This window comes from Dermochelys coriacea, chromosome 4, assembly GCF_009764565.3.
Source record: "Dermochelys coriacea isolate rDerCor1 chromosome 4, rDerCor1.pri.v4, whole genome shotgun sequence".
In the NCBI taxonomy this organism is placed as follows: Eukaryota; Metazoa; Chordata; order Testudines; family Dermochelyidae; genus Dermochelys; species Dermochelys coriacea.
The window spans coordinates 145,716,148-145,784,103 of record NC_050071.1 but is presented as its reverse complement, the minus strand read 5'-3'; the positions used below and the strand labels follow the sequence as shown (position 1 = coordinate 145,784,103).

The 67,956-nt window shown below is 60.2% G+C and overlaps 4 protein-coding genes across 4 annotated transcripts in view; 2 read left to right on the top strand and 2 right to left on the bottom strand.

The window, feature by feature from the left end:
• Window positions 1-6,310, top strand: part of DQX1 (DEAQ-box RNA dependent ATPase 1) — a gene marked incomplete at its 5' end in the record, with an annotated part of 12,621 nt that extends 6,311 nt beyond the window's left edge. Inside the window, 7 exons of the mRNA XM_043513859.1 lie at window positions 2,698-2,797; window positions 3,088-3,246; window positions 3,817-4,008; window positions 4,344-4,469; window positions 4,822-5,012; window positions 5,197-5,387; window positions 5,676-6,310. Coding sequence (XP_043369794.1) covers window positions 2,698-2,797; window positions 3,088-3,246; window positions 3,817-4,008; window positions 4,344-4,469; window positions 4,822-5,012; window positions 5,197-5,387; window positions 5,676-5,859 — 1,143 coding nt within the window. The remainder of the gene's footprint in view (window positions 1-2,697; window positions 2,798-3,087; window positions 3,247-3,816; window positions 4,009-4,343; window positions 4,470-4,821; window positions 5,013-5,196; window positions 5,388-5,675) is intronic.
• An 8,161-nt stretch (window positions 6,311-14,471) lies between these two features.
• On the top strand, window positions 14,472-23,787 carry LOC119855116 (interleukin-12 subunit beta-like). Its single transcript, XM_043513858.1, has 7 exons — window positions 14,472-14,514; window positions 15,883-15,958; window positions 16,391-16,639; window positions 16,990-17,089; window positions 18,297-18,505; window positions 19,273-19,421; window positions 23,396-23,787. The coding sequence occupies exons 1-7, from the start codon at window positions 14,482-14,484 to the stop codon at window positions 23,522-23,524; spliced, it is 945 nt and encodes a 314-aa protein (XP_043369793.1). The 5' UTR covers window positions 14,472-14,481; the 3' UTR covers window positions 23,525-23,787.
• Window positions 23,788-25,569: 1,782 nt separating this feature from the next.
• Window positions 25,570-29,769, bottom strand: LOC119855249 (neurofilament light polypeptide-like). Its single transcript, XM_038400950.2, has 3 exons — window positions 28,715-29,769; window positions 27,581-27,705; window positions 25,570-26,765 (listed from the first exon to the last, which is right to left on the bottom strand). Exons 1-3 carry the CDS (start codon window positions 29,693-29,695, stop codon window positions 26,714-26,716), a joined length of 1,158 nt encoding a protein of 385 aa, XP_038256878.1. The 5' UTR covers window positions 29,696-29,769; the 3' UTR covers window positions 25,570-26,713.
• A 19,343-nt stretch (window positions 29,770-49,112) lies between these two features.
• On the bottom strand, window positions 49,113-54,736 carry TLX2 (T cell leukemia homeobox 2). The gene is made up of 3 exons (XM_038400020.2): window positions 54,325-54,736; window positions 50,615-50,852; window positions 49,113-49,842 (listed from the first exon to the last, which is right to left on the bottom strand). Exons 1-3 carry the CDS (start codon window positions 54,734-54,736, stop codon window positions 49,626-49,628), a joined length of 867 nt encoding a protein of 288 aa, XP_038255948.1. The 3' UTR covers window positions 49,113-49,625.
• Window positions 54,737-67,956: the final 13,220 nt, after the last annotated feature.

Here is a 67,956-nt window from a genome sequence, read left to right as displayed (position 1 = left end):
AAGACAGAGGCAATAAAAGCATTGAGTACATTAGCTTTTTCCACATCCACTGTCACTAGGTTGCCTCCCTCATTCAGTAAGGGGCCCACACTTTCCTTGACTTCCTTCTTGTTACTCTTAACATCTCTTGCTAGCTGCAACTCCAGGTGTGATTTGGCCTTTCTGATTTCACTCCTACATGCTCGAGCAATATTTTTATACTCTTCCCTGGTCATTTGTCCAATCTTCCACTTTTTGTAAGTTTCTTTTTTGCAAGGATTTCACTGTTAAGCCAAGCTGGTCGCCTGCCATAATTACTATTCTTTCTACACATCGGGATGGTTTGTCCCTGTAACCTCAATAAGGATTCTTTAAAATACAGCCAGCTCTCCTGGACTCCATTCCCCCTCATGTTATTCTCCCAGGGGATCCTGCCCATCAGTTCCCTGAGGGAGTCAGTCTGCTTTTCTGAAGTCCAGGGTCCATATTCTGCTGCTCTCCTTCCTTTCCTGTGTCAGGATCCTGAACTCGACCATCTCATGGTCACTGCCTCCCAGGTTCCCATCCACTTTTGCTTCCCCTACTAATTCTTCTCGGTTTGTGAGCAGCAGGTCAAGAAGATCTCTGCCCCTAGTTGGTTCCTCCAGCACTTGCACCAGGAAATTGTCCCCTACACTTTCCAAAAACTTCCTGGATTGTCTATGCACTGCTGTATTGCTCTCCCAGCAGGTATCAGGGTGATTGAAGTCTCCCATGAGAACAAGGGCCTGCGATCTAGTATTTTCTGTGAGTTGCTGGAAGAAAGCCTCGTCCACCTCATCCCCCTGGTCTGGTGGTCTATAGCAGACTCCCACCACAACATCACCCTTGTTGCTCACACTTCTAAACTTAATCCAGAGACACTCGGGTTTTTCTGCAGTTTCATACCGGAGCTCTGAGCAGTCATACTGCTCTCTTACATACAATGCAACTCCCCCACCTTTTCTGCCCTGCCTGTCCTTCCTGAACAGTTTATATCCATCCATGACAGTACTCCAGTCATGTGAGTTATCCCACCATGTCTCTGTTACTCCAATCGCACAAAATTCCTTGATTTGTGCCAGGACTTCCAGTTCTCCCTGCTTGTTTCCCAGGCTTCTTGCATTTCTGTACAGGCACTTGAGATAACTTGCTGTTTGTGCTTCTCCCGGTATTCCACGTTCCCACTTACCTCAGGGCTTTGGTCTCCTTCCCCCAGTGAACCTAGTTTTAAAGCCCTCCTCACTAGGTTAGCCAGCCTGCTTGCGAAGATGCTCTTCCCTCTCTTCGTTAGCTGGAGCCCGTCTCTGCCTAGCACTCCTCCTTCTTGGAGCACCATCCCATGGTCAAAGAATCCAAAGCCTTCTTTCCGACACCACCTGCGTAGCCATTCGCTGACTTCCACGATTTGACCCGGGTTTTTTCCTTCCACAGGGAGGATGAACGAAAGCACCACTTGCGCCTCAAACTCCTTTCTCCTTCTTCCCAGAGCTACGTAGTCCGCATTGATCCGCTCAAGGTCATTCTTGGCAGTATCATTGGTGCCCACGTGGAGAAGCAGGAAGGGGTAGTGATCTGGGGGCTTGATGAGTCTCGGCAGTCTTTCTGTCACATCATGAATCCTAGCTCCGGGCAAGAAGCAGACTTCTCGGTTTTCCCGGTTGGGGCGCCATATAGATGACTCAGTCCCCCTGAGGAGAGAGTCCCTGATCACCACCACCCGCCTCCTTCTCTTGGGAGCCATGGTCGTGGAGCCTCCATCCCTAGGACAGTGCATCTCATGCCTTCCATTCGGCAGAGTGTCCTTCTGTTCCCTTCCCTCAGCTGTATCATCTAGTCTACTCTTCATATTAGTACCTGCGGAGAGAACATGAAAACGGTTACTTATCTGTATCTGCGTTGCTGGTACATGGACGCTCCCCTTTCTTGTTCTGGAGGTCACATGCTGCCAAATTTCTTCACCATCCTCCTGTCCCCACAGTGTTCCTTCCCAATGTTACTGACACATGTATGTACCACGACCACTAGCTCCTCCCCAGCACTACACAGACATCTGTCCAGATGTCTCCTCTCAACTGCAGCCTTTGCACCTAGAGAGAAAAGGCCCCATATCCCAGTCCCCTGCCCTGGGGCCAGATTGGAGCTGGCGCTCCCTAGAGAGGAAAGGCCACACATCCCATTCCCCTGAGCCAGCCAGTCCCTGCCCTGGGGCAGGGTCGGATAGGGTTGCCAACCCTCCAGGTTTGGCCTGGACTCTGCCGGAATCAGCATCTACTCCGGTGACCATTGAAACCAATCCAGGAGATCTTTAATAGGCTATTTTAAGAAAACGATGTCATGTTGGGGGAAAAAACCTCCTGGAATAGCTTCAGCCCGAGGGGTCGGAGCCAGTGCCCGCGGAGGGGAAGGGCCCGAGTCCTGTTTGCTCGGGCCCTGACCAGCCTGGGCGCCTGGCTGCGGTCCCAGGAATCTCCCTCGGGTGGCTGGGCTGACGTGGACCTCTGCTGGTGAGAGGTGGCACTGCAGCTTTGCAGAGCAACCCTTCCGAGCCAGCGGCCAGGACTCGCTGCGGGCGGGGGCTGATTGCTGCATCCAGCTGGCGAATGGGGAACAGAAGCCCAGCGCTGGCTGGTGAGCAGAGCACGCTGCTGGCCATGGCGTATCAGGCCGGCCTGCCCCTCACAGCCCTTGTCCCTGCAGGTTTACAATCCCCGGATCCGCGCAGAGTCCCAGGTGCTGCGGCCCATCAGCAAGAGCCAGGCAGAGTCACGGAGGCAGCGGGCCTCAGGCAGCCCCCCAGGTGAGCCCCTGAGCCCGCAGGCAGCCCCCCCCAGGTGAGCGCCCGGGCCGCAGGCAGCATGTGTTATGGACGCTCTGGGAGCTGTCAAATCCGTGCGGCTGGCAGGGCCAGGCTGAGGGACCAGCCTGGATGTCTAGTGGGGCAAGCTCGCTGGGCTGCAGCTTTTGGCTCCAGTTTGCTGCCCCTCCCCTCCCCCGTGCCTCTTCCCCAATGCCAATCCCGCCTTCAGTCCAGCTCGCCCCCTCCCCCCCTGCACCCTACTCCATGGCAGCTCCCCTGTCGTCTGGCAGGCACCTGCTTGCGCCTCTACTCCGAAGCCTTCTATGAGCAGTTCCTCCCGGCCGCCCCCACCCCCCACGTGAGTGAGGCCAACCTGAGCCGTCTGGTGCTGCTGCTCAAGAGACTCGACATCGCTGACATGGGCCAGTGCGACTTCCTTGACCGGCCAGGTACAGCCCAGGCGCTGTGGGTCGGGAGTGAGGGGTGTCTGCAGGTCTGGGGTTGGAACTGAAGGGATGGGAGATGGAGTGAAAAACATGGGGCTGCTCTCTGTGATCCATTAACAATTGAGGAGAACGGTAAATGGCCTGTTAACGAGGTTCTCGGCTGGCCCCACGCTGGGAGGAGCTGCTCCCCTAGCAAGGACAGCAAGTGAGCTTGGAGGGGCTGGAAACTGCAACAGGAGACTTGGCCTGGGGACCCCCAGCTCCGCTGTGGAGAGGGGCAGTTGGCAGGCTGGGGGGATCTGGCAGCAGGAGAGATGGCATGCATGCGGGGGGCCAGAGCTTCTGGGGGAACCCCACCCCTCCGTCCCAGAAGAATGGTCTCATCCTGGAGGGGAAGGGGAGGGAGCTGGCAGGCCTGGCGTGGGAGTGGATAACTGCTGGTGCTGCGGAGGGGGGTGAGCCCTGCGGGAAGGGTGTTTGGCATGTTGTGCAGGGCCCCAGGGTGGCTTTGGCGGTGGGGCTGCGGCATTGGCACCTCCCCTGCCCCCCAGCTGACTCCCTGCCCCCAACCAGCCCCCGAGTCCTTGATGCAGGCCCTGGAGGACCTGGATTACCTGGCTGCGCTGGATGATGATGGGAACCTCTCGGAGGTGGGGATCATCATGTCGGAGTTCCCCCTGGACCCCCAGCTGGCCAAGGCACTCATTGCCTCCTGCGAGTTCGACTGCGTCCACGAGATGCTCACCATGGCCGCCATGCTCACGGGTAGGGAGCCAGGCGCGGGCACCGTGCCCCCCTGCGGCTCCAGCCGGCGGCGGTGTCCCCCATGAGAGAGAGCAGCGCCAGGGCTCCGGCTGGGGGATGCGCTCCGAGTCAGGCCTGGCTGTGCTGTCTGTCTCCTTCCTTTCTATGGCTGAGAGAGGTTCTCTCTCCAAAAGGCCTAGTCCCCAGCCAGCTCCCCTCAGCACTGCGGGGAGCCGCAGGCTGCAGGCCACACAGCCTCCTGGGCCATCCAGAGCTGTGCTGGGGACTGTGGGGGCAGCCGCAGGGAGAGCCCTGCCGGGCACTCGGGTAACCCTTTCCCCCCTGCTTCTCCCCAGCCTCACCCTGCTTCGTGACTCCAGTGGTGCGCTCCGAGGAGGCTGCAGCCGTGCGCCGGCGGGCCCTGCTGCACCCCGATGGGGACCACTTCACCCTCATCAATGTCTTCAATGCCTTCCAGCAGCGTGAGTGCCGTTCTGTGTGCGGAGGGGATCTCCCCAGCATCTGCTGCTGCCCACGTCCTGGCATCACCCACCACTTGCACTGGCTGGCCATATCCCATGCCCAGCTCCTGCAGGGCTGGGGCCATACGCGTCCCTGCCCTGGCAGGGCGACAAGGTGCACTGGGGGCAGGTCGCGGTTCCAGAGGCTACGGGTACTCGATAGGCCTGTCTCCCCGGTCCCAAGCCGCGAGTGGTACCGGGCGTCCCTGCGGGGCTGGGGCTGGGTATGACAGACGTGGGCAATGGAGAGGGCGGGGACAAGAGCCTGGCGGAGAGAAGGGGCAGGCTCCCAGCTCACGCCCCTTTCCTACAGATGAACTGGATGAGGGCTGGTGCCGTCAGCACGGGGTGAGCAGCTCGGGGCTGCGGCTGGCGGGCGTCGTGCGGGCCGAACTGCTGGAGGTGATGCAGCGAATCGAGCTGCCCGTCTCTCCCCCCGCCTTTGGCACGGATGACAACGTGCTCAACCTCAAGAGGGCACTCATCTCTGGCTACTTCCTCAAGGTGGGGGGGGCCCTGCAGGGGAGGGGGCTGCCAGGGTCCCTGCGGGGGAGGAGGGGCACTGCATGTGTACCGGGTAGGGGCCCCTGCGCAGGCTGCCCCGGGCGTCTGCAGGGGGTGGGGGCACTGCCCTGGCTGCCGGAGACTCCGCTTTGTCTGGCCCCACTGACCCCTCTGTTCCCTGCAGGTGGCCCGGGACATCGATGGCTCCGGGAACTACCTGATGCTGACACATAAGCATGTGGCCCACCTGCCCCCCCAGTGCTGCTACGTGGTGCGGAGGCCCCTGCCCCGCCCGCCCCCCTGGGTCCTGTACCACGAGTTCACCATCTCGCAGGACAACTGTCTCAGCGTGGTGTCTGAGATCCAGCCCCAGATGTAAGGGTGGGCGGGGGATGCTGTGGGGGAGAGGGGGAGGGGAGTGCCCCGCTGCGGGAGGGAAGGCAGCCGGGGCGGGGGCGGGGGGAGCCCACAGCCTTGTCTGTGGCTGGCTGCAGGGCAGTCCCTGGCGGTGCTGGCAGGGTAACACCCTGCCTGGGGCAGGGCCTGGCACCTTCTCTGGGCCTCTCCAGCCTCGTGCCCCTTCGTGCTGCCCAGCCCCTTGGTGTACCGGGCCCTGGGGCAAGGGCCAGGCTCAGTCAGCGCTGATCTGCTCTCTCCCCGCAGGCTGGTAGAGCTGGCGCCCCAATACTACCTGAGTAACCTACCGCCCAGCGAGAGCCGCGACCTGCTCATGGAGCTGAGGGAGAAGCTGCTTGGTGCTGCGGAGCCCCTGGGCCAGCTGGAGCCAGCGCTGGATGGGGCAGGGGACAGGGAGGTGGAGGGCAAGGATGTGTGTGCACTCCAGTGAGTGGGCACAAGGGGCTGGCTGGGCTCCGCTGTTGTGACAATGGGGGGGGGGGTACATGGAGCCCCAGGAGGGCGTGCAGAGTCCTTCCCCTGGGCCGTGCCCCCCCTCCAGTCCTCCTATGCTGCTGTACCTGCCCCATGCTCTGCCATGTACTCAAGCTGGCTCCTGTGGGGCTCCCGGCCCTCCCAGCTCATGGTGCAGGAGGGCTGCCCCCCACCTTCTCTCTGAGCCACTTCGCCCTAGCACTACTGGCTGCTCTCAGGGCCCGCTCCTCCCTGCTGGTGTGTTACCTGGGGCCTTCTCTGCTATGGGGCACAGCCTCCCCCTGGGGTTGGAACAAACTGTCCTGCCCCACACACTCCATGGCGTAGGGCCAGGCACCACATATGGGCTGGGGCGCAGGGGGCGCTGGCCCATAGCCTGACTGTATAAAGCTTTTCTGTGACCTTTGTTCGCAGCCTGGTGTCCGTTGCTCTGAGCCGGGGCCTCAGTATCTGCCCCGGGCTGTGTCCCCTTCCTGGCAGTGTGCCTAGCCAGCCAGCTCTGCAGGCCCTGGGCCTCGTCCCCAGGATGCTGGGGGTGCAGCCTTTCCCGCCTGCATGGGCCTGGGGCTGCACGTTCAGGACCAGTGCAGGACCCCACTGGCCACTCACCCAGGAGCTGGGGATGCTCAGCTCTCCGGTTGCTGTGCCCTTCCTCAGAGGTGGGACTGTGGGCCCAGCTCCCCTACCCCTAGAACCACTACTGCCCCCCCCCCATTGAGCCTGCTCCAGCCCCCTTCACGTTGCTCTTCATGGCCCCTGCCTCAGCTCCCCTGACCTTCGTCTCCCCAGCCCTTCTGCAGCAGCTCCCTGCACTGGACCCAGGTAGAAGCTTGAGAGCCGAAACAGCAGTGTGCCCCTCGTAACCTGCAGCCTGGGGTTCCCTGCTCGGCCTGGCCAGGGGAGCAGCTACCTACCCCCTACGCTAGCAGCGTGACAGTGCAAGGACTTCACCCTGGGCTCCCCTCTAGCGTTAGCCCCAGTCTCTGAACCCCTGGGGCTGCAGGCCAAGATGGAGCCAGAAGCCTGGAGATGCCAGCTGCCCTCTGCCTCCCCTGCAGGCTGGTACAGTTTGTGAATTGTTCCCATGTCATCAGGGCATGTTGGCCCCTAGCAAGGGCAGGGGTGGGAGCAGAGCTGAATGGGGGCTGTTGGGGCTGCAGTATGGGGTCAGCTGCTCCTGGGATCCTGCCTCCCTCTTCTCCACTTGGGTGCCGGCTGCCCTAGTGGCTGCAGCCTCCCCAGGGCGTAGGGCCCAGCACCTGCAGGCTGCATGCTGGGGTGGGCAGAGTTGGGCGTGGGGGCTGCTCGGTGCATCTTTGGCTCTCATGTAAGCTCCATGGGGTCGCTGGGGGGGAAGGGCTCTGAACCAGCTGGGACCAATCTCTGCAAGAAGCCTGGGCCAGCCAGGCCCAGGGCACTCTGCCATCCTGGGCTGTGTAAATAGGGGCAGAGAGGTTATGTCCCCTCTGAATCTGGCACCAGTGCGACCGCTGCTGGGATCCTGTGCCCACAATCCAAGAGGGGTGTTGACAAACTGGAGAGGGGGCAGAGAAGAGCCAGGAGAGTGACTGAAGGGTTGGAAAACCTGCCTTAGAGCGAGATACGCAGGGAGCTCCATCTAGCGTGAAGAGCAGGTTCAGGGATGACTTGACCCCGGCCTGCAAGTACCTACAGGGGGAACAGACACCTAATAGGCCCATCAGGCTAGCTGAGGAGGGACACGCTCAGCCTGGCCAAGGGGTATGTTTTTGACAGGGAGGGGAATTAACCATGGGCCCGGATCCCTGAGGGAGGAGGTGGATTCTCTGTTCGATCCAGGCTGTGTCTAGCAGCTCGGCCGTAGGGGTGAGTGGGCAGCTGGGCTCTGGCCTGGGCTGTACAGGGGGGTCAGACTGGATCGTCGCAATGGGCCCTGCTGCCCTCGATCTGGTGCTGAGGTGCCCGATACCTTGGGCCATGCCCCGCGGGCAGCTCCCTAAGCAGGCCCCCCAGGCCAGGGGCTCTGGGGTCCCACAGGCTGGGGAAGCCGGTGGTGCTGGGCTGTTCCCTCGCTCTGGCCAGCTGAGTGGTCCTAGGCCCTGGCTTCACAGGCCTCTCCCACCCCAGGAAAGCTGAGCCCTCAGGGTGGGGGAGCCTTGCACTGTGCTCCCCTGGGAGCTGGCGGAGGTTAAAGTGAAATCCCCCCTGGGAGCCAGGCAGCCCCTGCCCTGCAGCCTGTGACGTGAGAAGGAGGGGGTGGCCCTGGCAGTTCAGCGGGGCTCCCCCCGGCACGGTTGTGTTCCCTGGAAGTGCTGGGGAAGCAGAGGAGTTGGCGCCGGGCTGGCCACCCCACAGCTCACAGGGGAAGTTGTGGTCTGAGCTGTGGGGAGCCAGTACCTGGGGGGAGCCCAGTTCATATCCTGGCTCTGCTGGGCCCAGCCTCTCCTCTGGGCAGGGGACAAGGGGCAGGAGCTGTCGGGCCTCTCCCTGCAGGCTGGGAGATGGGCAGAGGGCCAGGCAGGCCCTGCCCCGCTTGTCCTGCTCCATGGCAGAGGGGATGGAGCCGCTTAGGGGCTGGGTTCCCTGGGGCAGGGGCTGCAGGGGGCCCGGGTCTGGTAGCCAGCTTGGGGTGCTGAGCAGAGGGGCCCCTCCCAGGTCCATGCAGCACATGAGGGGCAGGCCCCCCATGGAGCCCCTGCAAACACCTGCTCTCTGTGGGGAGAGAAGGGGAGGCAGCTGGCAGAGCTGGGGATGGGATGGGATGGGATGGGATGGCGGGGGGCACTGCACTGCGGTATTTCCTCACCATCCCACCAGCTGAAAAGCTGGGAAAGGGCCAGTGTCACGGGGCAGGAGGCCTGGTCCTACAGCAGCCCTGCTCCCAGGGAGCCCAGCTATGGGGGTGGTGGAGGCCTGGGTGGGTCCTGGGCCCATGGGCACTGCCCTGCTGCTCTCGGGCAGAGCGGCTGGAGCCCTGCACTGGGGTACCTGTAGCTCTTCGGGCTGGTGGCTGGGCTCCCTGAGGTCGCGGGCCAGTCTGGCCATCCCCCTTGGAGTGGGCTGTGCGGGGGCTGCCCCCTGTGCGCCGGGCACAGCATGACCCTGCCCTTATCAGCTCAGTGACAGCAGTGCCCAACTTTCCCCTTGCTTTCCAGGAACCCGAGACAGTCCGTGAGGCTGGGGGGAGCTCAGTGCGCTGGGCCCCTGTGCCATTGCCCTCCCCCCTAGCCCCAGGGGGTAGGGGGCACATCACTATCCCCCCCCTGCCCCCAGTTGGGGAGCCCCCTGCCCAGCCTTGTCCCACTGCACAAGCCTCAGAGCCGGTAATGGTAACGGTCATGGGCAGCCAGTCCCACCCCTGCAGGGCACAGGCCAGACCCTCGCCTGCTCCACCCGTTGCAGCCCATGGTCAGCTCAGAGCCCCAGCGCCTAGCGTGGCAGAATTGGGTGCAGCCAGGTGGGCCCCGTGCCCACACTAACCCCTTGGCTCAATGTGGTGGGCCTGTGACCAGCATGCCTGCACTGGGGGGCACAGGCCACAGCTGCTGGCACGGCCGCTCTGCAGTGGGGGGCCAGGCTTGCGCCACACCCATGTTGCTGGGCTGCCAACTCCTTCCTGTGTGCTCAGAAAAGACATGTCCACAGCAGCTCAGCTCACAGCAGGGCCCAGACCCGGGTTGCACCCCATCAGCCCTGGCACACCATGGACCTCCCCCAGCCCCATGGCAGCCCCCATCCGTGGGCATGCCCACACCCCCCTCATGGCCTGGCTGGGGGATATGGCAGCTGGGACCCCACCCATCGGCATGGCCAGGACACTGCGCCAGGGACAGCGCCTCTCTCCCTCCGCCTGCACCAGCTGCGCTTGCCTGGTATCAGCAGCACCCCCAGCTGCCCATCGCCCCCCACTCCGCACCTGCCTGGCCCTGCGGCTCTGGCTTGGGGGCCAACGTGAAGGCAGCGCAGCCAGTGCCAGTACTGGTCCCAGGGCTGCTGCGTGTTCTGGTGCTGGGCCCTGGTGGTGTGTGGGCAGGCGGGGTAGGTGGAGCAGCGGGTCCCGGATGGCAGTAGAGGCCCTTTGTCTCCAGCTGTTCACACCCAACTGGCTTCCTGCAGGGGAAACGGACCGGATTTCCCTGTCACTGCGGGGGCCCCGGGTCCTCTGGCCACCTGCTCGCCGCTGGTGACGCAGTCTAGTCCCCTGTGGGCTGTGATCTTTTAGTCCAGTTTCGGTTTAGTGGGCGGGTGCTGGCAGGGGGGCCTGTAATGTACAGGTCAGACTAGCTGACCTGGTGGCCCCTTCTGCCCTTAACTGCTCGGCCTGTCCCCTGAGTCTGGCTCACCACATAACGCTGTGAGTCTCCGAGGAAAGCCAGGGGCCCCCTGGGGATTACGAGCATTGTGATGCGTGCGTGCTGAAGCGATGTGAGGCGTTATCTGTGCACACTGGAAACATAACCTCAGTGGCTGCTTCAAGGCACCAGTCCCCAGGGAAGGAGCCATGGGAGGACAGAAAGCGGAATCTGTAGGGATGCAAGTTAAACCTTGCAAGCTAACGGGATGGCTGCCTGTCTCCTACCAGCTCAGGTGTTACCGGAGCACTGTGAACTCAGCAGGCAGCCTGAACCACAGCCCATCGCGGGGGAGGGCAGCAGGTTACCCCCAAGGGGCTGGGGGAGGGCACCAGAGGGGCCTGCCCAGGTGCGGGAGCACCCTGCCCCCTGCCTCACCAGCCCCATGGACATCGAAACCCCAGAGACAGGGCTGGGTTAAGACCAAATGCCCAAGGGCTCACCCCCTGCTCCAACCTGGGGGTCAGGGCAGCCCAGTCGGCCGACACGGGGAGGGGGAGTTCGCTGCCCTCGGTCCCTGGCAGACAACAGGGAGGAGGCAGTGGCAGGACCCCTGCCCAGTTCCAAACCCAAGGGCTTTGGGGTGGCAAATGGGCACAGGTCTCATGACAGCTCCTCATGTGCCCCCTGTGAGTGCGAGCGACCAGCCCGGCCCTAAGGGCAGACGGGACCCGGCTCCGAGCTGCGGACTGGATACAGGACGTTTAATTGAATAGCAACGGTGCTGTAGACATGGTAAAGGACACAACAGCTCCTGCCTGCTGGCTGGGGTTAGACTAGGTGACCCTTCTAACCCTGTGGTTCTGTGATCCTAACTCTTGGAAGTGCCGGGCAGGAAGCTACCAAGGGGATGCGAAAGATGCTGTGGCACCTGTGAATAACACTTGTGGGTTTGAACTTCCCCAGGTCACTGGTTAAAATGCCCTGCTCAGTTCGGTCTGGAAGAGGGAAGAGATGTGACAAAGTGGGAATATTCTGTAATATGGGTGGGGGGGGGCTGTTTGTGCCTCAGGTTCCCCTAAGATGCATTGTTACTCAGTGGGTGGGAAAGGCCTGTTTGCTCTCAGGGCAGGTAAGATACATGGGTGTGGGTGTCACCTCGTCATCTGGGTGTTGGTCTCCATGGCCTTGAAAAGACAACCATAAATCCAGTTGCTCAGATATTGACGCCACAGAGGGATTTGGATCTCCCCACCTGGACAGGGGAGGTGTGAGGCGGGGATAAGGCTGCTGCTGGCAGAAGTCGGGGCTCTCACCTGGAGTCTGATGAAGCAGGTCAGACGAGGGACAGGCAAAGCTTGCACCAAGGGGTCACTGCAGCCTGGCTAGGCTCTGGGCTGACCAGGATGGACGGTGCTGTAGCCTGCAGTTCTCTGGGCTACTGTAAGGCCTCCCTGTGCCCTGTGACAGTTGTTATCACACCCCGACCTTTGGAGCAGTTCCTGGAAGGCCCCTGGAGTGGGCCAGACCCCCAGGGCTCTCACCCTCTCTCCAGGTCAGGCCATATGGCTTCACTGACCCCTTAGACCAGTCCCCTAGGCCTGCAGCCCCCTGCTCCACCCCATGAGCCCCAGTCAGCGAGTCCCCCAAAGCCAAACCCTGGGGGAGCATGGCTCGTTCAGCAGGATGAATGCCCTTCACCCAGCATGGGCAGGGAGCACAGCCAGCATGGGCATAGGTGGGGTTATTGGGAGACTGGACCCAGCCTAGCCAGGCCTTGGTTAGCCCAGAGGGATGAAGGTCACAGCACAGACCATTCTGGGTAGCCAGAGCCCAGCCAAGCTGTAGTGACCCTTGGTTCCAGCTCTGTCAATCCGTCCGATCTCATCCGTGACTGCAGATGAGCCCGGACAGTGTCCCACAGCCCACGTGTACCCCTGCCCTGCAGTCCTTGTTCCCGAGCTAGGGAGATGCTGCTGGCTCCCTCTGGATGCTACCATCCATGGATGTTGGTTGCTAGGCATCAAAGTCCTGGTGGTTGGATTTGCCATTGTCGTCATGGGACTGGGTGACGGGGATGGATCACTGGATGATTCCCTGTTCTGTTCATTCACTCTGGGGCACCTGGCACTGGCCACTGATACTGGGCTAAATGGACCTTTGGTCTGGCTCTTATGTTCTCCACTGATGTGGGGTCGGCCTCAGCCAGTCCCTTTGCAGTCACCCACTTAGCCCCAGCCAGCCAGGTGCTGTTCACACCTGGGTCTGAGCCTGCCTGAGAGCAAATGGCCCTTTCCACCCCAGAGAACAGTGCATATAGGGGAAACTGAGGCACACCCAGGCCTCAGAAAATTACAAATAATTCCCACTTCATCACACCAGGTAACTAATAAACCTGACTACACTGGCTGAGTGTGCCTGCAGATGCTGGGCAAGGTGCATTCTTCCCTGCAGAGCAGACAAGTCTCCATCAGGGTCTGTCTCCGGGGAACTTGCTGACCGGAGCTCACAAGGTGGTGTAGGGGGCTGCAGGCCCACAGGTCCAGTCTAAGGAGGTCTTGTGGCTTGCGCTGAAGGAAGGGTGAGACCTGTAGGGGGTCTGGCCCACTGAATGGGGTTCCTCTTAGAGACTGTTCCAGAGCTGAGAGCATAGCACTGATCCTGTGGATCCATCACAGGGGTGCACAGTGAGTGAAAGTCCATACTCACAGAACAGTTATCAATGGTTTGCTGTCCAACTGGGGTAACATATCTAGTGGGGGTCCCGCAGGGGTCAGTCCTGGGTCTGGTAGTCAGTATTTTCATTAATGACTTGGATAATGGAGGACAGAGTGTACGAATAGAATTTGCAGATGACACCAAGCTGGGAAGGGTTGCAAACACTTTGGAAGACAGGATGAGAATTCAAAATGGACTTGACAAATGGGAGAACTGGTCTGAATTCAACAAGTTGAAATTCAGTAAAGACAAAAAGAAAAGGAGTACTTGTGGCACCTTAGAAACTAACAAATTTATTTGAGCATAAGCTTTCGTGAGCTACAGCTCACTTCATGAAGTGAGCTGTAGCTCACGAAAGCTTATGCTCAAATAAATGTGTTAGTCTCTAAGGTGCCACAAGTACTCCTTTTCTTTTTTAAGGTGGAGAAAGCATGGCCTCTGAGGAAAGGTTAAGAAAGGGCACGTTTACTTGTGAGAAAAGCAGCCTGGGGACCTGGTCACAGTCTGCAGGGCTGGAGTGTTCTCCATGCCCACTGCAGGCAGGACAAGCAGTAACGGGCCTGCCCTGCTGCAGGGGAGATTGAGGGTAACATTCAGGAAAGCTTCTGGACTCTCAGGGTAGCTAAGCTCCGGACCAGGCATTCGAGGGAGGCGGTGGGATCCTGTCATTGGAGGTTTTAAGACCAGGTTGGACAAACCCCTGTCAGGGCTGGTCTAGGGCCACAGCGCAGGGAAGGAACTAGATGACCTCCCAGCCCCACATTTCTCTGTATATCCTCCCACCCCCCCGAAGACAGGAGAGCCCTGTGGGTTTAGTTGCTGGTGTCCCCCATCCCGCTCTTGGCTCCGTGCGCAGGTTTGGCTTCGCTGTATTGGCTTACAGTGCCCCATGACTAGCCGACAGCAAGGCAGGTGAATCGCCTTCCCTGGTCTGCCTCAATCCTGTTTGTCAACCTGCCCGGATTCAGATGGTGACCGTGTTTCCCTCTTCACCAGCCGCCTGCAGCCTCACCCCAGGAGCGTGGGGAGCAGCCTAAGCCTGGCTTTCCCGACATGCCCTGTGGATAAATATCCTGCAAGCTGTGCACCAGGAGGAGGTGCTGGTATAGAGCAGTTGGTACCAATGGCCTTGGTGTCAGACTCCTATCAGACACAAACCCCTCATCTCCACGTCCACGGCCTGTCCCATCCCACCACCCGATCATCTCCCAGACACCACTGGGCCAACTCCGCCTTCGCCCTGCCAATGGGACAGCAGACACTGGGCACTTGCAGCATTTCCAACCTTTGCACTTTCTGCCAGGCTGCCCTTACACGCCGGGCGAGCTCCCCTTAAGCTCTGCAAAGCCACCTCATTGGCTCCATCCAGCTCCCTCTGCCGCCAGGCCTACAATAACCCCCCAGCCGCACCGAGACCATTTCCATCTCCCTGCCACCTCCTGCTCTGCCATCTGTCTGCTGTACCCCTGCTCTCTCGTTTCACACGTGGCCGGTGAGCTCCTGGGGCAGGGACTGTCCCCATTACATGCTTGCAAATTGCCCAGCGTGACAGCGCTCCGATCTCGGTGGGGGTCTGGGCTGCCAGCTGCATGGACACAAATCAAGCCATGCCAGGACTCCAGGTGAGTGTGACTGATGGGGGATGATAACCAGGGCTTGCTATGGGGCCAGGCACCTCACTCTGTAGGAACAATGGGGGGGACCCTGTAGCAATTGCTGTGGGGCTGGGCCCCTCACCTCACGAGATGCGGGGCCCTGTATCTCTCTCTGGTTTTGGACCCAGCCCAGCGTGGCTTCTCCAGCTTTCTCTCTTCTGAGAATTGCTGCTTCCAGCTCTGTGGTTTCTTTGCTTCTCCTTTCTGTGCCTTTGGGGTCTTCCCTGCAGGGCTGGGGTGAATATATACAGGTCGCACACAGCACAACCCAGCCCTGCTACAGCATCAGACTCTCCAGCCCTGCGAGCAGCAGACAGCACTGGCCCTCCGAGGTAGGGCTGGACATGATGTGTGGGGGGAGCCAGCAGGCAGCCTGGCTGGGGCCCAGCACTCCTGAGGGCAGGATAGGGCTCAGGTGTCTTACCCAGGGAGCCGGGGAGCCAGCTTTGGACTCCCCTCCAGGGAAGGGCTGGGAGCCCCATGGCCGGTGGGTTAGAGCCCAGGGAAGCCCTAGGGAGTGTGCTGCCTTATCTGGTGCTGGGGTCTGAAGAGTTTGGGGCTGGGGAGGGGGCTGCAGAGGAAACAGCTACCATGGCCACTGCAGGCTCTGGGGGTAGAGTCTGGCCTGACCCTTTCATGCTCCCTGATCCATGGGGCTCTCTACCCCCCCCAGTGCTGCCCCCCCCCATGCACCTCCTTCTACCTGCCCGGGCCCATCACCTCGTCCTCTTCAACAGCTCAGCTCACTGCCTTTCCCAGCACCTGCTTCCTTGTGGACCCCTCTCTGCCAGCCCCAGCCCCTGGCTGCACAGACCCACACCCCCACCCCAGAGAATGGAGCCCCCATCATGCCAGGCACAGCCCCACGCCCTGCGATCAGGGCCTCACCCTGCCCCCCCGAGACCAGGGCCCCACCACACCAGGCATGGCACAGCCCCCTAGCTCCCAGATTGTGCCAGGCATGGCCCAGCCGCCCCACCGAGACCAGGGCCCCACCACACCAGCTATGGCACAGCCCCCTTCTCTCGCCCTGAGATCAGGACCCCGTTGCACTGGGTGTGGCACAGACAGACAGAAAGAGACAGCCTCGGCTCCATAGACTAAGGGCCCTGGCTCCTCGTGGCCCTGGCTGCTTATTCTGTGGCTCCTGTGGAGAGGGTCCCCCAGCACCCCAGGCCTATTGGCTGGTCCCTTCACACTGTGACTGGGAGTCCCTCAGGCAGGGGCTGAGCACTGAGAACTTGGGGCTAGTCTCAGGGGCGCTGGGGCTTTGGGACATGGAGCTCCATGTGGGTGCCCATGTGAAGCACTAACTCTGCCCTTCCTGCCCCACAGATGCTGATGCTGGTGGCCCTAGTGCAGGTGCTGTGTGTGGTCCCTGCAGCAGCCCTGACAAGCTTCCCCAGCAAGTGTAAGTCACACCCTGGGGAGGGTGATAGGGAAGGAGACTGTGTGTGGGCATGCAACACATCTGGCCCCTGCGGTGGGGGTGGGGGGGGCACAGGGCCCTGGAGAGGGGTAAGGGTACATCTGCCCCCCTGGGAGTAGGGGAGGGGGACACAGGGCATGCCTGGCCCCTTTGGGGGGAAAGAGGGGGCACAGGTCATGCAGGGCCCTAGACGGGGTAGGGGTACATCTGGGTCCCTGGGAGTAGAGGAGGGGGACACGGCATGCCAGGACCCTTTGGGGAGGTAGGGGGGAGGGGTACATCTGGCACCTTGGGGTGGGGGGAGCACAGGGTACACCCTGCCCAGGGCAGGGGTGGGGGTGTTGCAGCCCTTGTGTCTGGCCTGCCCCAGCCCCACGCGCTGGGCGCTGATGCGGCGGGTTCCCTTCTCCCCAGTTCTGGTCGGGGAGGTGAACGGCCAGGTGGTGGTGACCTGCGACACCGCCCAGGAGCACGTGTCCTGGAAGCAGAACGAGCACCACGAGATCATGGCCGAGCACCACATCGCCGGCCGCACCCTCATGCTCGAGGGCCTGGACCAGCCGGCCGCCGGCAACTACACCTGCTGGCACGGCCCTCACCTGCTGGACTCCACCTACGTGGTGGTCAGCGACCCGGACTACCCCCTGCTGCAGGGTGCCCCAGGTGCCTGCTACATGGGGGGGGCAGTGGCTGGAATTCGCAGGGGGCGAGGGATGGGGTGGAAGGGGGGGAGAGCCAGGAACTCCAGTTCCCCTGGGGCTCTGCGCCAACAGGGCAGGCAGGGGGCACAGCCCACAGCTGTCTACTACCAGGGCACAGCGCGGGGGGGCGGGCGGGCTCGTGGGGGGGGTCACGAGTCGTGGGGGGACTGCAAGTGCAGGGGGACCACCCGGGGGGTCACGCTGTCAGGGGCGGGGGTGACCAGCGGGGGGGTTGGACTCGCAGGGGCAGGGGGGGCCGGGCTATGGCGGGTCGCTGGGGGGCCAGGCAATGTTGACCTCTCCTGCCCCCAGGCCGCGCCGTGACCTGCCAGGCAGAGTCCTACGGCGGTGAGCTGAGCTGTTCCTGGACCGCGCTGCGCCCCGCCGCCTTCCGTGCCCGCCTCTCCCGCAGGTGAGCACCCCGCCCCACTGCGCCCCCCAGCCGTGCTCCTGCCCCCAGTCCCCGGGCCGTGCCCCCGCCCCACTGCGCCCCTCCCTTGCTGTGCCGCCCCACTGCCCCCAGTCCCCGGGCCATGCCCCCTGCCCAACTGCGCCCCCCTGCCGTGCCCCCCGCCCCACTGGCCCCAGTCCCTGGGCCGTGCCCCCTGCCCCACTGCCCCCAATCCCTGGGCCGTGCCCCTCGCCCCACTGCGCCCCTCCCCTGCCGTGCCCCCCAACCCACTGCACACCTCCCCCGCCGTGTCCCCTGCCCCACTGCCCCCAGTCCCCGGGCCGTGCCCGCCGCCCCACTGCGCCCCTCTCTTGCCATGCCACCCCACTGCCCACAGTCCCCAGGCCGTGCCCCCTGCCCAACTGCGCCCCCTGCCGTGCCCTAGCCCCACTGCCCCCAGTCCCCGGACCATGCCCCCCGCCCCATTGCGCCCTCCCGCCGTGTCCCCCGCCCCACTGCCCCCAGTCCCCGGGCCGTGCCCCCCGCCCCACTGCCCCGCCGTGTCCCCCGCCATGTCCCCCGCCTCACTGCCCCCAGTCCCCGGGCTGTGCCGCCCGCCCTACTGCGCCCCTCCCCTGCCGTGCCCCCCAACCCACTGCACCCCTCCCCCGCCGTGTCCTCCGCCTCACTGCCCCCAGTCCCCGGGCCGTGCCCCCCACCCCACTGCGCCCCTTCCTTGCCGTGCCGCCCCACTGCCCCCAGTCCCTGGGCCGGGCCCCCCGCCCCACTGCCCCCCTTCCCCACCGTGGCCCCCACCCCACTGCCCCCAGTCCGGGCCCCGCCCCACTGCCCCCAGTCCGGGCCCCGCCCCACTGTGCCCCTCCCCTGCCGTGACCCCCGCCCCATTGACCCCAGTGCCCGGGCCAGGGCGGGCCCCCTGCCCCACTGCCCCCTCCCCCACCGTGCCCCCCGCCCCACTGCCCCCTCCCTGTCTTGCCGCCCCACTGCCCCCAGTCCCCAGGCCGGGTCCCGCCCCACTGCCCCCCTCCCCCGCCATGCCGCCCCACTGCCCCCAGTCCCTGGGCCGGGCCCCGCCCCACTGCCCCCTGCTGGGCCCCCTCTGTCCCCCCGTCTGCCACCCCGCCCTCTGGCTGAACCCCTACCCCCCCTCGTCCCCTGGTCCCGCTGTGCCCCCCCATCCCGCACCGCCTGACTTGCTCTGCCGCAGCCCTGACGGTGCCCCCGGGGCCTGGCTCTACGTGGGTGGAGGCTCCACGCTGCAGGACCCGGACCGGCCCCAGCCCTTCATGGTGACCCTGGTGGACGGGACCTTCTGCCCCTTCGCGGAGGAGCCGAGGCCGCTGGAGCTGGCGCTGGAGGGAATCTCGGCTGAGAGCTTCGTGAACATCACCCACCGCCTCTTCCTCCGGGACATTGGTGAGTCCCGTGTGGCACCGGCCCCCTGCCCCAGAGCCTCCCGTGTGGTACCCGGGCCCCCGCTACTCCAGAGCCCCCCTGCATGGTTATCAGGACCCCCCACTCACTGCCCCAGAGCTCCTCCTCCCACATGGGTATCAGGCCCCTCACTGCCCGAGAGCCCCCCCAGTGTGGGTACTTGGCCCCCTACTGCCTCAGAGCCCCTGCCACCGCATGGGTACCAGGACCCACATCCTCCCTTTACATAGCCCCCTGCATGGCTTCAGGGACCACTCCCTTCTCACCACATAGGCCCCCCTGTGGCTACTGGAGCCATCTCCCCCCACTTCATAGCCCCATCCATAGCTACCAGGACAGTCATGCCCCCCCATGACTATCGAGACAGTCACCCCCCACCCTGCCCTAGAGGGTCTTTCATGGATTGTCAGCCCCCCACCCCCCATTCATTGGTGCATGGACTGTCTCTGTCCCCAGCCATGCCCCACAGATCCTTCCCATAGGTACAGAGATTGTGCCCCTCTCCCGCCCTGCCCCATAGCGCCGCTCTCCTGTGGTACAGGAATCATCCAAAGGGCCTGGGCCCTGAAGTTCCTGCCTTGGGTCTGTTCCAGCTCAGTGTGTCCAGAGCTGGGGTTAGGCAGCCTTGGGGTGATGGGGTCCTTCCCAAAAGGCCAAGGGGAGGGAGTACCCAAAGAGTGGAGGGGCTCCCCTTGCCCATCTGTCTGATCCCACCCTCCCCCATGACTAATGACTTTCTGTGCCCACAGTGAAGCCGGGACCCCCGCAAGACATGACTGCGCAGAGCAAGGGTGGGCTCCTGCATCTGTTCTGGGCCCCCCCAGCCTCCTGGTCCAGCCCACACTCCTACTTCCTCCTGCACTACCAGCTGGAGTACGAGCACTGGGACGGCACCAAGGTAACTGTCCCCGCACCTGTCACTCATCCAGCCTGGGCTTGTGTCACCCCTTCTCTGCCTGTCACCACAGTAACACAGCACCATGGTAACACGCTACACCCCTACCCATCTCCCCACCTGTCACTCCCCCTGCTTGTATCCCATTCTCCCCCCCCCCCCCCCCGCCTGTCACCCATGCAAGACACAGATTCTAAGGCTAGCAGAAAGCACGGTCATCACCAGTCTGACCTCCTGTGTCACACAGGCCAAAGGACTTCCCTGAGTTAATTTCTGTCTGAGCGAGAGCAGATCGGTTAGAAAAACATTCAGTTTCCATGTAAAAATCATCAGTGATAGAGACTCCACCACAGCCCTTGGGAATAGGTTCCCACGGTTCATGTCCTGAAAATCAGGCACAAACTTTCAACACTCTGAACGTGTCTAGGTTCAACTTCCAGCCATTGGATCGGGTTAGACCTTTCTCTGCAGGATTGAAGAGTCGAGCCCCTTATTAAATACTTACTGCCCAAGTACTGGTAGATGGGGATCAAGTCACCACTGAACCTTCTCTTTGTTCTGCTAAATAGACTGAGCTCCTTGAGTCTGTCACTCTCAGGCCGGTTTTCTAATCTTTAATTGTTCTCCTGGCTCTTCTCTGACCCCTCTCCAATTTATCAACATCCTTCTTGAATTGTGGGCACCAGACCTGGGCACAGCATTCCAGCTGCAACCACCCCAGTGCCAAATCCAGAAGGCAAATCGCCTCTCGGCTGCTCAGTGTTCCCGTTGATGCATCCCAGGATGGCATTAGCTCTTTTGAACACGGCATTGCACTGGGCGCTCGTGGTCAGCTGATTATCCACCACAATCCCCTAGTGCCTGTCACAGTCGTTTCCCCACCCTGTGAGTATGGCCTACACTCTTTGTTCCCAGATCATAGGACTGCACATTCGGTCGTATTGAAACGTACATTGTTTTGCTTGTGCCCAGCTTACTAAGCAATCCAGATCGCTCTGTCAGTGCTCTGTCCTCTTCGTTATTTCCCACTCCCCCATCTTTGTGCCACTGCAAACTTTATCAGCGACGATTTTATGTTTTCTTCTAGGTCACTGATAAAAATGTTAAATAGCGTAGGGCCAAGAACTGATCCCTGTGGGACCCACAAGAAGCACACCCACTTGATGATGATAAGAGGGAAGGTCCTCTCATGGGTCTGTGATTGGTTAAAATATAGGAAATAAATGGTTGGAATAAATAGTCAGTTTTCAGAATGGAGAGAGGTAAATAGCGGTGTCCCCAAGGGGTCTGTTCTGGGACCAGTCCTATTTAACATATCCATAAATGATCTGGAAAAAGGGGTAAACAATGAGGTGGCAAAATTTGCAGAGGATACAAAACTACTCAAGATAGTTAAGACCAAAGCTGACTGCGAATTGTTACCAAGGGAATCTCACTAAACTGGGTGACTGGGCAACAAAGTGGCCAGTGGAATTCAGTGTTGATAAGTGCAAAGTAATGCACATTGGAAAACATAATCCCAACTATACATACAAAATGATGTGGTGTAAATTAGCTGTTACCACTCAAGAAAGAGATTTTGGAATCATTGTGGATCGTTCTCTGAAAACATCCACTCAATGTGCAACGGCCGTCAAAAAACATCACAGAATAGAATCATTAGGAAAGGGCTAGATAATGAGACAGAAAATATCATATGTAAGATAATATAATGTAATAACATAAATCCGTGGTACTCCCACACCTTGAATACCGTGTGCAGTTCTGGTTGCTCCTCTCAAAAAAGATGTATTGGAATTGGAAAAAGTACAGAGAAGGGCAACAAAAATGATGAGGGGTCTGGAACGGCTTCTGTAGGAGGAGAGTTAATCAGACTGGGACTTTTCAGCTTGGAAAAGGGACGACTGAGGCGTGGGGGTGTATGATGGAGGTCTAGAAAATTGTGACTGGTGTGGAGATAGTGAATATGGAAATGTTATTTACCCCTTCACATAACACAAGAACCAGGGGTCACCCAATTAAATTAATAAGCAGCAGTTTTAAAACAAATACTGTATAAGTAAGTACATCTTCACAGAGCACACTGTTAACCTGTGGAACTTGCTGCCAGGAGATGTTGTGAAGGCCAAAAGTGTAACTGGGTTCAAAAAACAATTTGATAAGTTCACACAGGATAGGTCCAGCAGTGGCCGTTTGCCAAGATGGTCAGTGACACAACCCAATGCTCTGGGTGTCCCTAAACCTCTGACTGCCAGAAGTTGGGGCTGGATGAAAGGGGATTCATCATTTGATAATTACCCTGCTCTGTTCATTCCCTCTGAAGCATCTGACACTGGCTATTGTCATAGAATCATAGAATATCAGGGTTGGAAGGGACCTCAGGAGGTCACCTAGTCCAACCCCCTGCTTAAAGCAGGACCAACCCCAATTAAATCATCCCAGCCAGGGCTTTGTCAAACCTGACCTTAAAAACCTCAAAGGAAGGAGATTCCACCATCTCCCTAGGTAACCCATTCCAGTGCTTCACCACCCTCCTAGTGAAAAAGTTTTTCCTAATATCCAACCTAAACCTCCCTCACTGCAACTTGAGACCATTGCTCCTTGTTCTGTCATCTGCTACCACTGAGAACAGTCTAGATCCATCCTCCTTGGAACCCCCTTTCCAGGGTAGTTGAAAGCAGCTATCAAATCCCCCCTCATTCTTCTCTTCCACAGACTAAACAATCCCAGTTCCCTCAGCCTCTCCTCATAAGTCATGTGTTCCAGGCCCCTAATCATTTTTGTTGCCCTCCGCTGGACACTTTCCAATTTTTTCATATCCTTCTTGTAGTGTGGGGCCCAAAACTGGACATAGTACTCCAGATGAGGCCTCACCAATGTCGAATAGAGGGGAACGATCACGTCCCTCGATCTGCTGGCAGTGCCCCTATTTATACATCCCAAAATGCCATTGGCCTTCTTGGCAACAAGGGCACACTGTTGACTCATATCCAGCTTCTCGTCCACTGTAACCCCTACGTCCTTTTCTGCAGAACTGCTGCCGAGCCATTCGGTCCTTAGTCTGTAGCGGATTCTTCTGTCCTAAGTGCAGGTCTCTGCACTTGTCCTTGTTGAACCTCATCAGATTTCTTTGGGCCCAATCCTCTAATTTGTCTAGGTCCCTCTGTATCCTATCCCTACTCTCCAATGTATCTACCTCTCCTCCCAGTTTAGTGTTATCGGCAAACTTGCTGAGGGTGCAATCCACACCATCCTCCAGATCATTAATGAAGATATTGAACAAAACCGACCCTTGGGGCACTCCACTTGATATCGGCTGCCAACTCGACAAGGAGCCATTGATCTGATTTATATTCATTACTATTAGCTTACCCTTTCTTCCATATATTATTTATTTTATTTTTAAGAGCTGCTTTTATTTCCCCTCTTTTTAACCAGTGTAGCCTTCTTCCTGGCTTTTTGGGCATCTACTAACATGTTCTTGAACAGTTCCCAATTATCATTCACATTTTCTGTTTTAAATTGTCTCCCAACTGATTTGGCTTATGATTGTTTTCAGCTTGGCCCTTTTGAAGAGCCTAGTATATAGATTACTGTTTGGACTTTATTTTGCATATGCATCACAAATGTGATCAAGTCATGGTCACTTGAAACGAAGCAACCACCCACTCTAGTCCTGTCAGCACAAGATTTCCTATGTTGCTACAATGCTGTTTGAGTCAGGAAGTTGACTTCTGTCACTTTCAGATCTGCTCCCCGCCCCCCTGCCAGCGTCACTCATGGCTCCCTGTCCAAACCCCAGCCCAGATCAGCAGCCACCTTCTCCGAGGGCAGCCTGGCTTCAGGCCCAAATGCTGAGAATCACAGATTTCCTCTCCCCTCCCCCAGGGTTCCTTTCTCCCTGCCTGTGTCACATCTCCCCTCTGCCCTGCTGAGGTCACAGCAAGCCCCCCGCTCACTGTTTCTCTGTATTTCAGGGTTCCCTCCAGCTGGAGGGGGTGACGGAGATAAGCGTCGAGGAGGATGTACGGCGGGTGCAGATCCGCTGCCAGGACCCCTTGGTCAACTCCACCTGGAGCCCCTGGACCACCTGGCAGAAAGTGTGATGGGGCCTGTCAGAGCTAGGCCTGCAACCCCCTTACCCTCAATCCATCCCCCCATCTGTTGTATTTAACCCAACCTGTGCTGCCCCCATTCAACCCCATTGCTGGGAGGCCTAACACTAGTCTGACAGCCCTCCAAAAGGCATCTAGGATTCAGGGCTGCCAACCCCAGAGCCCTGTCCCATCTTGATCCCCCTCCAACCAGCTCCCATGGCTGGGATCTGCTCTCTGGAACACCTACAATAAAAGGCAGCTGGTGCCCTGGACTTGGTGTTATCTCATGGTTCAAGGGTGGAGGAATGGGCCAGGCGGGGTGGGGGGGAAGCTTATGGCGAGAGGTCTGTGTGTCACTTGGGGATGGAATGGGAATGGCCCCATGGAAACTGGCTATTCCCTCCAGAGGCAGTTCCTGGGTCTGCCCCAGACCAGACCCTGTGCTCCAGAGAATGTCCCTCCAGCCAAGTGGGTGTCCCACTTCCCCAAGGGGCCATGGCCAGCCTGGTTCTGTGCGCAGTCCCTACAGCCTGCCGAGGAATACCCCCAGGCCCCTTGTGGAGAGACGTGTACCCCAAAGGGAGCACTTCACCCTACCTCCCCTGATTGGCCAGGACTCTCAGCCGGCGGGTTAGCAGGTGTCTTGAACATGGTGTAGCCAGGTCTTGGTTACCACAGAGTGCAGCAAGTTACAGCCTGGGCCCACAGGGTCAGCCCACAGCCCACTGATCCCTTTAGGCCCCGTCCAGAAACATCTCTCCTGCCTGCAACCGCCCCCGTGGAACCACCCCACTGGGCCCCTCCTCAACCCTTTGTCCTCCAGCTGCTCACAGCTGGCCAGCCTCCTAAGGAATGGGAGTCATCCAGGGTCATTTGTTGCCAGGTGCCACATGTCTGGGCAATTGAAGTGGCCATTGTCTTCTTTGATTCTCCATGGGCACAGGGCTAGGTGTCAGTCACATCTGGATCGCTGGTAACAACCTTTCCCGACCACCTCGTTAACCATGCACCACATGGGGAAACTGAGGCGCACACATTCATACAAAATATTACAAAAAATTCCCATTCCACCACACCCTCCCCCCAACATGCTATATCTCAGCAGGGGCAAGTCACATCCCTCCCCCCATGGTATATCCCAGCAGGGGCAGGTCACACCCCATATTGCCCCTCTCCCCCCAGCTGGCAGCGTTCAGCATGACTGCATAGCAGGTGATGCAGGTCCCCCCGTACGCTCACCATGCTCTTCCCGCCAATGCATCCTGGCAGTATCCACCCCATGGGCCAGCTGGCTGTCGTGTTGTATTCTGCACCCACCAGCGCCTCGTTGTCTCCCAGCACAAGTGCTTCTGGGCACTGGTGGGTGAGACAGGGCCCCAGGCCCAGCCCACTCTGCGCTACACCAGCCTGCTGCCTGCCGGCCCTCCAACCAGCCCTGGCACGGCTGTGCCATGTGAATGCCTCCATGCTCAGCATCACCTGGAGGTGAGGGGGATGCCTGGCTCGCCCCAGCCTGGGGTGCCCCAACAGGGCCCCTGCCCAGACCTGGGTAGGGGTACCATGCCCTGGTGCTGCAGACTGGAGGTGAGAGCTCAGGAAGGGGGAGCATGCAGCTTCCATGGGGCATAGACCCGCCCCACCTGGAGGGCCCTATCCCCAGCCAAGGAAGAGGGGCTGCTGGCCATGAAGAGACCCCTGGAGCTGGTGGGAGGCAGTGGCCTTCTAGCACTGAACTAGCCGCAGCCTGGGGAAAGAGCGCTTCCCGCGAGCCCATCTCTGGGGCTGGGCCCTGCCCTTGGCCCCGGCTGGGCACAAGAGCAGAGACGTCACTGACAGCAGACAGGCTAGAACACGCCTTTCTGCAGGATTCTCCTAGGGGGTACTACGGGAGCAGGGCAGCTGCCCTGCGTGTGGGGGAAGCTCTCAGCTACTCCAGCCCTGACCTCTCCCGCAGGGGGTACTGTGGTGGTCTTGACCCAGAGCTGCTGCATTCCAGGGCTGCGTTCGTTCCTGCCCCGTTCTCACCAGCCCACAGCAACAGAGTCTCCGGCTCCGGTTAATGCCATGGGGCTTTTATTGAGGCGCTTCCCACGCAGGCACAGGCAACGTGGCAGTGCCAGGCTGGCCCAGGCGCTGCGCAGAAAGGGTGGCTGGTGCAATGATTGGGAGAGATGAAGGGTCTGTGCTGGCCCCCCACTGACTGATCAGCACAGCACCCCTGTAGGCAGCTCTGCTGTATTAGCCCCACACCACCTCCGCCTGCATGGGGGCTCCCCGGGGGAAGTTCCTGGGAGAGCTGGACTGGGCCCTGTGGTGGCTGTGAGTGCCCCTTTCAAGAGAGGCTGGGCTGGCTCCCAGCTCTGTGGGATCTCCCCTCTGTGCAGGGGGCACCCAATGGTGGGAGGCAGCTCGGGGGGGGTCACAGCAGGGCCAGGGGAATGGGGTACAGCTCTCCCTGCTTGCCCACTGCTGTCCCTCCCTGTGCTGTTTGCCCCTTTACAGCAGGGAGTGCATGCTGGTCTGACCTGCCACCTCCTGGGGGGTGCAGCCTGGGGCAGCCCTCCCTGTTGGCATGCCAGTGCTGCCTGCGCCCTGCTGCCGTTCTCCCTCAGCACAGCCAGGGTGAGCAGCTCTGCGGGGAGACATCACTTGCAGTTTCGCCCTCTGGGATCCGGAGAGGGCACGTGCCACTTGCGGTTCAACTCCCGGTGCCCAGGGGAAGTCACTTGGGTAGGAGGCAGCTCAGCCTCAGGCAGCAACAAGAGGGCAACAGCCCCAGGAGTCCTGCTGGGGCCAAGAGGTACCTGGAGTGGGTGCTGGGCTCCTGAGGACACACCCAAGAGGCCTTGTCCAGCGGGGCCTGGCCAGTGTTCAGCACAGCGCTGGGAGGGGAAGGGAGTGGCTGGAGTCCAGGACACTCCTGGCCTCTCCCTGCACTGGTGACGGGGGGGTCTGGAGCCTGCCCTTGCCGGGCCATGGCAGAGATTGGCTGCAGCCCCTTGGCCTTGTTGCCCCATGAGATGGGGCTCACAGATGCCTGGCAGCACGGCCCTGGCTGCTGGTGAATGGCCCTGGGGGGCAGCTGCTTGGCTCCCTCAGCACTGGGGGCAAAGGGGTGTGAAGGGAAAGGGCAGCAGGGGGTGCAGAGAACGTGGGGGTGACTGGGGGCTGCACTCCTGCTGCAGGGACCCCTGCTGATCACAGGGGAGATGAGTAGCTCAGGCGGATCTCTTCCCCCTCCAGCAGTTTCCTGTAAGACACCCAAAGGAGATAGGTTTCAGAGTAGCAGCCGTGTTAGTCTGTATTCGCAAAAAGAAAGAGTACTTGTGGCACCTTAGAGACTAAAATTTATTAGAGCATAAGCTTTTGTGAGCTGTCGCTCACAAAAGCTTATGCTCTAATAAATTTGTTAGTCTCTAAGGTGCCACAAGTACTCCTTTTTCTTTTTTCCAAAGGAGATAGCGCAGCTCAGCTCCCCAGCTCACGCAGGAGCCCCCTGCCAGGCCCAACCACAGCCCCACTGCACGACAGGCCGAGCTCGGAGCCCCTGTCCCAACGAGATAAACAACGGGGGACTCTTGGTCCCGATCAGGCGGCCCAGGACATGGTGGAGCAGCTCTAGGTCCATCCAGCAGGGGGCAGGCATCACCCTGTGACCCAGGGAGCGACTTGGCACAGAGCGATTCTGGGGGCTGGTGCTCGGGGCCCTGTCCACAGTAGGGAGATCTGTAGGGGCAGAGCTCACTGACCTCGCATTAGGGTGACATGGGGCTGGTGTGTCCCCCAGTCTGTGGCTGAGCACCGGTGGCACCATAGCAGGACTGCCCGAGAGCAGCCAGAAGTATGTAATCCTTAGCTCCCCCCCTCAGAGTGGGAGTCAGGATCCTTCTCCCCATAGCACCAGCAGGGGAAGAAACTGAGGTGAGAGGGGGACGCAGTGCAGGGCTGGGAACCAAACCCAGGAGTCCTGACACAGCCCGCCCTGCAGCCTGCCTCCTGGGGACAGCCGCTTCCTCTTGAAGTCTGGGGGAGCTGGGGGGGCCAGGCAGGGCTGGGGGCCAGTACCTGTAGGCGGCGATCTCGATGTCCAGCGCCATCTTGACATTGAGCAGGTCCTGGTACTCACGCAGGTACCGCGCCATCTCCTGCTTGGCCTCCCTGATCTTCTGCTCCAGGTCGGCCACACACTCCTGGCAGGAGAGAGGCCTGGCCGGTCAGTGCCACCTGGGCCCTGCTCTCAGCCCTGGGCCTGCCGTATCCAAGCCCGGGGGTCACGACCCAGCCCCAAGCCCCACTGGCCAGCCAGGTTCCTGTGCCTTCACCATCACCACTGCTCCCCCATTCAGCCACTGTCTGGGCAGGGTACCCCAGCTCCCCAAAGGGCAGAGTTCCCAGCCTCCAGGCCCCACGGCCAGAGGTGCTAGGGATTGGAAAGGCTCCAGGGCTGAGGGGCAGAGCCTTCCCCAGGCTCTGAATGCCCCCACCCTGGGGCTCCCAGCCCTGCCCAGGGAGCTGGCTCCAGACAGACCCATTGCCCTGCCAACGCCTCCCATGACCCACGGCCCATCTGGCCGCCATTGGGGCATGGCCCGGTCACCTCCATGGCATTCATGCCCTCAGGGCATCTGAGCCAACATGGCACTTCTGCTCTCTCCTGGCCCCGGCAGCTCCGAGCCCAGCACAGGGGTCATGGGAGCACCATCCCTCTGAGCTGGGGAGCGGGACCGACCCGCCTGGCAAGGGCCCCCTGCACTGGCTGCAGCAGGGTTGCTGCTCATTTTGGAGCAGAGTTTCTCTCCGAGTGTGCGCCCCTCCCTTCCCCACTCCTTGCCACCCCCAGGATGCGGTTTGCTCCCAGTGCCCCTCAAGCGACCTGGCCGATGGCCCCACTCCCCCTGGCCCACAGCTGCTCTCTCCCAAGGATCGAGGGCACTTCCCAGGCTCCCTCCCTAGGCCTGGCGCCAGCCCTCCCCAGCGCAGGCCATGGCGGAGAGCCCTGCCAGGGGCTGTTTGTGGGGAGGGCGTCGGGCCCTGGCGGGAGGTCCAGCAGCCCTGGCCCAGCTTTCTGTCCGTGCCACAGGGGGCTAAATGAAGCCGAGAACCCAGGAGTCCTGGGTCCAGGCCCGTGCGCCTGCCCTCCACAGGCTTGCCCAGAGGCCCGCTTCCTCCTGCCCCATGCCAGGCCGGCCCTGGCCGCACCTGGTACGTGGCCACCTCGCTGCTCCGCCTGTCCTCCGCGCTCTGCAGCTGCTTGTTGAGGGAGTCGACGACCCTGCGCAGGGCCTGGAGCTCGGCCGAGCGGGTCTGCAGCTGGCGCCGGTATTCGGCCGCCTCCTCCCGCATGGAGCTCACCGCCTGGCTGCTCTTGCTGGCGAGCTCGGCCGCCGAGGCGAGCCTGGGGCGGTAGCAGCCTTCGGCCGCCTGCCTGTTCCGGCCGGCCAGCGCCTCGTACTGCGCTCGGATCTCCCGCAGCGCGGCCGCCAGCTCGGGCTTGGCTCCCGCCCGCCTCGCCGCCACCGGCAGCCTGGCCGCCGCCACCTGGGCCGACAGCTCGGCCCTCTCCTGCCCAAAGGCCTTGCGGAGGAAGGAGGCCTCCCGCAGCAGCGAGCCGGCGCTGCCCTCCACGTCGCGGTTCGCCAGCGCGGCCTGCCTGGCCCCCTCCCGCCCCTTCTGCAGCGTCTCCTCGGCCTGCCGCCGCAGCCGCGCCTCCTCCCCGCAGCGCTCCTGCAGCTGCCGGCGGGCGTCGCGCAGCTGCTCCCGGCGGGCCTCCATGCGCCTCTTCTCGCCGGCCTCAGCCGCCAGCCGGCCCTGCAGGCTGCGCAGCTCCTGCCGGTGCAGGCGCCAGGGGTCCTGCGGCTTCTGGCGCAGCGCCTCCAGCTCCACCAGCAGCGCCCTGTTCCGCTGCTCCAGCCGACGCACCTTCTCGCTGTAGGCGGCGAAGCGGTCGTTGAGCTCGGCCAGCTGCTGCTTCTCCTGGGCCCGCAGCCCCAGCAGCTCCGCGTTCAGGCTGCTCACCTGGGACAGCTCCAGCTTCTCCAGGGAGGCGGAGCGGCCCGAGCGCTGGGCGGGGGCGGGGGCCAGCGGCGGCCGGTGCAGGGCAGACCGGGAGGAGCAGCAGGTGGAGCGGACGCTCCGGTACCCCGGCCAGGGCGTGCGGAAGCCACAGGGCTCGTAGCTCATCTGGCCAGGGCAGCGGCGGGGGGGAGGGCGGGACGCAGCCGGGGCTGCAGCACCAGACGCGGCTCTGCACCAACGCCGAAATGCTGCAGTGCCCTCGCCTTTATATAGGGCCTGCCTCCCCTCCCCCTCGTCCCCAGCGCGGGGGGCCAATCACAGGGCGCGGCGGCGAGCAGCAGGAGCAGTTCGCTGGTTCTCGGAGCCCAGGAGCCGGGAAGAGAAGTGGGAGGGCGCAGCCGGCAGCGAACGGGCTGCAGGCTGGGGCCCTGCCCGCCCCACTCCGGGTGCCCCCGACACCCACCACGCCCAGCGGGGCTCGGGTGCCATGTCCGGCCCCATGTGGGGTCCCAGGGGTCCCCCCATACCGGCCCGTCTCTCTTCAGCGGTTACCCCGGGACTCCTGCTCCGAGCACACCCCAACCCTCTGCACCTCTCCAACCCGAAACCTCACTGTCCCCCAAACCCCAGCACACCCCAACCCTCTGCACCTCTCCTACCGCAAACCTCACTGTCCCCCAACACACCCCAACCGCCTGCACCTCTCCTACGCCAAACCTCACTGTCCCCCAAACCCCAACCCCCAGCACACCCCAACCCTCTCCACCTCTCCTACCCCAAACCTCACTGTCCCCCAACCCCCAGCACACCTCAACCGCCTGCACCTCTCCTACCTCAAACCTCACTGTCCCCCAACCCCCAGCAAACCCCAACCCTCTGCACCTCTCCTACCCCTAACCTCACTGTCCCCCAACCCCCAGCACACCCCAACCCTCTCCACCTTTCCTACCCCAAACCTCACTGTCCCCCAAACACCAACCCCCAGCACCTCTCCTACCTCAAACCTCACTGTTCCCCAAACCCCAACCCCCAGCACACCCCAACCCTCTCCACCTCTCCAACCCCAAACCTCACTGTCCCCCAAACACCAACCCCCAGCACCTCTCCTACCCCAAACCTCACTGTCCCCCAACCCCAGCACACCCCAAGCGCCTGCACCTCTCCTACCCCCAAACCTCACTGTCCCCCAAACCCCAACCCCCAGCACACCCCAACCCTCTGCACCTCTCTTACCCTCAAACCTCACTGTCCCCCAACTCCCACCACATCCCAACCCCCAGCACCTCTCCTACCCCAAACCTCACTGTCCCCCAAATCCCAACCCACAGCATACCCCAACCCTCTGCACCTCTCCTACCCCAAACCTCAGTGTCCCCAATCCCCAACACACCCCAACTGCCTGCACCTCTCCTACCCCAAACCTCACTGTCCCCCAACCCCCAGCACACCCCAACCCTCTGCACCTCTCCTACCCCCAAACCTCACTGTCCCCCAATCCCAACACACCCCAACCCTCTGCACCTCTTCTACCCCAAATCTGTCTGTCCCCCAACCCCCTGAACCTGTGCCCTAACCCCAAACACATCTAATTTTTCTAATTTTTCTCACCCCAAACCTGACCCCCTCCACTCCGCCGCAGCACTTTTCCTTGCCAGCCCCACAAACTCCGCCCCTATACAGGCTGGTCCTTCCTCCTGTGCCAGGCCTGAGCCGGGTTGTGGGGCTGTGCTGGGACGGGGGTGTCCTGTCCCAGGCTGCTCGGGAGCTGTGTGGGTCGCTTTGTTGCCTGTAATGACCCCGGCTCCGGCCCGCGGGCGCCATGGGGAATGGCTGCCAGCCGGGGGTGCTGTTGCGTTGCCCCTCAGAGCCGCCCTCGGCTGTGAAGGCTGGAGCCGGGGAGCACCCTGAGCAGCTGTGACATGATCCAGCGCCTGCCTCCCCCCACCCCAGGCCAGCCCAGGGGAGTCCGGACTGCACGTGGGGGGGGGGGGTGGACGACTGGCGGAGGCCAGAACTGGGCCTGGCCCTGCTGGGATCCTCAAGGGGTCACAGTCAGAGCCAGCCCATGAAACGGAGAGCTCCAGCTGCCTGGCCCCCATTTGCCATGTCAGCCCAGCCGCTGCCCCGCCTCAGACCGCGGTGAGCCCTGGTGCCCACACCCCCTCCTCATCCCCCATCAAACCTCCCCCACACTCCACCTCCCCATCCCCCATCAACCCTAGCTCAGTGGTTTGAGCATTGGCCTGCTAAACCGGGGTTGTGAGTTCAATCCTTGAGGGGATCATTGAAGGATCTGGGGCAAAAATTGGGGCTTGGTCCTGCTTTCAGCAGGGGGTTGGATTGAGTGACCACCTGAGGTCCCTTCCTACCTTGAGCTTCTCTGAAACCTCCCCCACAGACCCCTCCTCCACATCCCCCATCAAACCTCCCCCATACCCCACCTCTCCGTCTCACTTCACAACTCCCCCACAGACCCCACCGCATCTAACCTCCCCCATATCCCCCTCCTCATCCCCCATCAAACCTCCCCCCACACCCCACCTCTCCGTCTCACTTCACATCTCCCCCACAGACCCCACCGCATCTAACCTCCCCCACATCCCCCTCCTCATCCCCATCAAACCTCCCCCACACCCCACCTCTCCGTCTCACTTCACATCTCCCCACAGACCCACGCATCTAACCTCCCCCACATCCCTCCTCATCCCCCATCAAACCTCCCCATACCCCACCTCTCCGTCTCACTTACATCTCCCCCACAGGACCCACCAATCTAAACCTCCCCCACATCCCCCTCTATCCCAATCAAACCTCCCACAACCCACTCCGAATCTAACTTCACACTCCCCCACAGACCACCACATAACCTCCCCCAAATCCCCCTCTCATCCCCCATCAAACCCCCCCATACCCCACCTCTCAGTCTCACATATCCCCCACAGACCCCACCACATCTAAACTCCCCACATCCCCTCCTCATCCCCCATCAAAACCTCCCCACCACCCACCCTCTCCGTCTCACTTCACACCTCCCACCACAGACCCACCACATCTAACCTCCCCCAATACCCTCCTCATCCCCCATCAAACCTCCCCCATACCCCACCTCTCCGTCTCACTTCACATCTCCCCCACAGACCCCACCGCATCTAACCTCCCCCACATCCCCCTCCTCATCCCCCATCAAACCTCCCCCCCACGCCCCACCTCTCCGTCTCACTTCACATCTCCCCCACAGACCCCACCACATCTAACCTCCCCCACATCCCCCTCCTCATCCCCCATCAAACCTCCCCCATACCCCACCTCTCCGTCTCACTTCACATCTCCCCCACAGACCCCACCACATCTAACCTCCCCCACATCCCCCTCCTCATCCCCCATCAAACCTCCCCCACACCCCACCTCTCCGTCTCACTTCACACCTCCCCCACAGACCCCACCACATCTAACCTCCCCCCACATCCCCCTCCTCATCCCCCATCAAACCTCCCCCATACCCCACCTCTCCGTCTCACTTCACATCTCCCCCACAGACCCCACCACATCTAACCTTCCCCACATCCCCCTCCTCATCCCCCATCAAACCTCCCCCCACACCCCACCTCCCCGTCTCACTTCACACCTCCCCCACAGACCCCACCGCATCTAACCTCCCCCACATCCCCCTCCTCATCCCCCATCAAACCTCCCCCACACCCCACCTCTCCGTCGCACTTCACATCTCCCCCACAGACCCCACCACATCTAACCTCCCCCAACATCCCCCTCCTCATCCCCCATCAAACCTCCCCCCCACACCCCCCTCTCCGTCTCACTTCACACCTCCCCCACAGACCCCACCCCATCTACCTCCCCCAACATCCCCCTCCTCATCCCCCATCAAACCTCCCCCATACCCCCCACCTCTCCGTCTCACTTCACATCTCCCCCACAGACCCCACCACATCTAACCTCCCCCACATCCCCCTCCTCATCCCCATCAAACCTCCCCCCCGCCCCACCTCTCCGTCTCACTTCACACCTCCCCCACAGACCCCACCACATCTAACCTCCCCCACATCCCCCCCTCATCCCCCATCAACCTCCCCCCACACCCCACCTCTCCGTCTCACTTCACATCTCCCCCACAGGACCCCACCGCATCTAACCTCCCCCACATCCCCCTCCTCATCCCCCATCAAACCTCCCCCATACCCCACCTCTCCGTCTCACTTCACATCTCCCCCACAGACCCCACCGCATCTAACCTCCCCCCACATCTGCCACCTCATCCCCCATCAAACCTCCCCCACATCCCACCTCTCCGTCTCACTTCACATCTCCCCCACAGACCCCACCGCATCTAACCTCCCCCACATCCCCCTCCTCATCCCCCATCAAACCTCCCCCACACCCCACCTCTCCGTCTCACTTCACATCTCCCCCACAGACCCCACCGCATCTAACCTCCCCCACATCCCCCTCCTCATCCCCCATCAAACCTTCCCCATACCCCACCTCTCCGTCTCACTTCACATCTCCCCCACAGACCCCACCGTATCTAACCTCCCCCCACATCCCCCTCCTCATCCCCCATCAAACCTCCCCCACACCCCACCTCTCCGTCTCATTTCACATCTCCCCCACAGACCCCACCGCATCTAACCTCCCCCCACATCTGCCACCTCATCCCCCATCAAACCTCCCCCACACCCCACCTCTCCGTCTCACTTCACATCTCCCCCACAGACCCCACCGCATCTAACCTCCCCCCACATCTGCCACCTCATCCCCCATCAAACCTCCCCCACACCCCACCTCTCCGTCTCACTTCACATCTCCCCCACAGACCCCACCGCATCTAACCTCCCCCACATCCCCCTCCTCATCCCCCATCAAACCTCCCCCATACCTCACCTCTCCGTCTCACTTCACAACTCCCCCGCAGACCCCACCGCATCTAACCTCCCCCCCACACCCCACCTCTCCGTCTCACTTCACATCTCCCCCACAGACCCCACCGCATCTAACCTCCCCCACAGACCCCACCTCATCCCACCACCCACCACTCAACTTCATCCCCACCCACCTCACCCCACCTGCCCCCCCAAGAGCAACCTCTCCATCCCTCCACCCCCACCCCATGTGCACCGCCCCTGAACCACTCAGCCAATGCTCCATGCAGAGGGCAGTGCTGCCCCTCTGGCTTGGCTCGAGGGCCTGGCTGTGCCCCGGGCTGCAGGAGTCGGGTCTGTTGTTGCTTTCCATGGCCAAGGGCCCCAGGAACTCTCCCTCCCCAGCACACAGCCCAGGGTGCGCTTGGGCTGAGACCCACCCTGAGTGCCTGGTTCGCAGCCAGGATCTTGCCCCCCAGCCAGGGGTTCAGCCCATCCATCAGCGTGGTGTCTGGGCTCAGGTCGACAGTCGTGGGGAAGATGCCTGGGGTTTGAGGAGTCTCTGGCTCTCCGGTGGGGCAGCTGGTGGGTTTCAGGGAGATGGGAAGGGGTCTGTGTCCTTACAGGAGGCAGGCCCTTTCCTAGGGAGGACTGTGGCCAGTCCTGCACCCCAGTCAGTGCCTGGTCCCCCACCCTGATCTCCCCCCGACACTGGGGGTGGCCGTGGTGCAGTGGCATGCAGCTGCAGAATGCCTGGGTTCACACTCAGCCCATGCAGCCAGGCCCCCAGAATTCGCTCTGGGCCATGGCTCCTCCAGCACCTGCCCCGCTTCCCCCATTCCCCATTGCTTGGCCGTCTCCCCATGCAGATGGGTGTAAAACACCCCTGGCACTGGGCAGGGCCAGCCCTGGTATCTCCATGTGAGCCTGAGAACTTCCCCACGCTGCCTGCCAGGGGACCATTCCTGCCACTCTGGGGTGCAAGCTGCCTGGGGTCACTGCCAGAGGTGTCCAGTGTCCCACTCCACAGGAGCAGCACCCACTGCTTGGCAGGGGAATGACCTCCAGCCCTGGGGGTGAGTGACTGAAGTGAATAGTGGGGGCTGCATGCGGAGCTGCTTCCCGAGGAGCTCTAGCCGGCCAGTCTTGGATCCCTAATCCCTCTCGGGGTGCTAACTCCGGGAGAACAGTGATTAAAAGCCCGCTCCCAAGCCACGGAGGAGCTAGCAAACAGGAGAGTTCTGTGGGGGAGTTTAGAGAGGGGGGATGAGAGCCAGGCCTTACCTTATACTTAGGCCAAAAACAGCCCCCCAAAACACCCAAAAGAACAAACAACCCCCCTGCTAGAGTCAAACTAGCGCTGGCAGCAGCCCAGTGTACTGCTCTGAATGCAGCATGGAGAGTTACCTGTCCTTGGGCAGGTGGTGTATGGGTGCATTCGGTGCAAGCAGCTCCTGACCCTCAGAGACAGAGTACGAGCTCTGGAGCCCAGAGTGGCTGAACTGGAGGAGCGAAGGGAGACAGAGGAGTACGCGGAGGAGACTTTCCGGGGCACAGCAGAGCGGTCCCACCCCGGTCTGAGAGCATCTGTGCTGTGGAGGAAGATGAAAGTCTCCAGAAAGGAGATCATCCAACTGGAGCGGAGGGAAATGATCCCATAGTTGGGACCCTCCTTCCAGATGATGTCAGGGCGTCCCCTCGCACTGAGGATACCCCTCCAAGGGAGGGAACCCCAGTTATTAGGAAGAGACGGGTAATAGTAATGGGGGATTTGATCATTAGAAATGTAGATAGCTGGATTTGTGATGACCGGGAGAACCGCATGGTGACTTGCCTGCCTGGGGTGCGAAGGTTGCAGATCTCTGGAGACATGTAGATAGATGTATGTGTGGTGTTGGGGAGGAGCCAATGGCCATGGTACATGTAGGTCCTGGTGACATTGGGAAGGATAGGAGAGAGGTCCTGGAGGCCACATTTAGGCAGGTAAGAGATTAAAGTCCAGGACCTCCATGGCAGCAGGGCCGCCCAGAGGATTCAGGGGGCCTGGGGTCTTTGGCAGTGGAGGTCCTTCCACTCCGGATCTTCGGCGCACTTTGCCAAAGACATGGAGCAGAAGGACCCCCTGCCACCGAATTGCCACCGAAGACCTGGAGTGGAAGGTCCTTCACTCCGGGTGTGTTCAGCGGCACTGAAGGACCTGCTGCTGAAGTGCTGCCAAAAACGCTTGTGGGGGCCCCTGAAAACTCTCATAGGGGCCCCTGTGGGGCCTGGGGTAAATTGTCCCATTTGCCCCCCCCTCCCCCGGATGGCCCTGCATGGCAGCTGTGACACAGCAGGGAGTGGGGCGGATTTGACCTGGGTATGTTGCAGGGGAGTTTCACTGGGGGTGGGAAACTTCCCTTGAGGGAAGATACCTGAGCCTGTAACCTGAGCAAGGAGGGGGGCTGGGGCGAGGTGACACCTTCTGCCCAGGGAAACTGGACAAAGCCTAGGGGAGGAGTTGGGGGGAGGCTGGGTGAAATGGCTGCAGGGGTTTCCAGTTTTGGGAGTTGGCTGGGGAAGAGGAGGGAGCCCCAAGGCTGGGCTCTAATCTCCCTGCCCCCCAGAATGGCCTGACTAAGGGGTCCTGTTTATGCCTGCAAGCTCTGGTTTGAACTGTGTTCCTGTCGTCTCTAATAAACCTTCTGTTCTACTGGCTGGCTGAAAGTCACGATGAATCACAGGAAGTAGGGATGCAGGACCCTGACTCCCCCTCACGCCGTGACAGCAGCATTCTCTGAAATGCTCCCAGTTCTGGACGCAGGGCCAAGGAGACAGGCAGAACTGCAGGGTCTCAATGTGTGGGTGAGACGATGGTGTAGGGAGGAGGGGTTTAGATTTATTAGGAACTGGGAAACCTTTTGGGAAATGAGGAGCCTACACAGGAAGGATGGGCTCCACCTAAAGTAAAATGGAACCAGACTGCTGGCATGTCACAATAAAAAGGCCATAGGGTTTTTAAACTGAAGGCTGGGGCCCTGGGGGAAGCCCAAGAGGGGCGGAGGAGCACAAGGCTCAGACAGAGACATCCCTTAGGGGTGGATTTGTATCCTAGTAAAGAGGAGAGGATAGAAGTTGCTAAGTGCAGGTAGGAGCTGAAAAGAAACAATCAAACAAAACAGAGTCCCATTGAAGACATTACATGGAGGCAGACAACTAAATATTGACAAGTTTTATAAGTGTTTGTGTACAAAAGCTAGAAGTCCAAATACTCAGATGGGTGAGCTCGGGTGTTTGGTATTGAATGAGGATATTGATACAACAGGCATCAGAGAAACTTCCTGGAACAATGATAATCAAAGGGACACAGTAATACCAGGGTACAAATGATCCCGGAATGACAGAGTAGGTTGTGCGGGTGGGGATGGGCACAGTACAGGAGAGAAAGTAGAGAGTCAAATTAGCAAAAAATGTAAATGACTCAAACTGCATCACTAAGAATCTCTCTGGCTAGAAATTCCCTGCTGTATAATAAGAGTGTAGCAGTAGGAAGAGGCTACCAATCACCTGACAAGAAATGCTCAGAGAGATTAGAGTGGGTACAAAGGCAGAAAACCCAGTAATAAAGGCAGATTTCAGTTCTCCCCATAGTGACTGGATATACTCACCTCAGGGCAGGAAGCAGAGATACAATTTCTAGACACTACCAATGCCCGTTTCTTGGAGCAGCTAGTCTTGGCACCCAAAAGGGGAGAGGCAATTCCTGATTCAGACCTAAGTAGCGCACAGGATCCGGTCCAAGCGGTGAATGTAGCTGAACTGCTCAGTAATAACGACCATAATGTAATTAAATTTAACATCCTTGTAGGGGGAAACACACCAAAGAAACCCATCTCAGTGGCATTTCATTTCAAAAAGGGAAACTATACGAAATGAGGAAGCTAGTTAAACAAAAACTACAAGGAATAGTCACAAGAGTGAAATGCCTGCAAGCTGCATGGAAACATTATAAACACACCATAATAGAGGCTCAAGCTAATTGTATACCCCAAATTAAAAAAAAAGTGGTAAGTGGACCAAAAAATGCCACTATGGTTAAACAACAGCGTAAAGAGGTGGTTAGAGGCAAATGTACATCCTTTAAAAACTGGAAGGAAAAGATCTATGAGGAAAATAGAAAAGAACAAACTGTGGCAAGTCAAGTGTAAAAATATAATTAGGCAGGCCAAAAAGAACTGGAAGAACAACTAGCACAAGACAGAAAAACTAATAGCAAAAAAAAAAGCAAAACAAAAAAATTAAGTACATCAGAAGCAGGAAGCCTGCCATACAATGTGCTAAAAGAGCACTCAGGAAAGACAAGGCTAAATGAAGCTAAGAGAAGCTCAATGAATTGTTTGCATTGATCTTCACTGCAGAGGATGGGAGGGAGAGTCCCACACCTGAGCCATTCTTGTTTGGTGACAGATCTGAGGAATTGTCCCAGAGACCCAGACTGAGGTGTCAATAGAGGAGGTTTTGGAACAAACTGATCAATTAAACTAAAGACTAAATCATTAAAGATGATTTAACTGGGACTTGGTCCTGCTTTGAGCAGGGGGTTGGACTAGATGACCTTCTGGGGTCCCTTCCAACCCTGATATTCTATGATTCTATGATTCTATGATTCTAAACAGTAATAAGTCACCAGGACCAGATGGTATTCACTTAAGAGTTCTCAAGGAACTCAAAGATGAAATTACAGAACTACTAACTGTGGTATGTTTCAGAGTAGCAGCCGTGTTAGTCTGTATTCGCAAAAAGAAAAGGAGGACTTGTGGCACCTTAGAGACTAACAAATTTATTAGAGCATAAGCTTTCGTGAGCTACTGCTCACTTCATCAGATGCATTACGATGAAGTGAGCTGTAGCTCACGAAAGCTTATGCTCTAATAAATTTGTTAGTCTCTAAGGTGCCACAAGTACTCCTTTTCTTTTAACTGTGGTATGTAACCTACTGCTTAAATCAGCTTCTGTACCAGATGACTGGAGGATATTAAGGTGATGCCAATTTTTGAAAAAGGATCCAGAGGCGATCCTGGCAATTACAGGCTGGTAAGCCTAACATCAGTACCAGGCAAATTGGTTGAAACTGTAGTAAAGAATAGAATTGTCAGACACATAGATAAATACGAATTGTTGGGGAAGAATCAACATGGCTTTCATAAAGGGAAGTCATGCCTCACCAATCTACTAGAATTATTTGAGGGGTCAACATGTGGACAAGGGAGATCCAGTGGATATAGCGTACCTGGACTTTCAGAAAGTCTTTGACGAGGTCCCTCACCAAAGGCTCTTAAGCAAAGTAAGCTGTCGTGGGACAAAGGGGAAGGTCCTCTCACAGATCAGTAACTGGTTAAAAGACAGGAAACAAAGGGTAGGAATAAATGGTCAGTTCTCAGAATGGAGAGAGGTAAATAGTGATGTCCCCCAGGGGTCTGTACTGGGACCAGTCCTATTCAACATATTCCTAAATGATCTGGAAAAAGGGGTGAACAGTGAGTTGGCAAAATTTGCAGATGATACGAAACTATTCAAGATAGTTAAGTCCAAAGCAGACTATGAAGAGCTACAAAGGGATCTCCATAAAATGGCAAATGGCAGATGAAATGCAATGTTGATAAATGCAAAGTAACGCACACTGGAAAACACAATCCCAGCTATACATATACAATGATGGGGTCTAAATTAGTTGTTACCACTCAAGAAAGAGAACTTGGAGTAGGGTGACTCGACGAAACAGACAAAATATCAGGACACAAGGAGGAAACGGAAAAAAAAACAACAAAAAACAGCGGCCGGAGTGGCCAAAACTGCAATATCGGGACAAATGGCATTCTGAACCCGTGCATCGGTTGGGACACGGGACAAAGAACTAAAACTCAGGACAGTCCCGATCTGGTCACCCTATCTTGGAGTCATCGTGGAGAGTTCTCTGAAAACATCCACTCAATGTGCAGCGGCCGTCAGAAAAGCGAACAGAATGCTGGGAATCATTAGGAAAGGGGTAGAAAATAAGACAGAAAATATCATGTTGCCTCTGTATAAATCCATGCTACGCCCACACCTTGAATACTGCCTGCAGATGTGGTCACTCCATCTCAAAAAGGATCTATTGGAATTGGAAAAGGTGCAGAAAATGTTGAGGGGTTTGGAACGGTTTCTGTATGAGGAGAGATTAATCAGACTGAGACTTTTCAGCTCAGAAAAAGAGGCGACCAAGGGGGGCATGTGATCTATAAAGGTCTATAAAGTCATGACTGGTGTGGAGAAAGGGAACAGGGAAGTGTTATTTACTCCTCATAACTCAGGAACTAGGGGTCACCCAATGAAATTACTAGGCAGCAGGTTTAAAACAAACACAAGGAAGTATTTCTTCACACTGTGCACAGTCACACTGAGGAGCTTGTTGCCAGGGGATGTTGTGAAGGCCAAAAGTTTCACTGGTTTCAAAAAAGAGCTAGTTAAGTCCATGGTGGATCAGTCCACCAATGGCTATTAGCCAAGCTGGTCAGGGATACAGCCCCATGCTCTGGGTGTCCCAAAAATCTCTGACTGCCTGAGATGGGCACTAGACGACGGAGGATGGATAACTGGATAATTGCCCTGTTCTGTTCATTCTTTCTGCAGGATCTGGCATCGGCCACTGTCAGAAGACAGGACACTGAGCGGGAAGGACCATTGGTCTGACCCACTATGGCTATTCTTACATTCGTATGTTCCATGACCCAACTTTTCAACAGTCCCTTGGGGGAACCCTTCATTGGGGCAGCCCCCCAAGGGTTCCACTCTCAATTCGGGGCAGGCCTGCAGCCTTCCTGGCTCCTAGACTGAGCCTCTGGGTGCCAGCAGCCCTCGTGCTGCCCCCTGAGAGCTCTGCCCAGCCAGGCCAGCTGAGAGAGACTCCTGGGCAGAGGCGTGTCCATGCTGCAGGACTTGTGCTCCCAGCCAGGATTCGCAGTGACTCCCCAACAGCGTTTCCCAGACAGAGCTGGGTTCATGAGTCACCTGGCCCCAGCGTGGGCAGGCCTTGGGTCAACGCAGAGACAGAGCCGGTAACGCAGTCTGGCCTGGGCAGCCTGGAGCAATTCACCAGCCCAGCTGTTGGGACTCCATTGTCAGGCTGGCTCTGACCCCCTCAGTCAGTCCCAGTAGAGAACTAGCTTCCTTCAGCCCGCAAAGCCCTCATTAATCACAGCTGGGCACATCTGGGCTCTGTTCGCCAGGCAGGACCAGGCTGAGTTCACAATCTCCTGGCTGGAGTGACCAGTAGATAAGTCACTGGACCTGGCATTGTCTCTGTGGCTCTGGTTCAATTTCAGTCCGCTCCTTAATGACTCTGCTCGTTCTATCCAGGCAGAGCAGTGACACCTCCCCTCTCCCCATATCTCTCAGCCTGCACAGAGAGCAAACATAACCCTCCTCCCAACCCCTGCACTGAGGAGCCCTGTAAAGTGTAGGGGGAAACTGAGGCACACAAAGGATTCATAAAATTATTACAAAAAATTCTCACTTTGTCACACACAGGTCCCTGCGACGTGGGCGCGCCTCTGCCCTGGAGTCTCTTAGCTGGCCTGGCCAGGAAATAGGAGGGCTGGAGACCAGAGGCTCAGTCTAGGAAGTGGGGAGGCCACATGGCCCACCCTGAAGGAAGAGTGGGATCCCTTAGGGGTCCGGCATACAGGGGGCATAGCACATAGACAGTGTGGGACCCTGACAGTTCTCAGTGCAGCCTGCCATTCCTCATGGGCCCAGGGTGTCTGGCTGGCTGGGCCTATGCCCCACACACAGCAGCCCCAGACAGCAGCAGGTGGTCAGCATGATGGCTGCAGCCTGCCCAACACCAATCACATGGGTGGCAGAGTCAGTGCTTCGGGGTGCGGGGAGAGGTGGGAGGGGGCAAGGGGCTGTTCCCATCTAGGATGAGGATGACCAGACCTAGTGTGTGTGTGGGGGGGGGAGAGATCATAGGTGCTTACATAAGACAAAGCCCCGAATATTGGGACTGTCCCTATAAAATTGGGACATCTGGTCACCCCATCTAGGACAGACTTTGTTCTCTGGGCCCTGCCCAGGGGTCGGGAGGAAAAAGGCAAGAGGACACCCCCGTAGTGATCCCAACTTTGCAATGTTTAAAACCAGCCACTTCAGCAGGAGTGCCGGAACCTCCCTCGCACGGCCTCTTCCCCTGAGGCCCCGCCCCTTCCCCGAGGCCCCGCCCCCATTTGCTCCTCTTCCCCCTCCTCCTGTGCCTCACCGATCCCCCGTCCCCGCCCGGTCCAGAGGGACTTGTCTGCGGAGCCGGGCGAGGCAGGTAGGAGGTGGCCCTGGCTGAGCTGGCGCGGATGCAGGTGATAACCCCGCGCCTCCGTGCTCGCAATAACCGGACTTTGGGTGTCTGTCAGGAGATCTGACCAGACCCTGCCAGGTCCCCTTTTCCACCGGACTTTCCAGTTGAAGACCAGGCACCTGGCTCCCGCCACGCCCAGGGCAAGGGCTGATTGGCCCTGATGGACGGGGAGGGAGATCAGCATGGGGAGGCCCAGGACAGAGCGGGGGTGTCTCTGCAGCTCTGACCTACTCCAGCCCCGACAAGCTGGGCACAAGCAAACCGTGTGTATGTCAGTTCAATCCAACGTGAAGTCCCATCTAGGAGCAGACAGTGCAGGCCGTCCTGCGGGGCGGGGGCTCCGTCCGCGGGGACAGTGACTCGGACAGAGATTTGGGGCAGGGGGATCCGGCTGAACATGAGCTCCCCCTGCAACGCTGCAGCCAGAAGAGCTAACGCGATCCTGAGATGCGTAAATGGGAATCTCGAGGAGCAGCAGAGAGGTGATTTTCCTTCTGTATCTGGCACTGGGGTGGCCACTGCTGGGATCCGGTGCCAACAATTCCCAAAGGATGTGGCTAGATTGGAGCGGGGTCGAGGAGAGCCACAGGAATGGTGAAAGGCTTAGAAACCTGGCCTGGAGTGACAGACTCCAGGAGCTCAAAGGGAAGCTTCGGGGGTGACTTGATCCCAGCCTGCACATTCTTAGGTGGGGAACAGAAATTTGGTAACAAAATACTCTTCGCTCTGGTCAGACAGATCCAAGGCTGGAAGCTGAAGCCAGACTAATTGAGCCTGGAAAGAAGGTGGAATTTGTTAAGAGAGGGAAATAAGCACGGGACCTGTTTCCCAGGGGTCGTGGTGGATTCTCTGTCCCTGACCAAGCTGAAATCAAGTGTGGGTGGTTCTCTGAAAGCTCTGCTCTGGCTCACAGTCAGGGGAAGTCAGATCCCATGTGGTTCTGCTCCAAGCCCCCGCTGCTCTCCTCACTCTCTGGCACCAGCCACTGCCCGCAGACAGGACCCTGGGCTGGATGGACATGGCACTGCCCCAGGCTGACCCCGCAGCTCCATGCTCACTCTGTGATGAGCTGTCCCCAGGCACCATTCACCCTCAAGCTCCCCGTGGGCCCCTGGGCAAGGCCCCCTCCCACTTCTCTCCATGGAGGGGCTTTCCCCTCCATCCCTGGGCCTCAGCAGCACAGCCAGGTGGAGCTGCAAAGGCTGGGAGCCTCCAGTCCGAACAGAAAAGTGTGGGCAGCGCCTCTTTGATACTGGGGCAGCTCTGGGCAGGGCCTGGAGGTGTCAGGGTGGTTGTACCCCCAGCAGTGAGGGGGGAAGGGCCATGTATTGCCCTGGAGAGCCCCAGCCAGTCACAGGGGCCCCAGCTCCCATGGGGAGGGCCCTTGCGGATGGGATCTAGGTCTCCATTAACACAGACTTTAACCCTTTATTGGCAGTATAGGTCACTAAGTCAGCTGTAGGCAGAGCCTTTGAGTCAGTCAGCCTGAGCTGGCCTGCCGGGGAATGGGGCGTGTGTCTGGGGCTCCTTGCTCCCCCATGGGTGCTGAGGCAGGTGTGACGAAGCGGCACTGTTCTTAATGTTTCCTCTGAATACTGTAGGGGTGCCTCAGTTTCCCTATGCATTTCTTAAGTCTCTAAATGGTGGGATAAGGGGGTGTAATTGTTGCAAAGGGTCAGTGTACATAAATGGCCACACTCTGTCTCCTGGCAACGGATGGCCTGGGCCCTTCCCCCATGCAAGGTGAGAGCTAAAGGGCTGGAGAACAAAGGAATCTGGTGACCTCCTGGCCAGGGAAAGGGACAAAGCCCAGAGGAGGGGGGGCTGGAGAGAGTTTCAGTTTGGGGCTGGCTGGGGACATGGAGTGAAGTGCAGACAGGGTTGTCTGGCTCACTGCTCCCCAAAATGGACCCAGCTGAGGGGTCCTGTTCTCTGCACCTACAAGCTCTGTGTTAGACCACGTTCCTGTCATCTAATAAACCTTCTGTTTTACTGGCTGGTGAGAGTCACCTCTGACTGCAGAGTTGGGGGGCAGGACCCTCTGGCTTCCCCAGGACCCTGCCTGGGTGGACTCACTGTGGAAGCGCACAGAGGGGCAGAGGATGCTGAATGCTCCGAGGTCAGACCCTGGAAGGGGGAAGCCGGGTGAGCTGTGTGTCCTGCAGACAGGCTGCTCCCAGAGAGGCGACTCCCCCAGAGTCCTGCCTGGCTTCATAGGGAGCAGTTCCAGAGCATCGCCCGGGGACCCTGTGACAAATGGTGGCAGAGGTGGGATGTACTGCACCCCATGGATGGCGCATCCTGCAGTAAGTGACTGGGGAGCAGTAAAACGAAGGGGGATTGACAAGGACCAGGCATGCTGAAGGCTCAGAGAGGAGCGGTTTCGGGGGGCGCTTAACCCCTGGGAGTGTGTGACCAGCGAGAAGGACTGTGCAGTAATGGGGTCCCGCTGGGGACTGCGGTGAGCAGTATCAGGGACAAAGGAGCCTGCAGCTTGGCCCTTGGAGAAAGAAGGACTTTTGCAGTAACAGGGTTCCCCTGGGGATTGCAGCGAGCGGTCCCAGGGGCGGAGGAGTCTGCAGCTCGACCCTGGCAAAGAGGTGGTGACCTCGAGAAGGGCTGGCACACTCGGGGTTCTCCCTGGAATCCGTGGGGAGCTAAGAGCACACAGGCCTGTGAGTCCACAGCAACTTGGGAATAGCGGAGTGAGGGCCTGCCACCATCTCCTTACGAAGGACATTGTAACCCTGTGCAAAAAGAGAGGGTTGCGCACTGGAAAGTTCACCAAAGCCCAGTTCATCATGCAGCTGGAGGAGGATGATCACTCTAAGGAGCAGATTCCTGACCCAGATGGGGCTACAGCAGGATCTGGGAGCAGCTGGAGTGGTAGCCAGGCATCCCCAAGACTCCTGTCCCTGACCAGACGAGGGTCTTCACCATCGGGTTCCCCATCAGGGGATCAGAGATAGACGGGATTGGAGCTGAGTCCGAGAGAGCAAGAGGACTGTGAGAGACAGTGAGAGCCCGAGAAAGAGCTGCAGAAGCAGCAGCAGCATGAACTGGTGATGGTGGAGCGGAGAGGCAGAGGGGACCTCCCAGGGGTGAGTGGGGATAGACCCCGGGGTGCCAGTTCTGCAGGGAACGTCGAGACTAAATTGCTGCCCCTGGTTAATGGAGGGGGGATGTGGATGCCCCCTCACTGCCTTGGAGCAGGCTGGCAATTTGAACCAGGGGGACCCTGCGGAAAAGCCCCGGTGTCTAGCTCCCTTGCTGGGTCCCAAGGCCATAGACTCCGTCAGCCAGATGGGTGGGGAGGTGGATAGGCTCCCACTCCTGACCCCAACCTATATGTCTTTGTGGAGTTTCCTGAGCTCAGGCCCCTCGGACCCCCAGTGGGAGCGGAAGGTGATGGTCAATGGGGAGACATTCCTGGGGTGGCGAGATCCTGGGACAGAGAGACCTGTTGTCAGCCCCTGGTGGTGCAGCCTCAGAGGTTGAGGGGCTGTGGAGCTGGGTGAGGGTCCCAGGGATGAAGCCCCTCGCCCTGCCTATGGCCCAGATCCCTGTGCAGACACAGGAGGGGTGGGGCTGGCTGGTCGTTGAGGTTCTCTAGGATATCAGCTGTGAGACCCTGTTGGGGAGTGACTGTGTCTCTTTGGGACAGGATCCAGGCCCTGCTCCTGTAAGGGCCAAGAGTTTGAATTTGAATCCAGGGAACCAATCTGCGGAGAGGGAAATGGTCAGTGAAAATGCAGATGACCTGGCTGGCAGCAGGGAGGAGCTGCTAGGCTCAGGCTACCTGCCTGCCTTTAACCAGACCCCTGAGGCTGGGTGGGACAGAGAGATGCTCCCCGCCCCCTTGCACACCGGAGAGGGGGCTCAGGGGGCTCACACTGGCTCTGATGCAGTGAGGAAAGCAGCGAGCTCACTGCCTGCCCCCACTGGGACAGCAAGGGCAGCGCTGAGCACAGTGGGAACTGAGACCCCAGCTGAGTGAGGGGAGACACAGGCAGGGCAGGGGATCTGTTGGGAGTGGCAAGGTGCTTGGTAAGGAAAGTTTGGATGAGCCTAGGCAGCCTTGTGAGCTGATGGCTTTGTCTAGTCAGCAGGGTGGGAAGGCGAGGAGAGCGGCAGATGAGTGTCCCTGGACCTTACCTGTTCGCTGGGTGGAGAATTGTGACAGGGAAGGAAACGTGCCTGTGTCTGTCAGGGGTATTGACTTGCCTATGGAGGGAGCTACCCCGGTCTCCAAGCAGTTGTCTGTGAACAGCCCTGTGTGCTGGGACCAGGGGAATGAGATCCCAAGCTGTGTGTGTGGTAAAGGAGAAAGTGTGTCTGGCTCTTAGATTCATAGATTCACAGATACTAAGGTCAGAAGGGACCATTATGATTATCTAGTCTGACCTCCTGCACAGCGCAGGCCACAGAATCTCACCCACCCACTCCTACAAAAAACTTCACCCATGTCTGAGCTATTGAAGTCCTTAAATCATGGTTCAAAGACTTCAAGGAGCAGAGAAGCCTCCCTCAGGTGTCCTGTGCCCCATGCTACAGAGGAAGGCAAAAAACCTCCAGGGCCTCTCCAATCTGCCCTGGAGGAAAATTCCTTCCCGACCCCAAATATGGCAATCAGCTAAACCCTGAGCATATGGGCAAGATTCACCAGCCAGATACCCAGGAAAGAATTTTCTTCTTTGTCTGTGGAGCAGACAGAAGGGGCCTTTCAGCCTGTGATGGCTGAGAATAGTGCAGTTGTCACAGAGTTGGTTCTGGATTCAGATAAAGCCCAGGAAGGGAATGGTCCTAAGTTTGTGTCTGCTCGGGAGACTGGCCCTGTAACTAGGTAACATCCAGTTAGTGCCTATGTAAAATCCCAGAGCCCAGACAATTCTGGTGCTTGTATTTTGCCCGTTGCTAGTGCGTGGCTGGGAAAGGGTGTAGCAACTCTGTCTAATCAGGGTGAGATCCTAGCCAGGGAACAAGGAGAGCAGAAAGGTGATTTGATTGTGTTACCTACTGAGGGTGTGGAAACCTGTAGCAAGAAGGAGAAGATTCCTGAACTTGTGTGTGGCAAAGGGAAGGAGAAGGCTTCTAGCTTTTTATCTAGGAAGTCTGTAAGTTTGCCTGAAAGGGGATTGTATAGGAATCCGCCTGATGGGCCAGAGGTGATTCTGGATGTAAGTGAGACCCAGAAAGAGTCTGTTGTTGCTCAGGAAAGTGTTTCTCTAGAGCAAGCCCTAGGTGAAGAGGGTAAGGGCAGAATTTCTGTGAAGGGTGAATTATTGCATAGAAAAGCCCCTAGGGAAAGGAATCCTCCTGGAGTCTTTGCAAGCAGTTTACTGCCACTGAAGGGTGTGAAAGTGATTTAATCAAGACAGTTTCAGTTCCTAACAGCCAGAAATTTTCTGTTGTGAATGGATCCACTGACTTTCCTGTTGAAGGATCCAGTGTGGATAGCTCTGAGAAAGTCTGAGATGGAGTGAAAGCTGTTAAGAAAATTAAACAGTCCTATAACCAAGTGGCTGTGTTTGGCCAGCTTGTTGGGGAGACAAGGTTGTTGAGAAAGGGATGTCTCCATGCTAGTTCTGTAAGTGAACAGTATGTGGCCCAGGTCAAGATGGGGTCCCTTAACCAAGAGAGCCCGAATTGCAGGCCTTCAGACTGGAGCGCTGGGAGAAGACCAGATCCCAGTTTGACCCCCGGGGGTTTTGGGGTGGCAAAAGGGCACGGGCTGCATAAACCTTCCCACATGCAGCATGTGAGTGCTATCGACCACCCCCAACCTAAGGGAGGGCATGAAACTGGAAGGGCGTAAAACTGGAAGGGCCTGGTGTAACTCCCACCAAGGAACGGGAGAGATGCTGGGGCATCCATGGGAACGTTGGTGGCTTCGAACTTCCCAGGTCACCGGCTAAAGTGACCCCGCTCAGTTCAGTCTCGAAGGGGGGAGAGATGTGACCAAGCAGGACTGTTCTTAATGTTTCCTCTGAATACTGTAGGGGTGCCTCAGTTTTCCCTATGCATTTCTTAAGTCTTTAGGTGGTGGGATAAGGGGGCATAATTTTTGCAGAGCAAAGGGCCAGTGACCGTAAATGGCTGACACTCTGTCTCTTGGCAATGGATGGCCTGGGCCCTTCCCCCTTGCTAGGTGAGAGCTAAAGGGTTGGAGAACAAAGGAATCCGGTGACCGGAAAGGGACAAAGCGCAGAGGAGTGGGGGCTGGAGAGAGTTTCAGTTTGGGGCTGGCTGGGGACATGGAGTGAAGGGCAGACGGGGTTGTCTGGCTCACAGCCCCCAAAATGGACCCAGCTGAGGGGTCCTTTTCTCTGCACCTACAAGCTCTGTGTTAGACCATGTTCCTGTCGTCTAATAAACCTATTTTACTGGCTGGCTGAGAGTCACGTCTGACTGCGGAGTTGGGGGGCAGGACCCTCTGGCTTCCCCAGGACCCCACCTGGACGGACTCATTGTGGGAAGTGCACAGTGGGGCAGAGGATGCTGAATGCTCCGAGGTCAGACTCAGAAAGGGGGGAGCTGGGTAAGCTGTGTGTCCTGCAGACAGGCTGCTCCCAGAGAGGAGACTTCCCCAGAGTCCTGCCTGGCTTCATGGGGAGCAGTTCCAGAGCATCACCCGGGGACTCCGTGACAGCAGGGCAGACCCCAGCCAGGGCAGGCACACAGCAGGGAGTGCACTGGCATCATGGTCCCTGGGGGCAGCAGCCCATGCCCCAGGGGTCTGCATCTGCTGCAGGCATGGAGGGTCCGGCCTCAGCCCCGACCACCTCCGCAGCCTCCATGGGGATTTGCAGACAGGTCTTTCCCCCCTGCTCTAGGGGGCAGCATGGAGGCCTCACACCACTGATGCCACCCCTGAGACAGACGTGACCTTCTTGTCCTCAGCCCAGGGCTGCAGGTTCTGCAGGGCGCAGAGGGAGGAGTTGTGCATGCAGAGCGGGTCCTGCGGCAGCGGCTGGCTCAGGCTCTTCTGGAAGGCCTCCTGCTGCAGGTGCAACATCAGCCGGTTGGCCTGCTGGCGCTCAGCCTCGCGCTCCTCCGCCGTCTGCCTCCTGCACGGGGCGCGGGCAGAGCCGCATTAGTGCTTGAAGGGGCTGCCTGCCCACGACCCTCCCCCGCCCTGCCCCGGACCGGCCCCTCAACTACACCCCCTGCCCCTCCCGTCCTGTCCCGCGCCAGCCCCTCAACTACACACCCCTGCCCCTCCCGTCCTGCCCCGGGCCGGCCCCTCAACTACACCCCCTGCCCCTCCCGTCCTGTCCCGCGCCAGCCCCTCAACTACACACCCCTGCCCCTCCCGTCCTGCCCCGGACCGGCCCCTCAACTACACCCCCTGCCCCTCCCGTCCTGTCCCGCGCCAGCCCCTCAACTACACCCCCTGCCCCTCCCGTCCTGTCCCGCGCCAGCCCCTCAACTACACACCCCTGCCCCTCCCGTCCTGCTCTGGGGCAACCCCTCAACTACACACCCCTGCCCCTCCCATCCTGCGCTAGGCTGGACCCTCAACTACACACCCCTGCCCTATCCTGCCCCAGCACAGTATGTGTGTCTACTCTGCCCTGTCAAAACAGGAGCCCTGGCTCGGGGGAAGCTCCCAGGAAACAGCCCTGGCCTTTCCCAGCGGGGAGCGCTGTATGGGGGGGCAGAGGCGCTGGCTGTGGGGGGAGCTCCCAGGAAACAGCCCTGGCCTCTCCCAGCAGGGGGGGCTCCCTTTGCCCCTAGCTGCGAGGGAGGCTGTGCTGGAGGCGTTGGTAACCCGCACTGGGCCTGGGCTGGCCTGGCTGGGTGTGGCGGGGCCCAGCCCTGAGCTGCAGCTTGTGTTACCTCCATTTGGTGCGGCGGTTCTGGAACCAGGTCTTCACCTGGGCGTCCGTCATCTTGAGGGCCTTGGCCAGGGTGGCCCGCTCGGCTGAGGCCAGGTATTTCTGCCGGTGGAAGCGCTTCTCCAGCTCACAGATCTGCACTCGGCTGAAGGACGTGCGCGGCTTCTTCCTCTTGGGGGGGGTGCGGTTCTGGTAGGGGTGCCCGATGCGCCGCGTCACCGCGAACGGGGACAGAGCAGCTGCAGGCAGAGGGGAGGCAGGACATCAGGGCAGAGACCATGCCTGGATACTGCCCTCATCTCTCACTCAGGCCCACGCCGCTGGGTGTGATGGGCACTGGGGGACTGGTCTCCTGCTGGGGCACATCAGCTCCTCCAGCTGGGCTGGGAATGGCTGGGGCCCGCTGCCTGCCGGCCCGCCCAACAGTCCTGTGGCCAGCACTGCGCGGGGGGCCGGAAGGCAGGCACCGGACATAGCAGGCCGAGCTGCGTCCTTGCTGGGTCCCTGCTGGCATCCGGGCCGAAGCACCAGGCAGAGCTGCCCGAGAGCCAGGCTCCAGACTCTGATCTCAGGCACTGGGTGTCCCCACCAGCCCATGGCATCACTGCACCAGCCACACATGGCAAGGGCGACAGTGCCCCCAGGGCTGGGGAATGGTGCAGACCCCCTGGACAGCCTGGCACCCCAACTGGCTGGCTCCACCCCCTTGCTACCCACGGCTCAGGGCCATAGCCTGGCAGGTCTGGATTTGGGAACCGTCCCCCGGTTCCCCCAGATTCACTGCACAGGAAACAGACTCCACCCAGGCAGGAGCCCCCCAGCCGGTCAGGGACCCCCACATGGCTGGGCAGACGCTGGCATGGGCTCCTTGCCACCTCACAGGGAGGGCTGAAGCCCATCCCTGAGCCGGGGGCACCCGGGGAGCACGGCAGCGCCCAGCTCTCCAGGGGCCTAGCCCTGGCTCCCCCCGGCCCCACCTGGCCAGGCAGCCTGCCCTCACCTCGGGCTGCCAACTGTGGTTGGCCACATTCCTGGAGGTTCCATCACATGACATCAGCTTTAGTGCCTGGAGACTCCCGGCCAACCCTGGAGGCTTGGCAACCGGGCCTCGTCGTCGCCTCCTGTTCTCTCCCAGCCTTGGGGCCGGAGAGGGACACGGACTCCCCGCCCCGAGGGCTAAGACCGGCTCCAACCCCAGGGACAAACAGCCCCTCTGCACTCCACACCCGGCCCCCGCCCGCCCCGGCCCCGGGGGCAGCGGGACTAGACACCCGCCCCCAGCAGCCAGGTCAGAAGCCCCAACCCTGCTCTTGGAAAAGGCCTTTCAGCTCCTCAACGGGGGCCGAACACCCTCCCCCAGGTCGGGGGAACCCCCGGGGCCGCCAGCTTCTGCCGGCCCGCCAAGGGAGGTGCCGCCCAGGTCCTTCAGGGACAGGCGCCGGGATGGGTCCGCTGGAGCGATCAAAACCCCTGGGCAGGAACCTGCTGCTCTGGGTCCTGCTAAGGGCCAGAGGCTCCCGGGGGTGCGCTGAGAGCAGATGAACAGACCGACCTTCCCGTGGCAAAGCAGCGTCCGAGCTGGGCACAGAACCCAGGCATCCGGAGTGGTGCTCACAGCACCTGCCCTCGCAATCCCCAGCAGGCACCATCGCCCCTGCACATCCCCAGACCCATCAGCTGCGGGGCGGTCCCTGGGGCACATGGCTAGGTGGGCAGAGGGAGCCCCGGGGGGGGCGCACGGCGCGCAAGGGGAAGCCCTGGTGTTGAGGCCTGGAGGGACCCCCCAGCTCTCCCCAGTGCTGGCGCCGGGCCGGCGTGGAACATGAGGGGGCGGGGCAGGAGCCCCGGAAGCCAAAGAGCGCTGCACTGGGTGGGGGCCCCTTGGGTGTTTGGGGCAGGGTGAGCCAGGCCCTGTCCTGCTGGCGGACGCTGCCGACCTTTCGCAACCCCTCCTCCGCCCCCTCCACCTCGGGCTGGGCCCCGCGGGGGGTGCTCACAGCCAAGGGACGCGGCCCCCAGTTCCGCCGCCGCGGGATCCTCCATAGCTGGCCGCCCGGCCCGCTGGGGGACAAGGGTGCCGGTCAGCGCCGCACAGACCCGCCAGGCCGCTCGCCGTCGGGGGCAGGGGCTGGCAGAAGGGGGGGTGTCAGACGGACCCCCAACGGAGCCGATTGCCCCCCGGCTGTGTCCGCTGCTGGGGACGGGCCCGCTCCCGGGCTTCGGGGCCGGGGGAGCCCGGTGTCCCCAAGCGCTGGCCCCAGGCTCCGGTCTCGGCCGGTCACACCCGCCCGGCTGCGCCGCCGCACACTGCCCAGGAGCCTTTCCAGAGGCCTCGGCGCGCCCCGGGCGCGGATCATGGCCTAGCTCAGGCCCGCGCTGGGCTTCTGACTTCAAGGGGGTGGCCTCCTCCTCGGCCCTGGGCGGCCCCCGCGGCCCGATAGCACCAGCAGGACTGACACCCCCAGTGGCAACAGCGGGGAGCCCTGGGGGTCAGGGCCCCAGGAGCGCCGGGGCCGGACCCCGCGAGGCAGCTGGGCTGGGGGCAGCGGGCAGGGAAGGGGGCTGCGGAGGCTGCCTTAAGAGCCCCCGCCCCTTCCCGCCGCCTGGGGCACGGGGCTCCGGGCTGCGCCCTGCTCTTCTGGCCCCCTGCCCAGCCAGCCCGGCCTGGGGCCGCGGGACCCGGCTGCCAGTCCCCAGGGAGCGGGCGGCGGAAGGACCGGGCGGGTCCGGAAACAGCGATGTGAGCCGGAGCCGGTCCCGAGTCGCCTGTGTGTCCGGGGACGTTTCTCCTCAGACTCGAGTCCGGGGTTTCCCCTTCAGACCCCATTCCGTGCCCACGCCGGGCGCTGCGCTGGGACACCGGGCCCGGGGGCTGCCGCCAGCAGAGTTCGAACCCGCCGCGCCCTGGCACAGCTCCAGCCGGAGTCGGCGGGACCGGGGTCCCACCTGCCCGAGCGCAGCCGGGGCCCCCGGGCGCCGTCCTGCTGTCACTGGGCGCGCACCAGGCTGGACTCGGCGGGGCGTTCAGGGCGCTCACCAGGCTCGTGGGTAGATCCCAGCGCGTCCCCCCGGGGCCCGGCTCCGGTTCCAGCAGGAATCCTGCTTCCGCGGGCCTGGCTCTCCCCTCCAGCGCCCGCCGCCGGGAGCCGTGTCAGGGCCAGGGCCCAGCTAAACGGGGCATGTCCGGGTGCCCACAGCCAAGGATGGGGGGAACTTTCTCGAGCTGTGGGGCAGGGGCCGCTCTCCCTGTCCTGGTTCTCTTGGGGCTCCGCAGCGGGGTCTGGGAACAGGCGCTGACTCTGCCCCGGAGCCGAGACACCGAACTGGCCAGGCCTGTGCTGGGCCGGAATCTCCCCGGGGCGAGCAGCCGGCGCTGGCGCCGCCGCCCTGCCCCGCCCCGCCCTGGGTTCATGCTGCTGGGCGCAGAGTCGCTGGCCCGTCCCGTTACCGGTTCCGGAGAGGCCGCTCCCGGCACCAGGCCGGCCAGCTCAGTCCCGCAGGAGCCCTGCGGACAAAGGGCGGCAGAGTCCGCCCCGGCCAGGGATGTCAGCGAGGAGCGCTCGGCACCTGCCGAGATCGGGCCCAGTTTCCTGTCCGTCCGGGCCCCTTGGCTGAGCGCTCCCGAGAGAGGGGCTGGGGATCTGGCGCTCCCCGCCGGGCAGGGGGCTCTGCCAGCCGGGACAGGGAGCTGGCAGGGGGCGGGGGGCTCACCTGAAAGCCGGTCTTTGGCGAGCCGCCTGCTGCTCTCCATCCAGGGGAAGGTGAGGCTGGGGAGGCCGGGGACCCCCGGCTGCGGGGGACCGGCGGGCGCCCCGGGCGCTGGGGGCAGAGGTCTGTGCGCCGGCACCCGGATCACCCCTCCCGCGGGGCCCCCCGGCGCGGCCCGCGGGGCCAAGTTCATGCTCCGGCTGAGGCTGTAGGAGCCCAGCGAGCAGGCGGGGTTGTACGCGCCGCTGCAGCCGCTCCCGTAGAGCGCGTAGTCCGGCTCCCCAGCCGGGCGGACCGGCCCCAAGCAGCTGCCCTGCTCCGGGCTGCTCAGGATCTGGTCGATGCCGAAGCTGATGGGCTCGTGGTGCGGGTGGGTCTGGCCCTGGCCCTCCTGCTCCAGCCCCGAGGGCTCCATGGGGAGGGACGCGCTCCGCACCCCGGCTTCCCGCGCGCTCTCCCACCCCGCTTGCTCCTCTGTGCCTGCCCGCCCCCGCCGGGGCGCCCCCGCTGCAGGCCCCCCGCTGGAGCCGGCCCCATGCGCAGGGCCCCGGGCCCCCTGGGCGCACGTCGCCGGGGCGCTGGACTCCGCGCGCGGCAGCACGTACCCGGAGAGCGCCTGGGCCCCCGGGGCAGCGCGCGCTCTTCTGGCCCCTTCCATCAGCAGGGGCCAAAAGCCCATGCGCCTGCCCGCTGATTGGCAGCCTCCGGCAGTGATTGACAGGCCTCACCCAAAGAGGGCGTGGCCAAGGGAGTCGAGGGGTACCGCCCCTTTTATTTCTGTGCAAAACGAATTCGGGGCGCATCCCTCCCCCAGGACCCCGCGAGCGGGTCTGTAGCCCGCCCCGCGGCCAGGCGCAGGGCCAGGAGGGCTCAGCTTCGAGGGCACGGGCCAAATCGCCGCCGCAGCCGCCCTGGCAAGAAGGGGGCCGGGCCGGGGCCGCTACTGCCCCAAGGGCCCGACGCAGCTTGCCCGCCAGCGGGGCTGGGTTCTGCGCTGAACCCGGGCCGCTGCGCGGTGCCGGCTTCCCCCGAGAGCCTTTGGGCAGAGCCCAGATGTTCCGCGCTTTTAAACAAGGCCGGATTCGTTTCCATTTATCCCGATCAGACCCGAGAGCCGGCAGCGCCCCCAGCGCGGGGTCACCGGAGCAGGGCTAGCGCCAGGCCGGACCCGGGGCAGAGAGACGTCGTAAGGCCCGAGCAGGGGGCTGGAGCGCCGGGCCGGGGCCCGGACACTGGACGGCGCCTCCGCTCACGGCCCGGGGCAAACCGGCCCGGCCCCAGCGCGCCCCCAACCTAACGATCCATCCCAGCGAACGCGGCGGGGCTTAGCCGGGGAACAACCTGCCCGGCTCGGCTGGACCCGCGTCGGCCGCTTTCCCCTCGCCCGTCACTCTGGCCGCCCCTTCCCGCTGCGCTCGGGCAGCCCCACCTGCGTCCCTGACGGGGTCCCTGCCCCAGCAGGACAATCCCTGCGCGGCTCGCCGGGCGGGGGCAGGAACCACGGACCACCCCTCGCCAGAGCCACTGACCGGCGCGGCCGGAGCCGCGGGGAGCCCGCACCCCCCAGCTCCGGGTTCAGCGGCTGCCGCAGTGTCAGGCACGTTTCGACCTTGGGGGGGGCGGCAGGGCCAAAGGGGCGATCCAGGAGTCGGGCACAGCCAGTCCCGTCCCGGGCGCCTGGCCCCGCGGCGGGGGGAGCGACGGGCTCGCGAGGGGAGCCTGGGTCCGGGGAGGCAGAAAGGTCAGAGGAGTCGGCCCGTGTCGGCGGGATGGGGGTGGGATCCCCAAGGCCCGGAACGGCTCCCCGAAGCGCAGCCGGGGGCGGGCAGGGGCCAGAGCTGCGAACACCTGCAGCGCCAGCCCCGCCAGCCCCACGGCGCCCGGGGTTTCCCCTTGCCGGGATCCTGGGGCCCACAGTCCGCCGCAGGGCACTCCCCCTCCCCGGGTTTGCAATCGCCCCCCCCCCCCGAAGTCCGCCACGGGGCACTGCCCCCCCCAGTAATCGCCGTTGGCGCTCGGAGCCTGGTGCCGAGTAATGCAAGGACCGGATTAACCCGCCCGGGAGCGCCGCACCCTGGGGGCTCCCACTGACCCGCTCACAGCAGCTCCGGGGGGCGACCTCGGGGTGCGTCCGTCCCGGCCTCCCGCCCAGCCAGGCTCGGGCAGCTCAGAGCTAAAACCCACCAGGGCTTGGGCGGGAGCGGGGCTGCCGGGCGGCAAAGGACCGTTCCCCTCCCCCGGGGCTGTTCGCCCCGTGCCGGCGGCTCCTGCGGCGTGGGGGCCCCAGCCCAGCTTGTCACCAGGAATCGCCCCGCCAGGCCTGGGGGCCGCAGTTCCGTTTGTGGCCGCCCAGAGAGGGACAGGCCGGGACTCAGGCCCGGCCTGGCCCTGCCTGGTGGTTTGGGGTGGCTGAGCAGGCGCTGGGCCCCCGGGGCAGGGCGGGGGCCAGGCCGGGCTGCGATCCCCGCTCTGGAGCAGAGACTGCAGCTGCCCCAGGAGCCGGGGCCTCCGGGCCGCAGGCGCGGCTCCAGCACCTCACGTCTGGGGAAATGACATTACCCGGGGGCAGTGCAGCCAGACCGTAAATCTCCCCCTGCTCCCAGGGCGGGGAGCGCCTGTCCCAGCTCTGCGCCCCACGCGGTGCCCTCCCACCTGCCAGCTCCCCCAGTCCCGGGGCTGCAGCTCTGGGAGCTGCCTCTCACTGCCTCCTCCCTGCTGTCCCAGCGTCCCCCCAGATAATTACAGGGGCGCCCGGAGAAGGGGTGAGCCCTAACCCCCAGCGGCACAAGGGGGACAGTCTCCCCAGGCTCAGATCCTCCTTGGGCATTGCTATGTTCTCTGTGCCCCAGGGCTCCCGGGCACCCCTGCCCCTAGTGCCACTCATGGGGTAGGGCAAGAGACACCCTAGGGTTGGCTCTGGCTCCCTGCCAGCCTGGAACTGTGAGGACTCCCTGTGGCAGGACTCCCAGGGCTTGCATGCTGGCCCCAGCCTGGGAGTTGGGGCAGGGATCCAGAGTGGTTGGCCCACTTGTTGGCAAACAGACAGGTCCCCCTTTGTCCCCACAGGGGTGTGGCTGGGGGTGCAGGAGCCCATGGCCCAGGGGATTTGGAGCAAATCCAGGCCCAGAGTACAGCTGCAAAGTTTTACACTTGGAAAGAGTCTGTGACTTGTTCTTTACCATTTCCCAGAACAGCCCCCAGGGGCCACCAGGCAGCAGAGGAACCATTCTTCACCCAGCCAGCGCACAGACAACCTGTGGAACTCACTGCCAGGGGATACTGTGAAGGTCAGAAAAATAACTGGGTTCAAAAAAGAACTATGTCCAGCAATGGCTATTAGCGAGGATGGTCAGAGATGCAGCCCCATGCTCGGGGTGTCTCTAAACCTCTGGCTACCAGAAGCCAGGAGGGGAAGATGGGTGTATCCCTCCAACTGCCCAGTTCTGTACACTCCCCCGGAAGCTCTGCCCACTGTCGGATACAGGAGACTGGGCTGGATGGAACATTGGTCTGCCCCATCTTGTCCGTTCTCATGAATGTGAGTGTGTGTAAGCATAGCCAGGGCTCAGTGCAGGGTCACGCTCCGGGACTGGCCCATGTGCAATGGTTACCAGTTGCAGTCTCCCCCAGAGCCCATCCGACCCCCACCAGGGAGCAGAGTACGTTCCTGGCCCCAGGGTCACTCAGACGGCAACCAGCAACATCAGAGCTGAGAGCTCCCTGCTTGAGAGACCCCACAATGACACGCCATGGCTCTGCCAATGAGATTCACAATCACGCCACAGCTGCTGGAGCCTGAATGAACACGCGGGCAGCTGGAGCGTTCCATAGCAAACCCCCCCCCCCCAAGAATGGCCACATGGGTCAGACCAATGGTCCATCGAGCCCAGTATCCTGTCTCTGATAGTAGCCAGTACCAAGGGCTGCAGAGGGAGTGAACAGAGCAGGGCAGTTACTGCGTGATCCAACTTTTGTCCTCCAGTCCCAGTCTGGCAGTCAGAGACTTAGGGACACCCATACTATGAGATTGCGTCTCTGACCATCTGGGCTAGCAGCCATTGATGGACCCGTCCTCCAGGAACTTCTCTAATTCTTTTTTAATCCATTTATTAGAGCATAAGCTTTCGTGAGCTATAGCTCACTTCATTGGATGCATTTGAAGCTGTAGCTCATGAAAGCTTATGCTCAAATAAATTTGTTAGTCTCTAAGGTGCCACAAGTACTCCTTTTCTTTTTGAGAATACAGACTAACACGGCTGCTACTCTGAAACCTTTTTTAATCCAGTTATACTTTTGGCCTTCACAATATCCTCTGGCAAGGAGTTCCACAGGTTGACTGTACGCTATGTGAAGAAATACTTCCTTATGTGTGTTTTAAACCTGCTGCCTATTAATTTCATTGGGTGACCCCTGGTTCTTGTGTTATGTGAAAGGGTAAATAACACTTCCTTATTTACTTTCTCCACCCCAGTCAGGATTTTATAGCCCTCGATCGTACCCCCCTCAGTTGTCCCTTTTCCAAGCTGAACAGCCCCAGTCTCTTTCATCTCACCTCCTACGAAAGGTGTTCCATCACCCTCAGCATTTTTGCCCTTTTCTGCACCTTTTCCAATTCCAGTCGATCTTTTCCAAGATGGAGCGACCCAAACTGCACACAGTTCAAGGTGCAGGCAAACCATGGATTTATATAACGGCATTACAATATTTACTGTCCTTTTACCTGTCCCTTTCCTAATGGTTCCTACCATTCTGGGAGCCGCTGCACATAGCCTCCCAGAAAGTGACCCCACCCCCCATGCACACGTGGGTTGGCCCTGCACTGTGGGCTGTGGTGAGGCCAAATGCCCGTTGGCATTGAGGTTAGTTGGGATGGTGCTGGGTTACCCCGTGGGCGGGACTGGGGGGAGGGTTGGATCCCAAGTGGCAGAACCTGAAGTGAGATGTACACACTTCCACCCTGTTAAGACACAGAGGCAAAGACAGTCTTTGGAAAGTCCAGGAACTCCTACCCAGCTGGCTGGGCTCCAGGCTGAGTCCTTTGGCCTAGGAAGCTGGGTGAATCCTGCCCATATTGAAGCTGATGGGCTAGTGAGTCCAGGATCCCCCTGCCCCCCCCCCCCGGGAATCTGGCTGCACAGGACTCAGAAGGCAAGAAAAGCCCAGAATTACATTCCTAATGCATCTAAAATGGCTCCAGAAAGGAGTCCTAAAATACCTTTTCTAGCCCTATGAATATCCCACCCCTGAATCCCCAGGACTCCTGGGGCCAGAGAAAGCTCTGGGTCCCACTGGAGCTGGGAATTGCCCCAGCCATGGACTGAAGCAGCTGCTTCCACCCTGAGGCAACTCTAGATGTCACGTGGCATATACGCCTGGCCAAACTGCTGCTGGCCCTGGCCCAGCCCAAGTGGCACCATCCCTGGGGCAGGCTGGGCACCTGGGAGCAGATGCCTCACTCTGGGGAGAAGGGAACCTTTTGCCAGCAGCTTGATTAAAACCCCAAACCAGCAGCTGTTTGAAATTGCCCAGGGGACTAGAATTTTAACCTAAGTCCCTGGAAGATGGGACTAATGCACAGGTGATGCAGCTAAAGGTGTGTCGAATGTCACATGTCTCTCCAGCTTATCATGTGTCTGTCAACCACGCATACATGGAATCTGTGTGTATGTGTGCATGTGACAAAGTGGGAATGTTCTTAATGTTTTCTCTGAATACTGTGTGGGTACCTCAGTTTCCCCTATGCATTTCTTAAGTATCTAGGTGGTGGGATAAGGGTGTGTGATTGTTGCGAAGCACAGGGCCAGTGTGATGGTGTCTGCATAGAGAATGGCCGACACCCTGTCTCCTGGGAACTTATGGCCTGGGCCCATCCTCTGCAAAGGTGTCAACTGAAGGGGTTGGAGAACAAAGAGATCAGGTGGCCTCCTGGCCCAGGAAAGAGCCCAGGATGGGCTGGAGAGTTTCAGTTTGGAGCTGGCTGGGGAAATGGAGGGAGGCCCAGATGGGGCTCTGGCCTCCCTACCCCCCAAGACAGACCTGACTGAGGGGTCCTGGTCTCTGTACCTACAAGCTCTGTTTTGGACTGTGTTCCTGTTGTCTCATAAACCTTCTGTTTTACTGGCTGGCTGAGAGTCCCGGTGAATCGCAGGAAGTGGGGGGTGCAGGGCCCTGACTCCCCCACACTCTGTGACAGCGCATGCATGTGTATTTAAATGGGTGTGTGGGGTGTGTGTGCATGTGTGTGCGTTTGCATGGGTGTATGTGCATGTGTATGCATGTGTGTGTGTGCATGTGTGTGTGTTTGCATGGGTGTATGTGCATGTCTGTGTGCGTGCGTGGGTGTTGGTGTGCATGGGTGTGTGTGTGCATGGGAATGTGCATGCTTGTGTGTGTACATGTGTGGGTGTGTGCATGTGTGTGCTGGGAGAGGTGTATGTGTGCATGCATGGGTATGTACATGGGTGGGTGTCTGCGTGTCATGGTGTCACCGAGCGATGCTCTGGAGCTGCTCCCTACGGAGCCAGGCAGGACTCTGGGGGAGTCTCCTCTCTGGGAGCAGCCTGTCTGCAGGACACACAGCTCACCCGGCTCCCCCCTTCCTGGGTCTGACCTTGGAGCATGCAGCATCCTCTGCCCCTCCGTGCGCTTCCCACAGCGAGTCCGCTCAGGCGGGGTCATGGGGAAGCCAGAGGGTCCTGCCCCCCAACTCCGCAGTCAGATTCTCAGCCAACCAATAAAACAGAAGGTTTATTAGATGATAGGAGCTTGGTTTAAAGCGGAGCTTGTAGGTGCAGAGAACAGGACCCCTCAGCCGGGTCCATTTTGGGGGGCAGGGAGGCCTGAGCGGACTCACTGTGGGAAGTGCAAGGAGGGGCAGAGGATGCTGAATGCTCCGAGGTCAGACCCAGGAAGGGGGAAGCCGGGTGAGCTGTGTATCCTGCAGACAGGCTGCTCCCAGAGAGGAGACTTCCCCAGAGTCCTGACTGGCTTCGTAGGGGCCCGGGGACACCGTGACAACTGATGGCAGAAGTGGGATGTACTAGACGCCATGGATGGTGCTTCCTGCAGTAAGTGACTGGGGAGCAGTAAAACGAAGGGGGATTGATGAGGATGAGGTGTGATGAAGGCTCAGAGAGGAGAGGTTTCGAGGGGTGGTTAACCCCTGGGAGCGTGTGACCAGCGAGAAGGACTGTGCAGTAATGGGGTCCCGCTGGGGACTGCGGTGAGCAGACTCAGGGGCAGAGGAGCCTGCGGCTTGGCCCTGGGAGAGAGAAGGACTTTTGCAGTAACAGGGTTCCCCTGGGGATTGCAGCGAGCAGTCCCAGGGGTGGAGGAGTCTGCAGCTCGACCCTGGCAAAGAGGTGGTGACCTCGAGAAGAGCTGGCACACTCGGGGTTCTCCCTGGAAACCGTGGGGAGCTGAGAGCACACAGGCCTGTGAGTCCACAACAACTTGGGAAGAGCGGAGTGATGGCCTGTCACCATCTCCTTAAGAAGGACATTGTAACCCTGTGCAGAAAGAGAGGGTTGCGCACTGGAAAGTTCACCAAAGCACAGTTCATCGTGCAGCTGGAGGAGGATGATCACTCTAAGGAGCAGATTCCTGACCCAAATGGGGCTATAGCAGGATCTGGGAGCAGCTGGAGTGGTAGCCAGGCATCCCCAAGACTCCTGTCCCCGACCAGACGGGGGTCTTCATGATCGGGTTCCCCATCTGGGGATTGGAGATGGACGGGATTGGGGCTGAGTCCGAGAGAGCAAGAGGACTGTGAGAGACAGTGAGAGCCCGAGAAAGAGCTGCAGGAGCAGCAGCAGCATGAACTGGCGATGGTGGAGCGGAGAGGCAGAGGGGACCTCCCAGGGGTGAGTGGGGATAGACCCTGGCGTGCCAGTTCTGCAGGGAACCTCGTTACTAAATTGCTGCCCCTGGTTAAGGAGGGGGGGATGTGGATGCCCCCTCACTGCCCTTGAGCAGGCTGGAGATTTGAACGAGGGGGACCCTACGGAAAAGCCCCGGTGTCTAGCTCCCTTGCTGGGTCCCAAGGCCATAGACTCCGTCAGCCAGATGGGTGGGGAGGTGGACAGGCTCCCGCTCCTGACCCCAACCTATATGTCTGTGTGGAGTCTCCTGGGGTCAGGCCCCTCAGACCCCCAGTGGGAGCGGAAGGTGATGGTCAATGGGAAGACATTCCTGGGTTGGCAAGATGCTGGGACGGAGAGAGCTGTTGTCATGTCCCTGGTGGTGCAGCCTCAGATGCTGAGGGGCTGGGTGAGCTGGGTGAGGGTCCCAGGGATGAAGCCCCTCGCCCTGCCTATGGCCCAGATCCCTGTGCAGACCCAGGAGGGGTGGGGCTGGCTGGTCATTGGGGTTCTCCAGGATATCAGCTGTGAGACCCTGTTGTGGGGTGACTGTGTCACTTTGGGACAGGATCCAGGCCCTGCTCCTGTAATGGCCAATTTGAATTTGAATCCAGGGAACCAGTCGGGGAGAGGGAAATGGTCAGTGAAAATGCAGGTGACCTGGCTGGCAGCCGGGAGAAGCTGCTGGTCTGGGGATACCTGCCTGCCTGTAACCAGACCCCTGTGGCTGGGTGGGAAAGAGAGATGCTCCCCGCCCCCTTGCACACCAGAAAGGGGGCTCCCGCTGGCTCTGATGCAGTGAGGAAGGCAGAGAGCTCGCTGCCTGCCCCCACTGGGACAGCAAGGGCAGCGCTGAGCATGGGAGGAGCTGAGACCCCAGCTGAGGGGGGGAACATACAGGCAGGGCAGGTTGGATGCCAACCAGGTTTGCCTTGTCCAGAGGCGCTGCTGGGAAGTGAGTCCATGGCAGAGAAGGATGCTCTGGACATAGTGGGGCCCCTCAGCAACGCGACTGGTTGGGGAAGAAATGCATCCTGGTGGTGATGGATTTTGCCAACCGCTACCAAGGGGTGGGGGATCTGCCCTCCACCAAGGCAGACACCGTAGCAGACGCGCTGCTGACCATCTTCAGCAGAGGGGGGGTCCACAGCGGGGTCCTTACAGACCAGGGGTCCAATGTCCTGTCAGCTCGGCTCCGGGACTAGTGGGAGAAATGGGGGGTCTGGCCCACTTGGACCTCTGCAGGTCACCCTCCGTCCAATGGACTGGTGGAGGGGGTCAGAGATTGGCCCATTCTCCAGACCAAGAAACAGGTCCAGACCTTAAGTGGGATGGTGGGGTACTACCGGGGATTTGCACCCCACTTTAGCTCCCCAGCTGCCCCCATCACTGAGCTATGTAAGAAGGAGAAGCCGGACCAGGTAGTCTGGACCAAGCCATGCCAGAGGGCTCTCTGTGTGCTGAAGGAGGCTCTAATCCAGGGCCTGGTAAATCTGGTAAACCTGGACAGTGCCAAGCCATTTTCAGTTTTCACCGACACCTCAGATGTAGGGCTGGGCACCGTGTTAATGCAGGTTGATGCTAAGGGGGGGAGACACCCCATTGGGTGCCCAAGCAAGAAGCTGCTGCCCCGGGAGCAGAATTATGTGGCCATAAATAAGAAATGCCTGGCCATGGGGCAGGCCCTTAAAAAGCTGCAGCCATATCTATTGGGGCGGTGCTTTGCGGTGTATCCTGACCCCTCTTCCCGGAAGTGGCTGCATCCAATGAAAGGGGCTGATGCCGAGCGGCAGGTGACAGAGACACCTAGCCAGAGGGGGGCCAAGGTCAAGATGGGGGCTCTTAACCAACAGAGCTCAAATCGCAGCCCTCCAGACTGGAGCGCTGGGAGAAGACTCGATCCCAGTTTGAACCCCAGGGGTTTTGGGGTGGAAAAAGGGCCACATAAACCTTCCCAAATGCGACCTGCGAGTACCATCAAGCACACCTGACCTAAGGGAGGGCGTGAAACTGGAAGGGCCTGGTGTAACTCCCACCAAGGAATGGAAGAGATGCTGGGGCATCCATGGGAGCGTTGGTGGTTTGAGCTTCCCCAGGTCACTGGCCAAGGTGACCTCGCTCAGTTCAGTCTCGAAGGGGGAGAGATGTGACAAAGTGGGACTGTTCTTTATGTCTCTCTGAATACTGTGTGGGTGCCTTAGTTTCCTCTATGCATTTCTTAAGTATCTAGGTGGTGGGATACGGGTGTGTGATTGTTGCGGAGCACAGGGCCAGTGTGATGGTGTCTGCACAGAGAATGGCCGACACCCTGTCTCCTCGTAACTGATGGCCTGGGCCCTTTCCGCCCTGCAAGGTGATAGCTAAAGGTGTTGGGGAACAAAGAAATCAAAGGGACATCCTGGCCTGGGAAAAGGACAAAGGCCATAGGAGGAGGGGCTGGAGGGGGAGTCAGTTTGGGCTGGCTGGGGACCAGGAGTGAAGTGAAGACGTGATTGTCTGGCTCACTGCCCCCCACAATGGACCCGGATGAGGGGTCCTGTTCCCTATACCTACAAGCTCTGTGTTAGACCATGTTCCTGTCATCTAATAAACCTTCTGTTTTACTGGCTGGCTGAGAGTCACGTCTGACTGAGGAATTGGGGGGCAGGACCCTCTGGCTTCCCCAGGACCCCGCCTGGGTGGACTCGCTGTGGGAAGCGCACGGAGGGGCAGAGGATGCTGAATGCTCCGAGGTCAGCCCCAGGAAGGGGGAAGCCGGGTGAGCTGTGTGTCCTGCAGACAAGCTGCTCCCAGAGAGGAGACTCCCCCAGAGTCCTGACTGCCTTTGTGGGGAGCAGTTCCAGAGCATCGCCAGGGGACTCTGTGACAACTGGTGGCAGAGGTGGGATGTACTGTACCCCAGGGATGGCGCTTCCTGCAGTAAGTGACTGGGGAGCAGTAAAACGAAGGGGGATTGACGAGGACCAGGCGTGCTGAAGGCTTAGAGAGGAGCGGTTTTGGGGGGCGATTAACCCCTGGGAGCGTGTGACCAGAGAGAAGGACTGTGCAATAATGGGGTCCCCCTGGGGACTGCGGTGAGCAGTCTCAGGGACAGAGGAGCCTGCGGCTTGGCCCTGGGAGAGAGAAGGACTTTTGCAGTAACAGGGTTCCCCTGGGGATTGCAGCGAGCGGTTCCAGGGGCGGAGGAGTCTGCAGCTCAACCCTGGCAAAGAGGTGGTGACCTCGAGAAGGGCTGGCACACTCGGGGTTCTCCCTGGAAACTGTGGGGAGCTGAGAGCACACAGGCCTGTGAGTCCACAACAACTTGGGAAGAGAGGAGTGAGGGCCTGTCACCATCTCCTAAAGAAGAACATTGTAACCCTGTGCAAAAAGAGAGGGTTGCGCACTGGAAAGTTCACCAAAGCACAGTTCATCGTGCAGCTGGAGGAGGATGATCACTCTAAGGAGCAAATTCCTGACCCAAATGGGGCTATAGCAGGATCTGGGAGCAGCTGGAGTGGTAGCCAGGCATCCCCAAGACTCCTGTCCCTGACCAGACGAGGGTCTTCACCATCGGGTTCCCCATCAGGGGATCAGAGATAGACGGGATTGGAGCTGAGTCCGAGAGAGCAAGAGGACTGTGAGAGACAGCGAGAGCCTGAGAAAGAGCTGCAGAAGTGGCAGCAGCATGAACTGGCGATGGTGGAGCGGAGAGGCAGAGGGGACCTCCCAGGGGTGAGTGGGGATAGACCCCGGGGTGCCAGTTCCGCAGGGAACGTCGAGACTAAATTGCTGCCCCTGGTTAAGGGGGGGATGTGGATGCCCCCTCACTGCCTTGGAGCAGGCTGGCAATTTGAACCAGGGGGACCCTGCGGAAAAGCCCCAGTGTCTAGCTCTCTTGCTGGGTCCCAAGGCCATAGACTCCGTCAGCCAGATGGGTGGGGAGGTGGACAGGCTCCCACTCCTGACCCCAACCTATATGTCTGTGTGGAGTCTCCTGGGGCCAGGCCCCTCAGACCCCCAGTGGGAGCAGAAGGTGATGGTCAATGGGGAGACATTCCTGGGGTGGCAAGATCCTGGGACGGAGAGACCTGTTGTCAGGCCCCATGTGGTGCAGCTCCCCCCCAGATGCTGAGGGGCTGTGTGACCTGGGTGAAGGTCCCAGGACTGAAGCCCCTCACCCTGCTGTGGCTCAGATCTCCGTGCAGACCCAGGAGGTGTTGGGCTGGCTGGTCATTGGGGTTCTCCAGGATATCAGCTGTGAGACCCTGTTGTGGGGTGACTGTGTCACTTTGGGAGAGGATCCAGGCCCTGCTCCTGTAATGGCCAAGGGTTTGAATTTGAATCCAGGGAAAGGGTCGGCAGAGAGGGAAATGATCAGTGAAAATGCAGATGACCTGGTTGGCAGCAGGGAGGAGCTGCTAGGCTCAGGCTACCTGCCTGCCTGTAACCAGATCCCTGGGACTGGGTGGGACAGAGAGATGCTCCCCACCCCCTTGCACACCAGAGAGGGGGCTCCCGCTGGTTCTGATGCTGTAAGGAGAGCAAGGAGTTTGCTGCCTACCCCCCCGGGACAGCAAGGGCAGCGCTGAGCAAGCGGGGAGATAAGACCCTAGCTGAGTGGGGGCACCCACAGGCAGGGCAGGTCAGCTGCCAACCAGGTTTGCCTTGTGTCACGAAGTCCCCGGGCGATGCTCTGGAACTGCTCCCCACGAAGCCAGGCAGGACTCTGGGGGAGTCTCCTCTCTGGGAGCAGCCTGTCTGTAGGACACACAGCTCACCCGGCTTCCCCCTTCCTGGGTCTGACCTCGGAGCATTTAGCATCCTCTGCCCCTCCGTGCGCTTCCCAAAGCGAGTCCACCCAGGCGGGGTCCTGGGGAAGCCAGAGGGTCCTGCCCCCCAACTCTGCTGTCAGACGCGACTCTCAGCCAGCCAGTAAAACTGAAGGTTTATTAGATGACGGGAACATGGTCTAACACAGAGCTTGTAGGTACAGAGAACAGGACCCCTCATCTGGGTCCATTTTGTGGGGCAGTGAGCCAGACAACCACATCTTCACTTCACTCCATGTCCCCAGCCAGCCCCAAACTGAAACTCTCTCCAGCCCTCCCCCCCCGCAGGCTTTGTCCCTTTCCTGGGCCAGGAGGGCACCTGATTCCTTTGTTCTCCAACCCTTTAGCTCTCACCTTGCAGGGGGAAAGGGCCAGGCCATCAGGTGCCAGGAAACAGGGTGTCGGCCATTCTCTGTGTCCAGACCCCTGTACACACCTGCCCTCTAGGGCTCTGCAATGATCATACCCCCTTATCCCACCACCTAGATACTTAAGAACTGCATAGGGGAAACTGAGGCACCCCACACTATTCAGAGGAAACATTAAGAACAGTCCCCCTTCATCACACCTCCCCCTCCTGGCTCAGGTTACAGGCTCTCAGGTATCCCATCCCCAGTGAAACTCCCCTGCCACATTCCCAGGTCAACACTCCCCCCTCCCTACTGCGTCACATCCGGACAGTGCCAAGCCCTTTTCAAAAAGAAAAGTAGTACTTGTGGCACCTTAGAGACTAACAAATTTATTTGAGCATAAGCTTTCGTGAACTACAGTGCTCACGAAAGCTTATGCTCAAATAAATTTGTTAGTCTCTAAGGTGCCATAAGTTCTGCTTTTCTTTTTGCGAACACAGACTAACATGGCTACTACTCTGAAGCCCTTTTCAGTGTTCACCAACACCTCAGATGCAGGGCTGGGCACGGTGCTAATGCAGGTCGATGCTAAGGTGGGGGGAGACACCCCATTGG

Excerpts from the sequence above, each read along its gene's own strand:
- LOC119855116 (XM_043513858.1), top strand. The coding sequence starts at position 14,482 with ATGGACACAAATCAAGCCATGCCAGGACTCCAG. Across the intron at positions 15,959-16,390 it reads GACAAGCTTCCCCAGCAAGT|TTCTGGTCGGGGAGGTGAAC; the intron begins GTAAGTCACACC and ends CCTTCTCCCCAG. Across the intron at positions 17,090-18,296 it reads CGTGCCCGCCTCTCCCGCAG|CCCTGACGGTGCCCCCGGGG; the intron begins GTGAGCACCCCG and ends GCTCTGCCGCAG.
- LOC119855249 (XM_038400950.2), bottom strand. The coding sequence starts at position 29,695 with ATGAGCTACGAGCCCTGTGGCTTCCGCACGCCCTGGCCGGGGTACCGG. Across the intron at positions 27,706-28,714 it reads GCGAGGTGGCCACGTACCAG|GAGTGTGTGGCCGACCTGGA; the intron begins GTGCGGCCAGGG and ends CTCTCCTGCCAG. Across the intron at positions 26,766-27,580 it reads ATCGAGATCGCCGCCTACAG|GAAACTGCTGGAGGGGGAAG; the intron begins GTACTGGCCCCC and ends GGTGTCTTACAG.
- TLX2 (XM_038400020.2), bottom strand. The coding sequence starts at position 54,736 with ATGGAGCCCTCGGGGCTGGAGCAGGAGGGCCAGGGCCAGACCCACCCG. Across the intron at positions 50,853-54,324 it reads CGCCAAAGACCGGCTTTCAG|CTGCTCTGTCCCCGTTCGCG; the intron begins GTGAGCCCCCCG and ends CTCTGCCTGCAG. Across the intron at positions 49,843-50,614 it reads AACCGCCGCACCAAATGGAG|GAGGCAGACGGCGGAGGAGC; the intron begins GTAACACAAGCT and ends CGCCCCGTGCAG.